The sequence below is a fragment of the Lactuca serriola genome, chromosome 9 (genome assembly GCF_051521515.1).
Source record: "Lactuca serriola cultivar US96UC23 chromosome 9, Lser_US96UC23_V15, whole genome shotgun sequence".
Taxonomy (NCBI): Eukaryota; Viridiplantae; Streptophyta; class Magnoliopsida; order Asterales; family Asteraceae; genus Lactuca; species Lactuca serriola.
This window is the reverse complement of record NC_136416.1, coordinates 630,315-702,403: the sequence shown is the minus strand read 5'-3', so window position 1 is coordinate 702,403 and position 72,089 is coordinate 630,315. Positions and strand designations below refer to the sequence as shown.

Here is a 72,089-nt window from a genome sequence, read left to right as displayed (position 1 = left end):
TATATCGTGTGCATTGAAGATTCATTTTGTGTTCTTATTCATCTTATATCTTGAATTATACACTTTGATTGGGATTCCAAACCATCAAAGTGAATCCGATTGATAGGTACGAGAATTCGGGACTTACAAGTGGTATCAAAGCTTGGATCGGTATCAATTGGTTCATTGCAAACATTTTTTATTGGAGTTTCTAGGTGTTTTTGATTTATGTTTTATGAATTTTAAGCCATTGTTCTTCATATTTTTGGAGTGTTGATCGATTTTGGGTTTGAAGATTTGAAAATCCCATGTTTTTGGCAAGTTTTGGGCATTTTTGGTCAAGATTTACGAGAACTAGGCGGCAATCCTCGCATCCGGTCAAACCCTAGGCGGCCAGCAGCTTTCTCGGACAACAACGTTCTCGCCCAGCAGTGTTTTCGGTTGGGGCGAGGTTTCACGGTGCGAGGTACTCGGAGCGAAGGTTTATGGTCAACAACGAGGTCTTCGGTCCGCAACTTCTGTTCTCGGCTCGCACGATTCCAGTCCAAACTGTTCTCGGCCTCAGATTTCACTCTTGTTCTCAGTCCGAGATTTCAGCCTCGCATTCTCGGTTGGAATTTCGGATTTTCTCATTTTGACTTATTTTTGGTCCAAAAGCCATACTTTCGATCCAACAATTTCGTTTTCGGTCATAAAGCTTCATATTTGGTCAAAAAGTCACGTACTTTGTCCAATTCTCTCGGTTTTGGTCAAATACTCTCGCTTTTGGTCTTGAAATTTTCGTTTTCTACCTAAAGTTTTGACTTTCAAGCTTGACTTTTGACTTTCACTTTTGACCTTTGACTTTCAAAGTTGACTTTTGACTTTCAAGTTTGACCTTTGACCTTTAACTTTGACTTTCATGTTTAACTTTCAAGTTTCACATTTAACTTTTTAAGTTTGACTTTCAAGTTTGATTTTTCAAGTTTGACTTTTTTAAGTTTGACTTTTCAAGTATGACTTTCAAGCTTGACTTTCGAGGTTTCAAATCAAAGGGCATTTTTCTTGGCTTCATAATCAAATCTATTTTTGGTAAAAAAAATTTGAATAATGAGTACATCAATCACAAAAGAGGTCAATAAAACTTCATGCTCTCAGTCCTGTGAAGCTAAACTTAAACATTATCGTGATCAACATGAATTATTAATTAGGAAAATTGAGGACCTTAAATATGAACAATATTCTATCAAAAAGGACCAAAAACCCTTGAAAGAAAATTTAGAAGCCAAAACCAAGGAATATAGAAAACTTCAAGAAGAATACAGCACAAAGTGTGAGCATTATGATTATGCTCAACAAAAGATTGCTAGTCTAACTGCCGAGCTTAACACATTGAAAAATAAGTTTGAAAATACAGAATTTAATTTTAAAAAGTTTAATGTGTCAAGTTAGAAAGTTGAGTCCATGATTGAAAAGTAGTTAAAATTTAAAGATAATCAGAATAAGGATCTAGGGTATCACAGTGTTCCACCTCCCTTCAATGATAATTATACCCCGCCCCTTGAAACCAATGAGGTAGAGATACCTGCTCAGCATGGCCAGCCTCCTGTACCAACTTCAGTTAAAACTGCACAATCTGGCCCAACTGAGAATATTGAGGTGAATGATACTAAAGTTTTTACCTCATGTGCAGAGTAGGTCACAATGCAAGATGAGCATGTGCAGAACAGAAATAACTCTTGTTCTGCTGAAAATGATTCAAAAACTTGTGATAAGGTGAGCGATTCTAATGCTTCTACTTCATGTGCAGATAAAGAAGCAGTGCAAGATGGGAGTAAGCAGAATAAAATCAACTCTGAGTCCGCTGAAAATGATTCAAAATCTTGTGATGCTGATACTCGCACTGTGGAAAAACCCAAGCCACAAAAGTCTATTAAACAATCTGTTAAATGTTCTTGTGCTTGTGCTTGTGGAAGTCCCTTAAAAAATAATTCTTTTAGAAATTGCCAAAAATTGCACATATCGTGTATATGTTCCTTACTATGCACAAGGTTGGCAGAACGTGCCAAGAGGGAGATTCTCTAAAAGAAACCCTTCGAGGTCACGTTCAAACAATGGTGACTGGAATGCTAAGAAGGGCACGAATCAAACTCCCAAGGACAAGAAGGGAATGTTTGACAAGAGCCAAATTCAAGAGATGGTTATGTTAGACAAAAATTGGTTAGGTCGAAGTCATCTCGGCAGTCGGTTTCAAGTTCTAAAGCAAGTGCTGAGGCATCCATCCGATCAAACAAGAAATGGGTTAAACCCGACTATAGATGGGTACCAAAGGTTCACACTCCCAAATCATCAAATGATTCTAACACTTCTTCATATTCTATGGCTAATAAATAGGATATGTCATGGGAAAGAGTACCTTGTGTAGATGATAATGGTCAACCCAACTTCAAAATGTACTGGGTTCCAAAAGGTAACTAATCCCGCACTCTGTGTCAGAACAGCTATGGAGGAATATCATCATACTTCGGTTTGTTGATAGTGGCTATTCCAGGCACATGATAGGAGACATCTCTCAACTACATTACATCCAGAACTTTAATTGAGAGCATGTATCCTTTGCGGGAAGGAAGAAAGAAGAGGATCACAAATGGGGATTGTACTTAATGATGTTGCTACATCTGCGTGTTGTTCTCAGATCATCTGGATGCAACTTCAATTGCTGAATTACGGTTTGAGTTTTCTTCTCGATACTTCTAGGTTTTTCTTACAATGATTCGTTTTGAAGAATTTTTTTTAAATTTGCACATTTATTTTATTTTCTTTCTTTTCCATGCCCAAATTAAGGGGGAGAAATCAAAATACAAAAAAATTTTAAAATTAAAAAATACAAAAATATGTTTTCTTTCGTAAGTATTTTTGGGAAGTGATATGAAGTCTAGTGCTAAAGGGAAATATAAGAGGTGTGTAATGCACTAAAGTTGAATTGTTTAGACTCCATGTTCAATGTGCAGGTAGGCACTAAGGATGCAAAATTAAAGGACTAGACACAACCAACAATGAAAGGACTAGACAATGTTAACTCATCTGGACTTAGATAGTTTCATTTGGACTGACCACACGACGCTCGGATAGATGGAGCAGTGAGATAAACAAGGGAGCCTACAAGATACATTAAAGTTACTTATCATCTAGAATTGTGGCTCAACACTTCTTCGTTGTACGGACTTATGTCCTTAATTCTGGTGCTGATAAGGTGACTGGGGGGTTCTGATAAAGTAGGTCTTTGTGATTTTTTTTTATTTCTTATCCTCTCTATCAGTCATATGTTTCCCCCTTTACGTGATTGGAAGGTCCGACCTGAGATGCAACATATGCACCTCTATTTCTATCTTCTCTCTCAAATAATTGAGCACTCACCTAAAGTTAATAGCTTTTTGGAATTCCTTGATTGCTAGAGTATGTCGTGAAGAGGGGAACACATTCTAGTGAACTTAAAATTGAATTACTAAAGGCTGACTGTAGATCCCGTTGCTGAATTTAAGTGGACAACAATATCCTTGGTCTTCATCAGCTAAATGGTCCATTTAGGAATATAGGTGCAATGTATTGTCACTTATAATCTGTCCAACTTACAAATATCCTTTGTGTTTAAGTGGACCACAATATTGGTGATTGACCATAGCTAAACATGCAGGTGTGTGCTGATAAACAATATCGAATTGCTTGACAACTTTGATCCCAAAAGTTTTTTGTTTTGTACATTTTGTACCTTATTTTTGTTTTTGTTAAATTTGTTCATATTTTTCCTCTATGCACAAATTTAGGGGGAGAATTAAAAAAATTCAAACAAAAATAGAAAAATCTAAAATAACTAACACAAGGGACCTAGTCTAAGAATATTTCATCGGGGCGACAACACATGCTTCGGGGCTTTCCCAGCAATATATGTCAAATAACACATCAACTATCTACCCATGTTCTACCCAACATATTAGTAGATAAAAATATATATTTTTATACATAGGTTAAAACCTATATAGCATTCTCATTCAATACATATTCCAAACAACAGATGAGACACATACACAACACGTATTTCATAGAGAATAAATCATATCTATGAGATTGAAGAAAGTGAATATACATTCACACATATAACAACAAAATATACACATAACACGTATTTCGTATAAAATACTTCATAATTATGCGTTAGACGAAAGTAACTACACTCACTTGATCAGAAGATGATCGGACAACACTACGACTTGTAGAAGTAGTATTCTTCGGTAGATCTGGAAGATCTTCACACAAACCGGGCTCCTTGCGGGCAGAGCTTCGGCTCGGAAACTCTTTTCTTCTCGGGATCTTTGAGCTTCGGGACTCGCTTCGGGTCTCGGGATGATACCGGGGCTTCGGGGGTACTTCTTTGCACGTAAATCGAGGTAGTATGGGGGAGAGAAGGGTGAATTAGCAACCTTGGACGGCTGCCCCTTCAAATCTATTTATAGGGCAAATTTCTCATTTTCCACGTCGTGGGCACTTCTTCCACGTCGTGGGCTTGGTCGTCACTGCATGCGTCATCGTCCACTTGATCTGTTAGGCTCCAGAATACATCAGAAGTCATGCCACGTTGTGGCCACTGTTGCCACGTCATGGTCTCTAACACAGCTCTGGGGTTCGTGCTCCGAACTTCAGAAATTCATAACTTTTGCATACGAACTCCGTTTTTGACGTTCTTTATATCGTCGCGTAGGTAAAAACAAGATCTACAACTTTCATTTAGACTCCTTCGGCTAATTTTGACTTTATTTTTATTATATTATTTTTATATTATTTTTTGTAGGCCGGGACAGGAAAACTCCGTTCGAAATTCATAACTCCTTCATCTGAACTCCGTTTTTGCCTATCTTTTTATCGTTTCACTACTATTAACGAGATCTTCAATTCTCGTTTAGATTGTTTTGGCTAAAAATTGCTCGGTCTCAAATCGAGTATTCGGGTTGCATACTGCTAAGTCGAAACTTAGAAAAATAATAACTTCCTCATACGAAGTCAGATTTGGGGGTTCTTTTTTATGCACGCTCTCGGTTTAACGAGCTCTACGACTTTAGTTTATATTACTAAGGCTAAATATCACTTTAACGTAAATTTCACTTTTTACATCATTCAGCGTCGTGTCGGTTCTGTCGCGAAACTTCGACAGAGCATAACTTCTTCGTTATAACTCGGATTTTGGCATTCTTTATATATTCGGAAACCTCGTTTCAACTACTAAAACATTATCCAAAGATATCGGATTTACCGACTATTTTATTTTGATGCTTATTTTTATTCTTAATTATTTTAAGCCACACAACCAAGCATAAAACACATAATACTCAAATATTTTATCATTAATACTTCAAAAGAATTACAAAGGTTAACCTAGACTATTACATCAACGAAAATGCCTAGCCTGGAAACGCGGGCGTTACACATTTCACTTCACTCTAGTTTCACAAGGAATTGAAGGATTGAAATTGTACAAATTGTCAGTTAGGCAATATCTTTCAAAGAACTGTCATATTTAAGGAATTAAAAGTCTGAAACTGTACATGTCATGGCACCAGGGCGATGCACCTCGCAAGGCACGATTATCATTGAACGTCTCGCCAAGCACTAAGTTAACTTGTTTAACTTGAAAAACTGTGTTGAGATCTTTGATTTAGGATATACAGGGACTAACCTCAAAAAGGGCCATGAGTAGTTCTCCGATACTCAAAAAATTGTAGTGCGTTCCTCTCTGTTCACACAGATACTGCGAGTAGTCTCCTTCTGAGCCAAGGTTGGGTCCTTGAACAATTGTGGTGATAAGGGTGTTTATGATTCTGTGATCCAGATGTACTTTTTAGTCATGATTACTTTTCAAGGCGCAACGGTGATCGTTAAAGAATACTCATTCGAAGGAACAAGAAGTGAAGATTATTTTTCAACATTCATTCTTTCAATCCCAGAAGCAAGGTGAAGCTGTATTTGAAGTTATGTGACAGATTGCATTGAAGCCTCCTCAATCAATTTTCTGCTATCTATGAACTTGCTGAAGTGTTCCAGAAGAACCGGTGTCTATGTTATTCTCTCCGAAGATTCTCAAGCTGAAAGTGCTGATTTTCAAGAATCCTTACAAGAAGTCTGCACACCCAACGTGCGTTCAAAGTCAAATTTTGAAGAAAAGCCCATATTTTCAAGATGAGTTCATTCACATAGAAAATTCATATGTTCATCTTGAAGTTGTGAAGAAATCAAAGATTACAGCTGAAAGCCAAAAATCAAGGAAGACTGGAAAGAAAAGAAAGCAATCAACCAAGGGGGAGATTGTTAGGACTAAATTATGGTTTATTATAAGTGAAAAAGAAAGCTATAAACCAATGGGAGTTTGTTTGGTCATAAATTTTGGTTTATACTCTTCTTTTCATAAGCTATTAAAGTTCTCGGTCTAGGACTGAAAACACCATGTTTTGGTGTTGTTTGGACCAAAATCACATGTGATTTTGGTTAGGCTTTACATTTTTTTTGTTTGGGTTTTGGGCTTGGGATTTGTTATTAGGTCTAGGTATAAATAGTGTTATTTAGGCCTTGTAAAGAGAGAGGGACGTTCTTGGTGGCTGCCACATGCTAAGGACATGATTTAGTGAGAAAAACTGAGAGAAAACAATGTGTAATCAAAATCTTATGTACCGAACGATTAATCAATATATCGTGTGCATTGAAGATTCATTTTGTGTTCTTATTCATCTTATATCTTGCATTATACACTTGGATTGGGATTCCGCACCATCAAAGTGAATCTGATTGATATGTAGGAGAATCGAGACTTACAGAAATTAGTCGCCTGAGCCTCATGTAGGCGAGCATACACCAGGAGCAATGCATGTGCAAGAGCAACTCACGATGGCAGGAGTCCAAGCAATGATTCAAGCTATGATGGTTGAACAAAGGGAAGAGATGAGTCAACTAATTCGAGATAATAGAAGAGAGCCTATGGCACCTATTGAACAACCTGATCTGAAAATAGAATAGTCGAAGAAAGGAAATTATAGTAGGACTATCAGTAGAGTAGAACCCTAAGTGGTTAGAAGAAATAACCATGAGGGAAGGAATTAAGGAAATAATGGAAAAGGTTGCACGTATAAGGACTTCATGGGTGCAAAGTTGTTGGAAGCCCCACCTGGTGGAAATCATGTATTGGATCTCCGAGATGGAGATGGTGTTTGATAGTTGCGACTGTAACAACAAGCAAAAGACTGTTCTCAAGGTTAGACAATTGAAAACTAGGGTATTAAGCTAGTGGAAGTTACTGGCTGAAACCATGCCCAAAGGTGAATCTAGAAGGATGTCTTGGGAGGACTTTCTAGTACAACTGAAAATGCAGTATTGCTCTGAGTAGGATCTCATAAAAATCATCAACGAGTTCCATAATCTAAAGAAGGGAAAAATAATCATCAACGATTATGTTGCAATTTTTATAGAGAAATTGAAGCTTGTTCCTTATTTGGTTCCAACAAAACTCTTCAAAGTCAAAAAGTTTGCTAATGGATTACCAGCGGACTTTGGTCCAATGGTCAAACAAGCAACTACTTTGAAAGTCGCCATATGGGCAGCTAAGAATGTTGAGACCCAATTAAGAGAGAAGGGTCTAAAGAAAGTTGAGGAAGGAGAGAAAATGAAGATCGAAGGATCTTCTAAATCCAATAAAAGAGTAGACTTTCAAAATCTAATGTCAAGGAGCTTGAAAGTAACGACAAGGCACAATGGTGTGACAAGTTCCAAAGGAAGCACTTTGGGAGGTGCACTGAAAAAGTGACATGCTTCAAGTGTGGTAAGATTAACTATGCCAACAAATGCAGGGTAAAGCAGGAGGTTTGCTTCGAGTGTGGAGAAGCAGGGCATTTCCACAAGGACTGTCTAAAGAAAATGGGAGCGGAAATGCCAAATATTCCGTCGAAGCCCAAGAAAAGGGCATATCATATGATCCTTGATGAAACAACAATAGTTCAGGAATAGAAAGCAGCTATTCCAGAGTTTCAGATATGGGGGAGGAAGTGAGTAGTATTAGAATTAGTGACCTAATGTAATAAATCTTGTAACCGTTTTCAGAGATAATGTAATTTACTAAATTATATTAAGTGTTTTATGTGTGATTTTTTTGGAACTACGAGACAATACTTGGGATGAGTATGAGTAGGTGTGAAAGGTAGTAGAGGCTTATACTACTGGAAGCACATGACTCGCACTTGGATCAGGTAAAGAGACAAGGTTACTAAATTTCTAAGTTGTTAAGTTATTTTGTTCATTTCCATCATTACCTTCGTTTCAGTGGTGAAAATAAATATTCTAAACTTAGTGGTAATCTTGATTCGATTCCAACTAATCTATGAAGTAAGTTCGATATAGTGTCCGACCTTAGTTATAAGATTTAAGAAGGAAATGAGAGAGGCAATCGACAGACAGATTAGAAACATGGCACCAAAAAAATATGACACGTGGCATCTTCTATAAGGGGCATGGGTGGCCCATTCCGATCGCGATGCATGGCAGGCAAGCGTAGGAGCAGCACAGCCCTGGTGCGCATCGTGCCTCCAAGCTGTGTGTGCCGCACAACCTTATACCCTATATATATCCTTCGAATTTCCTTTCATTTCACACCAAAATTCAAGTCCATTTCTCTCTACATCATTCCTCCTTAAGTATGACTTTTCTGAGGTTTCTTAGGGTATTTTAGTAAGGTTTTGACAGGTCTAGAAGTCTGAAAAATAGAGTTTTTGGGTCGGAATTACTTCTGCGTAGTTTTCCTTGTTTTCGCTAAAACCTCTATAAGTATTAAGCCTTATACTCGTAGCCCAAAAATCTTATTCCTTTACGGTCTAAACTACACCCCTAGGACCAAGACCTTCTTTTGATCAATTTAAAGTCTGCATATCTAAAATAAGAAACAACCCAAAACCGAACATTACAACTATGGTGCTACCATAACATTTGAATGAAAGACTATGGTAGTACCATATCACTTGTTCATAAGACAATGTGTAACATTCAGTTTTAGGTATGTGGTATTTAAAGTTATCTTAATTAAGTTTGGTGGTTTTGTTTGGTTATGGGGCACTGATAAAGATCTATTGTGGCGTGGCCACATCATTTAAGTAGTTGCGTGGTTAGGATTACGATCGTGGGACGGTGGCGGCTAGGGCTCAAATCCCTAGATCTTGGGCCTTGGTCCCTATTTAAGCAATGTGTGATTATGTTTTCTTTCCATTCCACTCTCCCAATCTCCAAAAGCAAATTTAAGTCCCTCATTATGTGTGTTCTTGGTGTTTTGGTGTGTTTTGAGCTCTTTCTTGGGTTTCTTGGAAGAGAAGGTTGTGTGTGTGAAGAAAAGAGAAGATTAATCAGTTGCTCAACCTTCTCCTCAAGTTCAGGAACTTTTAAGTACTTAAGATCCTTGCATTAGTGATTTCCATGCATTAATCTAGAATTAGGATGGTCTTTTGGTCCCTTTTATGATTTCCTTTGGAGTTTGGAAGAACTCCAGAGCTTGGTGTCCGATTTGGTTGCCATCTGGACCATTCTTGAGTTGGAAAATTAAGACTACATGCACTACCTTAGTGTCATGCTTAGATTTTTTTTTTTCATTTTGGTCCCTTAATAAAGTTAGGGTTCTAGATCTAGGTTGTTTGAGGTTAAGAAATGGATAAAGTTGGAAACTTTATTTATACATGGTAATAGTCAATCCAGATATAAGCTTTAGAGCTCTGGATTTAAGGATTAAGGAGCTTAAAAAATTAGGATCTTTTAGACATTAACTGTGACGTGGTGGGTTGTAGGTCATAATGTGGGTCGCGAGATCCAACCGTGAATGCTTTGTCTTGTAATGACCACGGTTGAGACCAAAGAGCTGGTCGCGGCACGGTGGTTGGTGGTGGTTGTGTTGGATTAATGTCTAAGTCCATAACTATATTTGGTATGTACTTGACCCGACCCGGCATGGTCCATTTGGGTTGCATGGCATTGGGATAATTGGATTGACAAGATGAGGAAAAAGGATACTAGTGATTTATATTAATATATTATTAGTTCTAATATATTAATATATAATCATATTATTTAATTAGTATTGATCAAGAATTAATTTGTAATTAATTAAGTGATCAAAAGGAACTAATTAAATATGGACTCTAAGATATATGAGTGTGATGGGCCAAGTTCATTTAGGTTGGGCTAAGATTCCATGGATAGTCCATGGAGTGTTTAACCCATGGATCATATGAAATGAAGGGTCATGGGTTTAACCCTAATCTCCACACTATATAAAGATGTCCTTGGTTGGTGAAATTGGCACTAATGTGTGTACACAAAAGGGCAAGGCCGATTTCACTAGAGACAACCAAAGTATCCTTATTCCCAAGGTTATTCCAAGTGTTCATGGTGTTGTGTGAACCATTTGAGGTGTCAGACTTGGGGCACTAGGCACTCAAGCTTCATAAAGACAAGTTACATAAAAAAAAAGGTATGTATTCTATCTATTTTATTACCCAAGTATATGATATTTGTATGCTAGTATAGGGTAATATCTTGGAATATTAATATTTTCATGTATAATAGAGAAAACATAGATCCAAGGTATTTAGGGTTGCATGTACACTTAGGAGTGTTAGAATGCTCAAAACCCAACAGTGGTATCAGAGCCATGGGTTGTTTTCTGTTATATTAATGCAAATGTTTTATTTTCAAAGTTGAAAAAAAGGAAAAAAAAAACATGACGTTTGTCAAATTTTAAGATAATTACTTGTTTTTGTGAAAAACTAATTATTTGTTAAATTTGAATCATTTTGCTATATGAGTTGAATTAGGTCAAATTTAGTAAAAGATAAAATTATATGATTATTTTATTAATTTTAAAAGTTTGATCTAAAATTATATGATTATTTTATTAATTTTAAAAGTTTTATTAATCATTCAAAGTTTTTTATGGAGTTACAAAACTTGGTTTTAATTTTTTAAGGAATTCCGTAACTTGTTCTTAAGTTATGGAACATGAAAAGTTTCATCATAAAAGAAACACTAAACTCCATAAGTTATGGAATCCAAAAAAAAAAATTGTGTTACCTTGTTTTATGAGTTATTTTTTAGATTAATGAAAAATATGTGTGAGTAGTTTTCAATCCAAATTAATCTAAAAGTTGTTCATAAAATGTGTTTTTGTAACTTGTCCTCAAGTTATATGAAAAGTCACATTTATGAATCTTAAAAACTCATAAAAATGCCTTAGGTTACAAAAAAAATGAAGAGTCTTTCCTTATAAATAGTTTTTATGGCTCCATAACTTATCCTCAAGTTATGGATGTCCAAGAGTCTCTTCATTAAAAGTTTTAAAGCTTTAATTAAAACTCATAAGTTATGAAAATCCGAGAGTCTTGAATAGTTTCAAAACTTGTCCTCAAGTTTTGGAATTTGAAAAGTTTTCTCTAATGAATACTTTAATTCCAAGTTAAGCCCTTAGAATTTTAAAAGATAAAATTCAACCCTTATACTTTATAATATTATAAGTTAATAATATATATATATATATATATATATATATATATATATATATATATATGTATGTATGTATAAGATCAAGTCGTCTTACCATCAGTAGGCCTCATTCACGAAGCCGATCTATAAGGGGGGTATAAGGTTACTGCCTATAAAATGGCAGTTTAATGGGTGTCCACTCTCACCCACCGCTTCCTTGACTGGTGGAGGGTCGTTAGCCGAACAGGTAGGACAAGGACTATAATTCTCCCTTCATTAAAAGTATTAATGATAAATACTAAGTAACTAAACACTTATAAATTCCCAATCTTAGTTACTTAGGAAAATGTGAATTTGGTGCTAACCCATGAAATTACACTTTTCACCCTTGTTAAGTCGTTAGTGGAGCGTGTGTGGTTAACCGACACACTAACATGGGACTGACAATGTGTGGCAAAGGGTGACTTAAGTTTTATCATAGATCGGTGGAGCACGTGTGGTTAACCGGCACATCGATTGGGTGATAAAATTAAGGGTACCAAGTCAATTTGCATGGTTATTCACACCTTGTTTGTGATCCTCGGCATCCCAGTCACAAACGTGAGAGGGCACAATTGAGATTCAAACATGCCATTGAAAGTTCATTGTATCTCAAAAGATCTAGGAGTTTAAAATCCAATTAAAACTTAATTATATTTTGTTTTTCATGGTGGAAATTGGTAAATCGTCATTTACCTACCTTCAACAATTTTATAACTTGGATTACGGCATCCCTCTTCCAGTTATAAATAGGTTGTTGGGTCCTAGCCTTAATATTTCATATTGGGTGTTATATTAAGGACTTTAAATCAACTAAACTTGAATATCTCCCAAAAGATGTCTAGTTCAGACATCTATGATCTTCCCAAATCTCTTGGAACTTCACTTCCTCCACCTCCTCCAATTATTCTCTCTAACCCACAAGTTCAAGGCCACTCAAGCCCTATTGGCAAGGCAAGGTCTAGGTGTGATCACATCTTGGAGATGAAGTCACATATTGACAAGACAGGATAGTTGGGTGTCAAAGTCTTGAGAAAGTTGGTGGTTCAATCACTTTCTAAGTCACATAGTGAGTTCCTGTGGGACTCTTATGGAACAGACTATGACAAGACCCTTAATGATCTTATCTATTTGCTTGGTACTGCTGAATTAGTAATGATTTGGAAGGCTAGTAAAGCAAATTTGATTAGAAGATCGACTTCCCAAAACTTTATGGACATTGACAATGGTTATTTATATTCATAGGGTTTGATACCATATTTGATTCATTTATTCTTGTGTTTCACTTTGCATGTTTTGACTTCCATAATAACTAGGTTATTCTTCTGAATGACTAAGTTATTCAAACCATCCACAGTCGGTCATATGTTGGAAGTAGATATGAATCAAGACTGTCATGGGCTAGCTTGTAGAGGTCCAAGTTGGTGGACAAAGTTGTGCTACAACACTCATGAGTGCTCATAAGTTCTAAGTATTGGATTCGACTCGTGCTCATTTGAATCACTTCATGGATTTTATCATGAGTGATCATGAGACGATAATATCTTATATTCTTCAAACCTAGAGATATGATTTGTTACTATGAGTTGGTTGCACATTGATTTCACAAAAACGCATTGGTAACTCGATGTTATAAAACGTTCCTTTGTGTATGATTCAACAAGTAGTAGAACAAGCCATATGAGTCAAAGTTTATCCATTCCTTTTACCTGTGGGATAAAAGCGATATATGTGGGCCCCTCGATTATTTAATGATGATACATGTGAGTGCTTGGCCATGCCAGGACTGATTTGATTTGTTCAATCAGTTAGTTGTCATAAATCGGAAATCGGGAAACAACAAATGGACAGATAGAATGATTTATAATCCATGTCTCAGTCCATATGATATCTAGAATGGAGGAATATATGATTCCTTATCTAATGGACAAGTCATTGACAAGATAAGAGTTCGGTTAACACGTCAGAGTTCGCCAGAAGCTTTTGAGAGCTACGATTGCTAGTCGGGTTTTAAAGTCATACTCAATAATAGTTTTAGACTTATCCAAGTGGGAGACTGTTGGATTAATGTCTAAGTCCATAACTATATTTGGTATGTACTTGACCTGACCCGACATGATCCATTTGGGTTGCATGACATCGGGACAATTGGATTGACAAGATGAGGAAAAAGGATACTAGTGATTTATATTAATATATTATAAGTTCTAATATATAATTATATTATTTAATTTGTATTGATCAAGAATTAATTTTTAATTAATTAAGTGATCAAAAGGAACTAATTAAATATGGACTCTAAAACATATGTGTGTGATGGGCCAAGTTCATTTAGGTTGGGCTAAGATTTCATGGATAGTCCATGGAGTGTTTAACCCATGGATCATATGAAATGAAGGGTCATGGGTTTAACCCTAATCTTCACACTATATAAAGATGCCCTTGGTTGGTGAAATTGGCACTAGTGTGTGTACACAAAAGGGCAAGGCCAATTTCACTAGAGAGAACCAAAGTATCCTTATTCTCAAGGTTATTCCAAGTGTTCATGGTGTTGTGTGAACCATTTGAGGTGTCAGACTTGGGGCACTAGGCACTCAAGCTTCATGAAGACAAGTTACATAAAAAAAAAGGTATGTATTCTATCTATTTTATTACCCAAGTATATGATATTTGTATGCTAGTATACGGTAATATCTTGGAATATTCATATTTGCATGTATAATAGAGAAAACATAGATCCAAGGTATTTAGGGTTGCATGTACACTTTGGAGTGTTAGAATGCTCAAAAACCAACAGGTTGACCATTAACTCTTGACCAATTTGACTTTTGGTTAAACTTGTAGGTTTTAGGTTGTAGGCTGAGGTTTGACCTCTTATTGGTTTTTTTTTTGGAAAGGGAACTTCCCTAACGAGGGTTTCCGGGCCAGCTTTCGCGCACCGACTAATCCCCCGCTGCTGACATGAGGCATTGCCTCATGCCCTGGAGTGACTGCAGGCGAACCTCCATGGCCACAAGGGCTTAATAGTGTCAGGATTTGAACATGGGTCAATAGGTTATCCACCATATCTTCCACATGTCTTACCAAGTCACCACAACTCAAGTGGTTCTCTTATTGGTTTAGGTGGTATGGATAGCTAATTTTGCATGATTTTAAGTATTACCACTTCATCTCTTTGATCATGTGAGTCTTCTCGCTATACTATGTAGGACATTGGTTGTCAATGTATGCTAGTTGCTTGTATGCTTATATGCTTGTTGGGTTGGGCCCATATTATTGAATAACCCTATTGGGTTTGGCCTTTATTTCTATGGTATGTGGTATTTTGGGGATCTCACTAAGTTTTGTACTTACCGTTTTAAGTTTAAATGTTTCAAATGCTTCCAGCAGCAAAGGAAAAGGCACAACATGATTACATCGAATCAGCTTTTGTGTTTTAGAGATTTCTGCACTTTTGATTATATTGTGAATATGATTTTATGATGTTAAAACAATTGGATATTTACTCTTCGAGACTGAAATTCATATGGTTTCCTTTGTTTTAGAAATAAATTTTATTTTTGAAATTTGGGACGTTTCACTAGGATAGGGCCATACCAGGAAAGATCATAGAGGTATTGTAGCAATGGAATTGAGTATAATACTATGATGAGATTATAGCATTCACATGGTTTATGTGGTATTTCAAGGAACTAACTAAGCACTTTTTTTTACTCGTTTAAGTTTAAATGTTTTCAGGTTGTTATGGAAGCAAAGGAAGGGAATAGTTTGATTGCATCGCATCCATGTGCATGTTTTGGAGACGCCTGCTTATTTGAGTTCACTATCTTATTACTATGGGTTTTTTATTATGGTTTTTCAAAATTAAAAAAAAATGGTTTGTTATTACTCTTTTGTTAATGTCATTTGGATGACTATCTTTACTTTAAAAATGAAAATTTTGGTTTGAAATTTGAGACGTAAGACATAAACCGAACCAATATACAATTGTATTAACAAATAAATGCAATGAGTTATCAAAATGATCTTACAAGTATAAGGGTGGTCGAAATGGCATTGAAAAAACCAATTTTGGGTTGGTTGTACCAGCGGTACCGTCAGGGGCTTACACCATCGCATGGCGGGTTGGGGCTTTAGTAGATAAATACATTTATCTATCAATTTAAAATCACGCCTTTGTTTCATTCAGTTCCATTCCATTATCCTATAATTTCTTTTCCTTTTTTCAATTCCATTCTATTTTCTATATTCTCTCTAAATTCAAATTCAAAATTTGAAAATGGATGTCATTCCTAGGCTAGTTGTATCCAAAGAATGGTCCGAAATTGAAAAAGTGGTGTTGGCTCCAGCATAGAGACTGACACTTTTGATAATCGGCACATGAGTTAATATAGATAATCATATTTTTGGTGATCACTTCTAGATCACTTTAAACAGTGGCTTGGGGATCATATCGTTCAACCCATCAAAACTTTTTCAAAATGGAAAGATATGCCAAGAAAAGTGAAAGAGTTTAATGTTATTTTCACCCACAAGATGAATACATGCGATCCCGGAGTTTATGACGAAGAAGTTTTAAACACAACAAAAAATGAGTATCACAAACACCATAACAGGAAAGATTTTTGGCACGAGGCAACGTGGAATATTTTAAAAAATCATTGTTCTTTTTTTTTTTTTTTAGAATTAAACTATTTCTTTTAGTTCCCGTTTGTCATCTGTAGTATGGTTTTTTTAGTTATTTTGTTTGTTGTTTTAGAATTTAAATTATTTTATTGTATTGTGGTTTTAATTTATATTATTATAGTGCTTTTTTTTAATAAATGTTTTTTTAATATTGTTCAACTTTTTGTTTTAAAGATTAAAAAATTATGAAAAATTTATGTTGTATTTAATTTTGTAGGTTCTATTTTAATTTATTAAAAATACTAGCAAGTAGGTTGAGTGGGTTAGGAAAGATGTTATTTTCATGTGTTGTGGGTTGGAAAATATGGAAGAAATATGAGAGAGAAAAGCTAATGTGGCAGTGGTTTGAGTGATTTGAATGGTTTCCACTCCTACCACCCTAACCATGTAAGGATCCAAGTAAGGCGCAACCAAACTTCATACACCTCTACCGGATTTACATGAACTCATAACATGAACTAACATAGTACATTCCCTTGGAAACTAGTCTTCCTTAGTTACCCTGCTCTTGACCACTTCTCAAAACAGTACTTCACTAGTCAAACATACATAACCCTGCTAAATGACCATCCCTGGTTACCCTATCTGGACATAACTCCTAACATTACCATACGATCAACAGGCAAGACCCTACTAGTCTAGCAACACACCAAGTGTACTAAACTGCATATATATAAAAAAAGGAGACATCCTATCTGACTAGCATACTTGTACTCTAACAATACTTCTATCCTACCATGCAAAGGATATACAATAGGATACATGGCATAGTGAGAAACTCACTTGAACTGAAGAACAGGAGAAGCACAACAACAATCTTACACCATGCACTGCTGAATCCCACGAACCGAATAACACCAAAAGAGATAAATCCTCAATCAGCAATCCAAATTCTCCAAGTTTGACCCAAAGTCAAACTGGTTAAAAGTCAATGGTCAACGGTCAACAAAAGTTAACAATCAACCAAATCAAAGTCAATGCCACGTCGTGGTCCTTCCTTGGCCACCTCGTGGGAATACAAAGAAAAAACAATTGTGAATTAGATCCTCACCAAGTCGTGGTCATTCCTTGGCCATGTCCTGGGAACTAGTAGTTTCGTAAAATCTTTAGTAAGAGCTTAATCCTTACAGATCAAGGCTCAAAACTTCAGATCTAATCCTTTTCAATGACTTAATGGATAAATTTTCCAAATTTATCCATTAGGACCTCACCATAAGACAAGATCTTAAGCCTAAGTCTATTAAATCCTTAATATGACCCTAACTTATTCATGGACCCAAAATAGCTCCAAAACATGACTATTTTCTCATTCTTGGAAACCTAATGACCATTTGAGAGTCACAACAAGCTCTGGAGTTCCTGAAACTCCAAGAGAATTCCTGGGAGGGGCCAAAACATCTTAAATATGATCAAACTTGAAACAAGCAGAAAAAAGGTCAACATGTGAACCTTATACCTCCAATAACTCATAAATCTGTAGAGAATGATGTATCCAATCTATCTCCTTACTTCCTTGCACCACAATGAACTTTCTTCTTCTTCTTCAAGTTTCATCAAAAACCAAGAACAAAACCTCTAATCAATCAAATAAGCTTAAAAACATGACATAGGGGCTAGGGTTTTGTTTATGGAGGTTGGAGACTAAAAAGGATGCCCTAAATCTTGCGTTAATGGCCTTAAATATGAAAGAAACCCTAAAAACCATGGCCCTGGCTATAGCGCTCACCATGTCGTGACACCCTTCATGCCACGTCGTGGTGTCCTTTAGAAGTACACGTTCTTCAATTTCCATACCATGTCGTGACACTCCATGCGTCATGTCGTGGCATATGGTTTTCCTCTAAAATCATGCCTTTGTGTAACATCCAAAAATCCAGGTAATTTTCCTTTACTTATTTATTAAGTGTTTGGCAAAGGACACTCCCCTCATATACTGGGTGTACCCGTAGGGATGCTTAGCGTATGAGGTAATGTAGCATCGAGCGTCAACGCCTCGTACGCGGGGGGGGGGGGGGGGGATACGAGGAGGTATGCGGGGCGTACTTGGCCTGGATTGAAAACCCTAAATTTTGGTCTCGTGTCCTATTTAAACCCCTAATAACCTTCGGACCTCATTTTCTCTCAGCCTCCATTGTCTCTCAACGTCCCTAGAAACCCTAATTTCCATTGGAAGTGAGTTTGAGCTTCGAGTGTCATGAAGAAGCCATTTTTGGGTGTGTTTGCAAGAAGAAGAGCGAGTGGTGCAATCCATGAATGTGGTTAAGCTTCTAGATCCAACATCTACATCATCTTAGGGAGCTTCTGGAGGTATGAAGTTCATAACTTGATCATCTACTATTTAGATCTTCTCTGGAGCTTGTTTTAATCTTTTTTGTCCCTTTTGGAAGGTCTTGATGAGTTAAGACCAATTTAGATGCCAAACCTCAGAGATCTAGATGTCTAGAGGCCTCTTTTAGCTTAATGGTGCAAACTTTATGTTGTTTGTGACCTCCATGCAAGCATTAAGTCCTTTATTAAGCTCTTGCGGGCTTTTCGGCTTCATTAAGCCAGACATGCACGTAAAGTTGGCAACTTTACGTGATTAACCACTTCAAGGAGCTCAGATTTAGGTGTTGGAGCAAGTGTCTTAACCAAATAAAATCTAAAGAGAAAAGTTGTCAAATTAGAGGAGTACGCTGGGCATACAAGCTCATACGCGCAGCGTGTAGGCCCTTAAGCATGTACACTTAGCGTACAAGCTGAGTACGCCCCGCGTCCTCAGTAGAGGACTTCGGTATTTTGGGCCTTCGGGTGGGATTCATATTTGGACTATAAGAAATTAGGGCAGTATTGAGGCCTTCGCCTGGTTAGGATAGGTCGACCTAGACTTCTTGGTGGGCCTCTAGTGTCATGAATTGGGCCTTAAGCCCATTAGTGTAAATGGGCCAAATATGTTTGGGCCCATTAAAGGGGAAATGCTTTTGGGCCTTAGTAGAGGAGTTTGGACTTAATATTTTGGGACTTTGGTTGGGTTTGTGTTATAATCCTAATTAGGTTTATTTGTATATTTATACAGTGTGAGATTTTAGATTGGTAGCCGAGCAGCTATTATTTTCAGCAGACCGAGGTGAGTCATGGACTAACTCTTGTAGCTATAAGATCACAAAGATGAAGATATTGGTAAGAATTTAATAGAGAGATTGATGAGAGTGACTCATGGACTAACTCTCCATAGCCCAACAACACAATGGAAGTATGATTGAATGTAGATCTAGTACTAGAAAGATGAAAGCACTTGGATATTAATTTCCCTGAGATTAGATACCTGTCAATAATACTGGTATTACAGATGTAACAAGTTCAGGAAAAATGACTTAGAAGTAGGTCTTACATCAAACCAAGATAGGAAAATTTTGATAGAGCTACGACTTAACATGACTTAATAGATTCAAGCTCTTCACATAGATAGGAAATTAAACTAGAGTTTTTACATAGACTAAGTTATATCCAAAAGAGAAAGTTGAGTAGGCTCTATCTACGACGAGAACCACTAGAATGAGTCCTTGATTGTGACAGACGGCGCTCCATGTCTCTCATGCGCCTTTCAGACATTGCCTGCCGAGCTCGAAGTTCCCTGACTTCAGCTTGGGTTGTAGTAAGATCTCTTTGCAGGGCCGCATTCTGATTCTGAGTCCTTTCATAAGCAGACTCCAGATGGTGAATGCCAACGATATTGACTCCCGCATCGGCATCAACTTCCATGATTCGGTTGATCACCGCTCTACCCTGCTCATCACTATGGGCAATCCTGCGGACCAGGATAGGCAGGATTCTGTCCTCTGAGCCTCCCTTGCTCAAATTATAGAAGCTTCGATCTCCGTTGTAAGGTAAGGGTTGACACTGTTCGTGGCTCCATATGTTCAAGTTTGTTGCCCATAGAGGTGTGGGACCTTGAAATGTTGGACGACGGTTAGGGTTCAGGATTTGAGCCACTGGCGGTAGGTTGTTGATTTCGGGTTCGGAGTCAGAATCCTCCGAGAAGTTTTCTGCGAAGTCTTCATCTAGAGGGATTGGATGATCCTCTTCTGGCTCTCCTTTAAGCCATCCTGCATTGCCTTGGTTCGGGAAGTACGGGTCGCCAGGAGGATGGAATCCAGCCATGATATCTACGCGAGAAAAGGGGTATAAGAATGTTATAAAAATAGACATACTACTTAAGATAATTATAAGATGATCCTTACTAGTTGCTTTAATACTTTCATAGTGTATACCAGTTATATGACACCAAAATAGGATAGACCTTCGAATAAGTAACCTTAACTCCAAATCTACAACCAAACAAGGAACAGGAAGTAAAGTAAAGATCACAGATTCTAAGTCTATGACACCTTAGTCACATATAACCTTAGCGTATCCACTTAGCAACTATTGACCTACTAGTAAAGATCTTTTTAGTTTTCAAATAAGTAATTATAGTAACACAAAATACTACTATAGTATTTCAGGTTTATGTTATGTTCTAATTTTCTTATTGTAGTAGTGTTGGTATGTTTTTAGACTTGCTGCAACACCACACCCATTCCTAGGCACATACTAATCACTTCTCAAAAAGATATAGTTGATCAGGCTATATCACTCCCCGATCTGATTATATGTCCCCAAGCCTGATTGTGTTGTTCAACAATCGTAATACTTTTGTTCTTCCCTAGTGACACCGATTTTAGTATGAATGCTGGTATGTATACTTGGTTAAATATTTTATTATATAAAAGTATAAACTCTTTGTCAGAGTAATTTCAATCCCGTTGTGTTTATATTTTGTATATCTTTTATGGGTTGATATACTCGATTCACTATAAACAATGCTCTGATACCAATTTGGCACACCCCAAAACCGGAACGACATAAACGTTCGGGGGCGGAGGACGTCATGTACAGTATCACAAAAAATCATAATAGTAAACAAGCAACAACATCAACCATTGCATTAATAATATAATTTAATACAAGTGTGCTCTGTATAGTTTATAAGACACCAAAAATATGAATCCAAAATAAGAGATGAGTCTTGAATGAGCTCCATCTTCTTTGCAACGTGGCATCGGTACCTGTCAACTGATGACTTGAGAATACAAGTTATTTTGAAAGATTTTATCAACTTTAAAGCTAGTGAGTTCATAAGCATTATAGTGTCATTGTTTGTGTGAAAATGTTAGTAAGTTGTTTAATGTATAAGTTTGTAAATTCTTGTAGTAAATGTTTGTATCTCCTAGAAAATCCTATATTTTCTACTAAACGTAGCCTTCTACCAAGGCATCAATTGTTCAGTATGTTTCTTTATTGTAAAATTGTGTATTTTCCCAAGTGTGACTATCATTAACAAAATATAGTTTATACACTACCGTTTATGTGAGAAGATCACAATGTGGATGCAATGGGAAAATAATAAAGTATTGTAGTGTTGTATTATAGTAACTATTGTTGTACTATCTACCTTAAACCGGTTGTTAATTAAGGTATAATCTGATATGGTTGTAACCATACTTGATCGACTAGTAAAACACAACGCTCGATGTCACACCCCGAAAACCGAAGGCGGAAACATTTCCGGGGTTGACTCCATGTTGAGTATCAAATCCAATGTACATAGTAAGTAAAGTAAATCAACCATTACATTACATATATGAAAGTTTTACATTCGTTTCAAAAGCATAAGTTATACAAGTGATACATATCATATATAAACAACACGAAACGAGTCTTCTGAGAACTCCGTCTCCGAACGAAAAGATCTTCGGGTACCTGTCTAACTTGGACCTGAGAATACAAGCGGTTTGAAAATCAGCATAAAGCTGGTGAGTTCATAAGCGGTTAGTTTTTCTGAAAATGTACGAGTTCCTTTCGTTTCCTAAAAAAGTGTTTATCCAAGAAAATCCCATATTTTCTTATGTAAAGTTAGTTTCCAAATCCGAAAAGTAAAGTAAACGATGTACAATGAAAACATGATTGTTCTTGTGAATTGTAGTTCAGTTATTTAACTTGTTATACTTTTCTAGTTACGTACTACTGTTACTCACGAAGAACCCCATGTTCTCCTGACTGTGTGTGCAAACTATTACCAATTCTGATTATGTTCAGTGTCCTCCCCAGGAAAACCCCATGTTCTCCCGACTGTGTGTGTATAAACTATTACCAATTCTGATTATGTTCAGTGTCCTCCCCAGGAAAACCCCATGTTTTCCTAAATGTGTGTGTATGTGTATCATTACCGATTCTGGTTATGTTCAGTGTTCTCCCCAGGAAAACCCCATGTTTTCCTGAATGTGTGTGTATGTGTATCATTACCGATTCTGGTTATGTTCAGTGTTCTCATTAGGAAAACCCCATGTTTTTCCTGAATGTGTGTATGTGTGTGCCTGACATCCTTGAACGTACATTAGTTTTATTACGTACATAAAACTAATAAATACTCGTAAAGTGTTAATAATCCTGATTGCGAGTCCTTAACCATACTCAGACTAGATATGACTCGGACCAGGGCCAGTATCCTTTTTATGACTTTCATCACCCTTGAACCTTTCGGTTCGGCTGTAGCTAGCAGCCAGGTGTGGGATTGTCAGTCCCGTATAGATCTATACACTCAAGTTACGTTCTCCTTCCTCAAGATTCTGGTTACAGGGTTAGTCATCCACTCTCTCGTGCCAAGGAAGTGTTACAGAGGACGTGTCTCCAATCTTTAGGATTACTCTTTACTTTTCGACTAGGAAAGTAGTATCCACGACTAACTAAGTTCTAACGTACCTGTCCTTTACACTCGAGCCTAGGTGTTTTATTAAGGACATTACACTCGAGCCTAGGTGTTATCTAATGATGACTGTCCTTTACACTCGATCCTAGATGTATTATTAAGGACGTTACAGATGATATATGTGTTATCTTATGGTGATTGTCCTTTACACTCGATCCTAGGTGTATTATTAAGGACATTACAATTGATTTGTGTATTATGATGGTATTTATCTATCACACTCAAGCCTAGGTGTATTGTTAAGGACATACATATGTTTTATGTTTTCTGATGGTGTCTGTCTTTTTCACTCGAACCTTAGTGTTTTATTACAGACATTACAATGGTTTATGTGTTCTATCAGTTTAAATGTGAACAATCAAATATAAAGTATACAATACATCAATGTATAATAAGAATTGAAAATCGTGTTAAAACAAATAACTCTGCAAGTTAAAACAGTTTGTTAAAAGGTTTTCAATTCTTAAAAATGTACAATTATGAAACCATTTAACTGAAATCATGTGTTTAAGTACAAGATATTCTTGTACTTTTGCTTGTATTCCCCCCCTTGAAAACATTGAAAAACCATTGAAAAAGGGTAGGGGTATGAACTCACCGAACGCGGAAATGTGTCGATTTCGGATGCTAAACGTCGAATCGAGGCCTGATAACACGCGAGGTTCCTATGTAACATGAAATGGCATACAAATATATATAATTAGATTCAAAAACTCTAATTAGATATGAAGTCACACTCCAACGAACAAAAACACCTCAAAACGGGTGTTTGGAGTGACCCGGGTGACATCTACGGACGGGAATTGATGCGGGGGACTTGGGATTTGAGTTTACTCTTCAAGAGTAAACCCCCTAATGAGTTTACAGCCTCTTAACCCATACCCACATGAGTTCACGGCCGTGAACTCATGTCCGGGTGTTTTATGGTGTTTAACGGGTTAACAACACTTGGGAATGGCTGGAACAATTTTTCCTAAGGCTTGGAGTTAATTTAAAACATCAAATAACAACACTTAGGGAGTTTACGGCCTTAGCATGGAGCTTACAGCCGTAAACTCTCATACCCCCATGAATAAGTGTTTTTAATGTCTCAAATTTAATCACATGTGATTCTAAAAATTCCTACAAGCCTTGAAATGAATTTGGGGCACAATTTGACATACTTTTAGGAGTTTACGGCCATGGGACACATGCTATGGCCGTAAACTCTCAAATGATAATTTTGGTTGTGTTTAAGGCCCCAAAACTATTTTTGGTTGGATCTATGGTTTTTTCTAAGGCTTTTGGTGGTGTTGGATGGCTTTCTAACACATTGGAAATGAGTTTACACCCATGTTTGAGGGGTTTACGGCCCAAGCACATGCCTTGGCCGTAAACTCATACGAATCCCTCAAAATTTATGTTTAAAGTGTTCTAAGTCCATTACCAAATTTCTAAAAGTCATATCTAGGTCTAGTTTGAGTCATGGAAGGGTTTAAGGGCTTAAAACCCCTTTAAACATGGGTTTACGGCCTAAGCACCTTCCTGGGCTGTAAACTCATATACATGGCTCTAAATCATGATTAAATCTCGAATTTGAAGGTCCAATATGATACACAATGAGTTAGAGAAGATACCTTGATGATTTGAAGCCTTAAACTTGAGATTTTGACCCTTAAATCAAGTATGAGGAGAGAGGTTGGAGTGATTGTTGTAAAATAAAGCAAAAGCTTCAAATGAAGACTTGGATCACTTTAAATAGTGTCCAAGTTCGGGACACGGTAGAATTCTACCCGATACCGGCGTTAGACGGGGCTTTTGGTCGCACCCGGCCAATTTGCCGTAACCCGATATGGTTGTTTCTAAAAATGTTCCGATCACTAATACAAGGCGTTAGAATGAGTTCCAAGGGTATTTGGGCACTCATTAAGTCATAAAATAAAATATTCAATAATGACTTAATAAAATGCCGAAATCGGAAACGAAATCGGAAACGGCGATTGGATGATCGGAACGAGTCGCGAAAAGGGTTACATTTAGGGATATGAATTTCGGGTTATTACACTGAAGACGTCGAAATGGTATGACATTCGTTACCCGTAGACCTGCAGGTCCCACTGTAGCTAGCTGTGACATCCCCAAAATCTCGGCCAGAAAAGACCGATTTTCATTTATGCTTTTAAAATAATTTCAGAGTAAATCCTTTTGATTTGAAAGAGTTGCGGAATTTGTTCCCAAAAACAAAACATAATAAAACAATGTTTTATCAATGCATTTCATAAAAGAAATGTATTTTCCTTATATAATCTAGAACTCAGGGTGTCATGTTCCGATACAGACCAATAAGCATAAACGATATCATTACAAGTCATTCAACAAATATATACATATACAGACTTGTAAACAAAACAACTTGATGGTTCATCCATCTTATGCCCTTGCGCCACTTCCTGTAATACAAATAAAACTGAGTGGGTCAGGCTTGGGAGCCTGGTGAGCATATAGGGTTTTCAACCCATAATAAATAATTATATTTAATTTCCACCAACCACCAATAACCCAATTACCCATTCCCGTTATTCTCACTTTATGTCCCTAAAACAACTAACATAAGGGACCTAGTCTAAGAATATTTCATCGGGGCGACAACACATGCTTCGGGGGTTCCTCAGCAATATAAGTCAAATAAGGCAACCATGAGGGGGATGGAGTACAGCGAATGAACACCCAAGTTCATTAACACCTACAGGTGGCGAGCCTGCTAATGTTCCACAAGACTGTCTAGAAAAGTCCGTGGTCGTCATCTAAACTCCGCTAGATGACTAAATCAAACAACAACGAGGCCTCTCATCTGTTTATTACACACCAACTATCTACCCATGTTCTACCCAACATATTAGTAGATAAAAATATACATTTTTATACATAGTTTAAAAAACCTGTATAGCATGCTTTAATCAATACATATTCCACATAACAGATGAGGCACACACACATAACACGTATTTCATAGAAAACAATTCAGATCCATGAGATAGAAAAGAGTGAATACACATTCACACACATAACCACAAAATTATACACATAATACGTATTTCGTATAAAATACTTTATAATTATGCGTTAGAAGAAAGTAACCACACACTCATGCATATAAACAACAATACACTTAATACACTCAAACCATACTTGTATTATTATCGTGTTTATGAAAGGTAGTATACACTCACTTGATCAGAAGATGATCGAACAGCACTACGGCTTGCAGAAGTAGTAATCCTCAGCAGATCTGGAAGATCTTCACAAAAATCGAACTTCTCTCGGGCAGAGCTTCGGCTCGGGAATCGCACTTCTCGGGATCTTCGGGATCTCGGGACTTGCTTCGGGGCTCGAGAATATTATCGGGGCTTCGGGGTACTTCTGGCACGCAAATCAAGGTAAAACTGGAGAGAGAAGAGAGAAAAATAGCAAATGAGCCGGCTGCCCTCACATCCTATTTATAGAGGCTGGAGCCTCGGAGTACGCGGGGCGTACTGGTCCGAAATCGTCATTGCTTACATATCCAAAGTCACTTGAGTGTGAGGTGCGTCATGCTTCGCGGTACGCGGGGCGTACGTCAGTACGCTGGGCGTACTTCGGATCAGATCGGTGACTCCTTCGGATATACATTCGAATTAAAGATTTAATTTAAATACAAATTATTTAATAAACTTCGGAAATTGATATCTTCTTCATACGAACTCCGTTTTCGAGGTTCTTTATATCCACGCGTAGGTGAGACTACGCTCTACAACTTTCGTTTAGACTCCGTCGGCTAATTTTAAATTTATTTTATTATTTATTTTTAGTAGGCCGGGATAGAAAAACTTCATTATAAATTCATAACTTCTTCGTTTGACGTCTGTTCTCGCCTAACTTTTCATCGCTTCGATACCAACAACGAGATCTTTGATTCTCGTTTAGATCGATTCGACTAAAAACCGCTCGATCTCAAATCGAGTATTTCGGGCTGCACATCGCTAAGTCGAAACTTCAATCAATCATAACTTCCTCATACGAAGTCAGGTTTGGGCGTTCTATATATATTCGGAAACCTCGTTTCAACCACTACAACATTATCCAATGATATCAACTTTATTTTACACTTAAATTTTGACGCTTATGTTTATTCTTAATTAATCAAACCACATAATTAAGCAATTAAGCACAAAACACATAATACTCAAATAATACACTCTTATTATTTCAAAACGGGTTACAAAGGTTAACCTAGACTATTACATTGCTAAAAATGGCAAGCCCGGAAACACATGCGTTACAATTCTCTCCACCTTAGAATGATTCCGTCCCCGGAATCACACATCAACAAACAAATGCGGATAGCGACTCAACATGTCACTCTCTGTCTCCCAGGTGAGATTCGGCCCATTCGTGTGTTTCCATCGGACAAGCACTAACCCAACCATTTTGCGTCGCAACTTCTTAGTCTTTCGGTCAACAATTGCCTCTGGCTCTTCAATCAACCTTTTGTTCTCATCAATTCTCAATTCAGAAATTGGAATTATATCAGGAACTTCTCCCGTGAACTTCCTCAAATAACACACATGAAAAGTGTTGTGAATTCAATTCAGTTCTTCGGGCAATTCGAGTTTGTAAGCTTGGTTCCCAATCCTCTGAAGAACTTTAAACGATCCAATAAACCTTGGACTCAACTTTCCCCTTTAACCAAATCTTATAAGTCCCTTCCACGGCGAGACTTTAAGCAAAACCGAATCTCCAATTTCGAAGGTCATCGGTCTTCGCTTCTTGTCAGCATAGCTCTTTTGACGATCTTGAGCTGCTAACATTCTTTCTCTAATTGTTTTCAACTTTTCAGCGGTTTGATGGACCATCTCGGGACCAATAAACTGCTTTTCTCCAGCCTCAAGCCAACAAGACGGCATACGACACTTCTGTCCGTACAAAGCTTGATAAGGTGTCATTTTTATGCTCGAGTGGAAACTATTATTGTAGGAAAATTCTACCAAAGGTAAATGTTCGTCCCAGTTACCTAGGAATTCCAGGGTACATGCTCTCAGCATATCTTCAAGTGTTTGTATTGTTCTTTCACTCTGACCATCAGTCTGCGGATGGTAAGCTGTACTTAAACATAACTTGGTACCCATTTCCTCTTGTAGACTTTTCCAAAACCTCGAGGTGAAACGGCTATCACGATCCGACACAATTGTTAACGGAATACCGTGAAGCCTCACAAATTCCTTCACGTAATAATTCGCAAGCTTCTCCATAGACCATTTCTCCTTGGCTGCTATGAAATGCGCACTCTTAGTGAATCGATCAACAACCACCCAAATCATGTCATGACCATTCTTTGTTCTGGGCAGTTTAGTGAAAAAATCAATAGCAATGTCTTCCCACTTACCCATAGGCACAGGCAATGGTTCTAAACTCCCATATGGTTTCTGATGTTGTGTCTTGACTCTCGCACAAGTCACACACTCAGCCACATACTTTGCAACATCAAGCTTCATCGTCGGCCACCAGTAGTAGGGTTTTAGGTCCCTATACATTTTAGTGCTACCGGGATGAATCGAGTACATGGTCTTGTGAGCTTCTTCCATCAGAAGATCTCTGATTCCTCCTGTCTTAGGTATCCAAATCCGATCTTGGAACACCTTCAGTCCATGATTGTTTACACCGAACACCAACGTTTTGCCCAAACGTTCCTCCTTTCGGTCATTCTTTTCAGAAGCTTCGCTTTGAGCTTTCTTTATACTTTCCACAATGGTTGAGACAACTTCAATTCTCAACGCTCTTGGCCTTTTCCTTTCAAGATTGACTTTCTGACTAAGAGCATCAACAACAACATTAGCTTTACCGTGGTGGTAAAGTATCTCGCAGTCGTAGTCTTTAAGTAACTCTAGCCAGCGTCGTTGCCTCATATTCAATTCTTTCTGATTAAAGAGATATTGGAGACTCTTATGCTCAGTGAAAATTTTGCACTTCGTGCCATAGAGGTAATGCCTCCATATTTTCAGAGCGAAAACTACCGCTGCCAACTCGAAATCATGAGTCAGGTAATTCTTTTCATGCTCCTTCAGCTGTCGAGACGCATATGCTATCACCTTTTCCCTTTGGGTCAAAAAACAACCCAATCCAACCCTAGACGCATCGTTATAAACAGCGAAGTCTTCAACTCCATCGGGTAAAGAAAGTATCGGTGCCTCGCATAGCTTCGTCTTTAGCTTCTCGAATGCTTCTTTATGCTTATCACTCCAATCATAAATAGCTCCTTTGTGGTTCAAAGTTGTTAATGGAGTAGCAATCGAAGAAAAACATTGGATAAACCTTCGGTAATATCCGGCTAATCCTAAAAAGCTTCGGACCTCCTTGGGACTTTTCGCTTGTTCCCACTTCATCACAGCTTCAATCTTTGATGGATCAACCATTATCCCTTCTTGGTTGACCACGTGACCCAAGAATTGGACTTCGCGAATCCAAAAATCACACTTAGAGAACTTTGCATATAGCTTCTCATTCTTCAAGACTTCTAACACTTCTCGCAAGTGTTTGCCATGCTCCTCTTGGCTTTTCGAGTAAATCAGAATGTCGTCTATGAACACTATCACGGATTTATCAAGGAAAGGATTACAAACCCTATTCATTAAATCCATGAATGCTGCTGGAGCATTGGTTAGTCCAAACGACATAACCAAGAACTCGTAGTGTCCATATCTAGTTCTGAATGCAGTCTTCTCTATATCTTGCTCTCTTACTTTTAGCTGATGATATCCTGACCTTAGATCGATCTTCGAGAAATAGCTCGAACCTTGCAGATGATCAAACAGGTCATAAATCCTTGGCAACGGATATCTATTCTTTATTTTTGCCTTGTTCAACTCTCTGTAATCAATGCATATTCTCATACTTCCATCTTTCTTCTTCACGAATAACACCGGAGCTCCCCAGGGTGATGAACTAGGTCTAATGAAACCTTTGTCCAATAACTCCTGAAGTTGCATCATCAACTCCTTCATCTCCGTCGGTGCTAATCGATAAGGTGTTTTTGCTATTGACGTGGTTCCTGGTAACAAGTCAATTCTGAACTCCACTTGTCTATCAGGCGGTAATCCAGGAAGATCTTCGGGAAATACTTCCGGATAATCACACACCACTGGAATACTCTGCATCACCTTCTTTTCCTTCTTAGCATCAATCACGAATGCTAAATATGATGTACATCCCTTGGTCAAACACTTCCTGGCTTTCATTAGGGAAATGATTCCAGAATTTACTCGCCGTTTGTCCCCGTACACCATAAATGAATCTTTCCCAGGCGGGTTTACTTTAACTATCTTCTTCTTGCATAAAATTTCGGCATCATTGGCGCTAAGCCAATCCATTCCCAACACGATGTCGAAACCATTAAGTTCGATAGGCAATAATTCCTCGTGAAACTTATTCCCATTAAGGTGGATTAAGATGTTTTTCAAACGATGGCTAACAGGTACAAACTTGCCACTAGCTACTTCGACTAATAAAGCATTATCTAGTCTATCAACAGGCAAAGCTAGTTTTCTACCAAACTCATGCGAAATAAAGGAGTAGTTGGCTCCAGAATCAAACAAAATTTGAGCAGGTAATTCGTTTACGAGAAAGGTACCTGAAGCGACATCAACTTCATCTTTCGCGGCCTCAAGTGTCATCTGGAAGGCTCTCGCCTTCGGCTTTGGTGGAATGTTGGGCCTAGCTGCCTCCTTCTTCTTCAGACAGTCTTTCAAAATGTGCCCCTCTTCATTACAACCAAAACACATCCTTTTGTTGTTCGGACACTCATTGGCAAAATGTCCAACTTTTCCACACTTGTAGCAGGTTACATCCTCGCTACATTTCCCAAAGTGCTTCTTCTTACACTTATCACACCACTTCGCTTCGCCTCCTTTTCCTCCACCAAACTTTTTCGAATCAGATTTCGAAAATTTGCTTTTCTTACTGGAACTAGATGTTCCCTCAAACTTTCTCTTCTCACCAACCTCAACCTTGTCGGTGGTTCTCCCCTTAATCATGTTCTCAACAGACTTGGTAGCCCAGATAGCTGCCTCTAGAGTATGTGTCTGACGTACTGGCACCTCATACTCCCATGGGAGTCCCTTCGCATACCAGTCCACCTTTGTCAACTCGTCTGGGACGATACGCAAGACAAACTCCATCTTATCGGTGAAGTTATTGGTTTATTCATCAACTGACATGCTGCCTTTCGTCAATGCCAAAAACTTATTCTCCAACTCCAACAAATTTTGGGTCGAACAGAACTTGCGTTTGAACTGCACCAAGAACTCTGACCATGTCAATTGTAGTGGCTCATTAGGGATCAAAGTCTTCCCTAGAGTGTTCCACCAACGAACGGCTCCACCTCGGAATTGTCGCACTGCATAGATAGTCTGCAACTTGCCTCTGCAGCCACAAGTCATGAAGGCTAACTCCATTTCGGTGATCCAATCCATAACTCCAATCGGATCCTCCTTTCCATTGAAGGTCGATGGTTTGAAAGTTAGAAAGTCCTTGTACTTGCATCCCATTCCATCATTCCTTCCATCATGGTTGTTTTGCCTAACTATTGGTGGGTTGGCTTGACCAACAGACCCACTGAAGTTTCCACCTTCCGAGTGCCCTTCAATTAATTCAGGCTCCTCCACACGAATTGACAGTTCTTCACGATTCTGTTGAAGCAACTGTCTAGTTTCATCCATCTGACGATCCAACATTGTTTGAATCATCATTTGCACACCAGCCATGGTTATTGGCTCAGGTGCTGCTGCTACGACAGGTATTTGCTCAATCACTGGTGGTTGATTCCTGTTTTCATCAGCATTTCCAACTCCACTTCTTGTTCTCACCATTTTGATCTACACACCGAATAAAGTGAAATTAGATCCTCAATCACGATAGATATTCAAATCATCCTTATCACTCCGAAACATTTACATGCTAGTTCTAATATTGTAGAAGTACACTTAGAATCCTACACACATAAGGTTTCTAGATCCGGTCGGCAACAGACCATAGATCCGAACAAATAATATCATATATGGCAACATATAACATTTAGCACATAAAGTATTTTAGACAACTTTCCTAAAATAAACTAGTGCTCGTGTCTAAAACATAACAGACACATATCTCAGAATTTCACTTAGCATTCTAAGTTTAAGTCTAGAAATCCTACAAATTCCTAGTTCGCTTAAACTCATGCTCTAATACCAACTGTGACATCCTCAAAATTTCGGCCAGAAAAGACCGATTTTCATTTATGCTTTTAAAATAATTTCAGAGTAAATCCTTTTGATTTGAAAGAGTTGCGGAATTTGTTCCCAAAAACAAAACATGATAAAACAATGTTTACCAATGCATTTCATAAAAGAAATGTATTTTCCTTATATAATACAGAACTCGGAGTGTCATGTTCCGATACAGACCAATAAGCATAAACGATATCATTACAAGTCATTCAACAAATATATACATATACAGACTTGTAAACAAAACAACTTGATGGTTCATCCATCTTATGCCCTTGCGCCACTTCCTGTAATACAAATAAAACTGAGTGGGTCAGGCTTGGGAGCCTGGTGAGCATATAGGGTTTTCAATCCACAATAAATAATTATATTTAATTTTCACCAACCAACAATTACCCAATTACCCATTCCCGTTATTCTCACTTTATGTCCCTAAAACAACTAACATAAGGGACCTAGTCTAAGAATATTTCATCGGGGCGACAACACATGCTTCGGGGGTTCCTCAGCAATATAAGTCAAATAAGGCAACCATGAGGGGGATGGAGTACAGCGAATGAACACCCAAGTTCATTAACACCTACAGGTGGCGAGCCTGCTAATGTTCCACAAGACTGTCTAGAAAAGTCCGTGGTCGTCATCTAAACTCCGCTAGATGACTAAATCAAACAACAACGAGGCCTCTCATCTGTTTATTACACACCAACTATCTACCCATGTTCTACCCAACATATTAGTAGATAAAAATATACATTTTTATACATAGTTTAAAAAACCTGTATAGCATGCTTTAATCAATACATATTCCACATAACAGATGAGGCACACACACATAACACGTATTTCATAGAAAACAATTCAGATCCATGAGATAGAAAAGAGTGAATACACATTCACACACATAACCACAAAATTATACACATAATACGTATTTCGTATAAAATACTTTATAATTATGCGTTAGAAGAAAGTAACCACACACTCATGCATATAAACAACAATACACTTAATACACTCAAACCATACTTGTATTATTATCGTGTTTATGAAAGATAGTATACACTCACTTGATCAGAAGATGATCGAACAACACTACGGCTTGCAGAAGTAGTAATCCTCAGCAGATCTGGAAGATCTTCACAAAAATCGAACTTCCTCGGGCAGAGCTTCGGCTCGGGAATCGCACTTCTCGGGATCTTCGGGATCTCGGGACTTGCTTTGGGGCTCGAGAATATTATCGGGGCTTCGGGGTACTTCTGGCATGCAAATTGAGGTAAAACAGGAGAGAGAAGAGAGAAAAATAGCAAATGAGCCGGCTGCCCTCGCATCCTATTTATAGGAGGCTGGAGCCTCGGAGTACGCGAGGCGTACTGCGTTACGCGGGGCGTACTGGTCCGAAATCGTCATTGCTTACGTATCCGAAGTCACTTGAGTGCGAGGTGCGTCATGCTTCGCGGTACGCGGGGCGTACGCCAGTACGCTGGGCGTACTTCGGATCAGATCGGTGACTCCTTCGGATATACATCCGAATTAAAGATTTAATTTAAATACAAATTATTTAATAAACTTCGGAAATTGATATCTTCTTCATACGAACTCCGTTTTCGACGTTCTTTATATCCACGCGTAGGTGAGACTACGCTCTACAACTTTCGTTTAGACTCCGTTGGCTAATTTTAAATTTATTTTTATTATTTATTTTTAGTAGGTCGGGACAAAAAAACTTCGTTATAAATTCATAACTTCTTCGTTTGACGTCCGTTCTCGCCTAACTTTTCATCGCTTCGATGCCAACAACGAGATCTTCGATTCTTATTTAGATCGATTCGACTAAAAACCGCTCGATCTCAAATCGAGTATTTCGGGCTGCACATCGCTAAGTCGAAACTTCAATCAATCATAACTTCCTCATACGAAGTCAGATTTGGGCGTTCTATATATATTCGGAAACCTCGTTTCAACCACTACAACATTATCCAATGATATCAACTTTATTTTATACTTAAATTTTGATGCTTATTTTTATTCTTAATTAATCAAACCACATAATTAAGCAATTAAGCACAAAACACATAATACTCAAATAATACACTCTTATTATTTCAAAACGGGTTACAAAGGTTAACCTAGACTATTACATTGCTAAAAATGGCAAGACCGGAAACACAGGCGTTACACTAGCAGCAAGGTGTAGGACGGTCAGTCCCGTATAGATCTATACACAAATTCACGCTCTCCCTCCAGGAGATTCTGGTTACAAAACGGGCCATAGCAGTGATGCCATGCCCCGAAGTAGTGACTCACATTTATGCTATAGTATTCTTGTATATGTATTGTATGTACTAGTGTAGTGTATGTTCTCTCTGTCTAGTATGTAGTATGTTCTCTTTGTTTCTCATCATAGTATGTTCTCTTGTATAGTGTAGTGTATTGTTTCTCATTATAGTATTCTCTATCTGTTTCTCTTTATAGTATGTATTGAGTCATGTATGAACTGGCTCCTTGTATGTTTCATTGAACTAGAACTAGTGAGTAGTGACTTCATAAACTATACTATTATAGTTTACTAGTAGAGTTGTTTGTATAACTGAGTGTATTAAACTGAGGTAAAAGCATTTATGTCTATACATATATACATAATATATAACTAAGGATCAAACGACACTCGGACAAAGAACATGGTACTCTAAGTCCACAACCAAACAAGGAACAGGAAATAAAGGGAGTTATCAGTCCTAAGTCCTTCTAACCTTACTTATATAACTATATATGCATTTGACATGGTTTTGACAATATATAAGTTTAAAAGAGTTAAAAGAAAAGGTTTGGCATATAAGAACAAGTTTGATACAGAGTTTAGTATGTAAAAGAGTTTGATAAATATTTTGAAGTAGTTTGTTTGATAAAACAGTAAAAAGTATAGTAAATCCATTTGTTTGATAAAAAGTTAAAAGTATAGTAAATCCATTTGTTTGATAGTTATTAATCACATATGATTGATATAATAAATATAATGTTTCAACTTCTATTCCTCCCCCCCCCCCCCCCCATAAAAGCATTTAAAATCATTTAAAAGGTAGATTAAGGGGTATGAACTCACCTGTAGTGAGTGGTTTGGATGAACGAGTGGTATAGGATGCTAAGTGTCAAGTGAAGACTTGAGCACACACACGGATCCTATTTATCATATAATGATACATATATGCATCTAATTAGTGTTTATAACATCTAATATTGAATGGAACAACCTTAGGGACTAGTAAACACTTGTTATGAAGTGTTAAACTACATAGGGTTGCATATAAGGGGTGTAGGGCCTCACATAGGAGTTTACGGCCCAAATGGTAACACCCCCATGAGTTTACAACCCATGGGTTTACGACCCAATGAGTTTACGACCATAAACTCATGGTATTTTGTACCATTTTCTGTGTTAAGGTCTTACAATTATGAAGGAAGTGATCTAGTCTCATGTGTAAGCCTTAGGAAGGAGTTATGGTCCTTATGCACCAAAAATTAGGGTTTACGGCCAAGGGAGATGCTCTTGGCTATAATCACCTCATGTTCTTGGGGAAATGCTTGATTTCAAGGTTTATTTCAAGGGTATTTACAAGGTAATATGTATAATAGAGGATACTTACAATGTAAAAGCTTGAAAGGGGTGGTTTTCGGCCCAAAGAAGAAGAGTATTCTTGAAGAAATGAAGAACACTTGAAGATCTATCCAAAAGAAGAGATTTCATGGATGAAATGATGTACATTCACTAGATATTGAAGGATATAAAATTGAAAATGGAAGGATTACTTAATAGATTGAAGATCAAGATGAAAGTTCTTGAAGATAGTTGAGAGAAAATCGAATTCTATCCTTGCAAAGATGAAGAATGAGGAAGAAATGATGGAATATCATGTATATAACATGATTTTACGGCCACCATGTGTTTACGCCTGTAAACGCACATGGTGTGGCCATAAACTCCACATGATGATGTTTAAAGCTTGATTGTTAGGTTACAACCTCGATAGACACTTCCTATCACCCATTCCTTTGGTGTACTTAGGCTCAAAATGCTCAAACAGACTCCAAACAGTGCTAGAAGAATGGTTTGTACAAGATAGAAACTTCGGGTTGTCACAGTTAGGGTTGGAAAGAACCTCAAGGTTGGGCCTATTGTAAGATTAGTATGTGGTAATTTGGGAAAACTCACTAAGCTTTCTCTTACAGATTGTTATGTGTTTTTAGGTACTTCCGATTCTAAGGGGAAGGGCCCGACTTGATGGCACAGCATGCACTCTCCATTATTTTCTACATTTACTGATGTTGTTACTCTAATAATTGACATGTTTATGATGTAACGAATTTTGGAAACTATTTATGAATATAATTCTACCTTGTTTAAAAATGAAAAAAATTATATGGTTTTTGGGTCATTACAAGTGTGTATTAGAGCCTTGGTTTGAGGGATTCAGACACACCCTCGGGTGTGTCAGAACTCAAACTGAGGAACGATAATCTTTCAAAAAGAAAAAAAATGAAATTTTCTAAAAAAGGTTTTCTTAAGTAACAAGGGAGAGTGCAATGTGTGTGATCGGACGAGCTCAAGTAAGTGTTTCCCAAATTTACCCGTACTTATTTATTGCCATGATTGATAAGTAACTTTCATATTAGAGTAGGGATAAGGATACCCTCAAGAATCACATGATTGTCTGATCTGTGTGATGCCTTATAAGCTAGGGATATTGAATGCTATATGTTAACTAGAATAGATATCGACTTAGTTATTTCCTATGTGTATGCTTTTAAATTTGTATATGCATCGGATTGTATAGCCCTCGAATGATCGGTTTGGCTACATGTCCTTTTCCTTGTTTGGATGTGTACTTAGGGTAGAATCCTCATTCGATAGTCTGTGCGATCCTATTTGTGTACAACTTGCATGCATAGGGCAACCAACGGTATTGATTGAGGTTACTGGTTTGTAAGGACCAAGAAATCCTAGGATACTCTAGGTTGTTTATGTGTTGTGTTATGAGATGTTTTTTAGTTTAGATGGGTAAATTAGGGGTATCGGGTGTGATCTTGAAGAAGGTACACGTAGGTGTGGAAGGTAGTATTGGGCCCATACTACTTAAAGCACAGGACCTGTACCCAAGACAAGAACAGATCTGGAAACTCTAAGGAATTCGATGAGGAGGAATCTCTTCGAACTTCCTTATCGATTGTTTACATGTATTTTCAGTTTGAGGATGATGATTCCTACACGAGGAGGCTCAGGTTCAGGATCAAGTTTGGGATCGGGTTCATGTTCCGGAGCAGAGCTGATTGACGAGAGGTTGTGCGAGCTTATTGCATCCGAGGTTACTCGCGTCATCCTTGACGCTACCTTGGTGGTCTTTGGTACCGTTAAGGAGGGGATCATTGAGATTATGGAGGAGCGGTTAAGTTCCTTCTGAGTCGAGATCGTTGTGGGTTAGATTAGGGCTCGAACTCCCCCATTCTGGTAGTTCAAGGTGTTGGATAAGGTGTCTAAGTCCATAACTATATATAGTATGTACTTGACCCGACCCGGCATGGTCTATTTGGGTTGCATGGCATCATGCATTTGGATAGACTAAATGAGAGAAATAACACTTGCGGTTTATTAATATATTATGAGCTATAATATATTAATAGTATTATTTAATTAGTATTGATCAAGAATTAATTAGGAATTAATTAAATGATCAAAAGATAACTAATTAAATATATAGGTTGATTATGTAAATCATCCATAACTTGTATAGTGGGCTAAAAGGCTCCATGGATTATCAAGTTGGGTTAAACCCATAGGATGCTCCATGGATGATCCATGGGAGTTACAAACCCATGGGTCATGGAAATGAAGAGTCATGTCACATTAGGGTTTACATGGTGTAACCCTATATGTGACACACTATATAAAGGACATCATACTCACCAAAATCGGCTAAAAAAATACTAAGAACAAGAGAGAGAAAGCCGGTTTTTTCAAGTTTTATACATACTCATAAGTTATTCCAAAGCATTTGGTGTTGTGTGAAGAATTTGAGGCATCACACTTGGGGTGCTAGGCTCTCAAGGTTTTCAAGGAATCAAATCAACTACAAGGTATGTAATTCTAGCCATCTTTTAGATTAAAAGTTCCCCATGTATGCTAGATAGGATTATGAACCTTGGAAATCATATTTTGCATGTATTTTTAGACAAACATAGATCCAAGGTTTTCTAGGGTTGCATGTACACTTTGGAGTGTTAGAATGCTCATTACCCATCAGTGGTATCAGAGCCTAGGCTTGTTTGTTAAATATTTGATGCAAAATAGTGAAAAAAATCGATTTTTGAGTTGTCTGCACAGGGGACTCGATGAGTCCAAGTGAAAATGCATCCAACTCGGCGAGTCAGTTGGTGCACACAACGATTTAGCCAGACAGGGTGCAGAATTTCGATTTTTGCTGTTGGAAATGGACTAGAAACATTACCCTAAACTGTTTTGGTGTTGTAAAACTTGTTTTAGATGGTGTAATGGTTGTTCCAATCCATTTACAATGGCTAATATCAATTTTTCATGATCTTATGTGTTCATATGTTCTTGAAACTTTGATATGAATATTCATGTTCTTATGAGTTTTTTGATAGATCATAGGAATTACTTGTTTAAATGTTTAATTCATGATCTTTATGTGTTTTAATGGAGTCCATAACTTGTCCTCAAGTTATGGATAACCAAAAGTCTCTTTGTGTTAAGAAACCATTAAAAGAACACATAAGTTATAAAATGAAGAGTCTTCATTTTAATAACTCATAAGTTATGAATTGAAGAGTTTTGTTAAGTTACAAAACTTGCCCTCAAGTTTTGGAACATGTAAAGTCATCTAATAAACTTTAGTTCCAACCCCTAGATTTTTAAAAGTTAAAAATCAACCCTTATACTTTATAATATTATAAGTTAATAATATATATATATATATATATATATATATATATATATATATATATATATATATATATATATGTATGTATGTATATGAGCAAGTCGTCTTATTAGTAGGCCTCATTCACGAAGCCAGTCTATAAGGGGGGAATAAGGTTGTTGCCTATAAAATAGCAGCTTAATGGGTGTCCACTCTCACCCACTGCTTCCTTGATCGGTGGAGGGTCGTTAGCCGAACGGGTAGGACAATCTCATTAAAAGTATGATGAATATTATAAAGTAACTAAAGGTTTTATTAAATTCCCAATCTTAGTTACTTTAGGAAAAATGTGAATAAGGTGCTAATCCATGAAACTACACTTTGCACTTTGATTAAGTCGTTAATGGAGTGTGTGTGGTTAACCGGCACACTAACCTGGACTTAACAAGGTAGGTAAAGGGTGACTTAAAGTTTATTATAGGTCGGTGGAGCGCGTGTGGTTAACCGGCACATCGATTTAGTGATAAACTTTAAGGGTACCAAGTGATTTGCATGGTTACTTCACACCTCGTTTTGTGATCCTCGGTATTTCGATCACAAAACTTGGAGGGCACACTCGAGATTGAAACATGCCTTTGAAAAGTTCTGAAGAGAATTAAACTCTAGATCGATTAGATCTTTCATAGGTATGATTATAGAAATTGAACAAGACAAAAAAAAACAAGAGAATGAACATAGAATGGAATCAAATGTATGCTTATGATTCAGATAAAGTCACGCCTCAGCAGAGCTCAATGAAGAACTTCCGCTGTAGAGGCGAGCTAGGGTTTACAAAACTCAGAGAAAATAATAATAAAAGTGATCATTACTAAGACTGCATGCATGCAGCTTATATACTAAATCCTAGAACAAAAACATGCACGGTTGGACAGGCCAAATACCGGCAATCAAAATTCGGCTAAGGACCGAGCCCATGACGCAATATAATAATCCCAACAATCTCCCCCCTTTGCGTCAAATGAGGCGAGAGATTATTTCTTCTGTGTTGGCTTCACTGTCTTTATAACTTTGAACAGACGAGGAATTATTGCAAGAAGTGTCTATCGAAACTGGATATACCACCTTAGCATGTTAGTGAACAACTTCTTGTGAGCAGCACTGTTCTGATCACACCTTTGAATAATCTCCAAAATATGCTCCAGGCAAGACGTTGAGAATAGGTGTTTGTCAACGAGAGCGAATAGACATTTCTGACCTTCGCCTCTAATGAACATAACAGTGTGGTACTTTGAATCTATCTTCCCCTTGACCATAGTGGTGACATTGGCAGCTTTGCCCATAGTCTTGATCGTGGTTCGCTTGTGAATAGTAGAGGCAATCTCCTGGTCCATCTTCGCTACCTCGTGAATGTAGCATACAAGCATACGCTTGACATGATCAATTATTGGCTGGTACTCCTAAGGATTTGACAGAAGAATATTATTGAGGAGTATCAAGTCATGGGAATTAAGGTTCGGCAGATCGGCAAGGGTGAAGTTGTGAACTAAGCCTTCAGTTCCTCGAGTCTCTTTGAATTTGACATTAATAAAATTCCCCGCTGAGTAGGGTTTTAGAACCTTGACAGTGGTAATCTTTTTGGAACTCCAGGACAAGTACTGGGGTTGAGAAAACTCCAAATAAAACTCTAGCATATCCTATCTACCTTCGGGTCTGGGGAAGGAATAGCAGCAGTCGAATTGAAGCAATGGAAGATAAATGCCTTTCGTGTGATTGGCATATCGAACTGCGCATCCTTGGAGTTCTCGAGCCCAAAGGACATTATTGGCTCAAGACAAAGAATGCTTGGCTCATCGATTGCGCATCTTTGAAGCGAATCTATAGTCCAGACAGGAAACATGGACTTTTTCTTCTCTAAGAGCTCCGCCTCCCTTTGCTTATGCTCGAGCTCAGCTTTTTGTTTCTTGATGTTATCTTCCAATTCCTTTTTAGAGGATTTTACCTTCTGGAAAGGATTCTTAGGGTTCTCGGCATATACATCATCCTCATTATCTGTGTCATCCTCGCCAATCTTCTTTTTCTTTTTCTCTTTGTTACTGACCGAAGCTTCATTACCCTTCGGTTCAGCAGATGGTTTTGGTCCAGAAAGAGGTTGAGTCACCTTCTCTCCCCCTTGTTTCGGCTGGACCCCAGTCACCGGAACACCCTCAATACGACTAAGGATGTCCAATGCTGGTCTGAGCTTGTCTACCAAATGGCGCTTGATGGTTATGGTGATGATAGGATCGTGAGCGTCAAGGAGATGAAGGAGGATGGAGTGAACATCAGCAACGGAACTCTGAATGACCTCCCTTTCTGACTTTGGGTCATTGATCTCAGCAGTAGCAGTACGCAGCTTGTAGGTTTGCATTTTCAGCTGGGAGGTGCGCCTGTCTAGCTCATCCATAATACGATTCTCTACAGCTAACTCAACTTCCAGTTGAGTCAATCGGTCATTGATGTTAGCATGTAAAGTTTCGTTGGCTGCTTCAATGGCCTGGCATGCAGCTTCAAGATTGGAACGTTCAGATTGAAGAGACCGTTGAAGGTTCTCCACCAAAGCGTTGACGGTTTGAGCGTTCTTTGCAGCAGCAGCCTGCAAGGAATCTAAAAACAAGTGATCTTCATAAACTAGTTTATCAACTTTTGCGGTCGCTTCCTTGCACTCCTTAGTAGAAGCATCAACAGCAAGAGAGGCTTATTGATACTGTGAAGTAGAGGCTTCAATGGCTTTAACTGCAGCAGAGAGTGTGGCACTGTGTTCTGTAACAACAGAGGAGAACAATGCCATCAATGCAGCTTTAGAGTAAGCTCCGTAGGAAGAGGATGAGAGCGGTTGATCAAGCTTTTCATATACTTCCTTGAGATGACGCTTTGTAACAGGCTCATCGTCATCATCATCACTCTGTACACGGTAAGGACTGAAATACGTGGAATCAAATTCCAAGTCCTCACCGCCGAGAATAGGGGTTGTTTCTGTGGATTGAGTGGGAGATAAGGGTTTTTAAGTAGTTGGAGGTTCGGTTTTGACAGGTGGTTCGGTTGTTACTGGTGGATGGGGAGCAGTAAAGTGAGCTCATGTGGTAGTAGTGGTATCTGTGAAAATGGGAGTAGGGATGGGAATTATAGTGAATGGTTGAGTGGTTGGTATGGGAAATATGGGAGGGATGGATAATGGGATGGTTACAGGTGGAGGTGTAGGAGGGTGAGAGTGAACTGGAATTTCTGGGGTAGGAGAGCGAGGTGGAGTATCACCTCGGCCCGAAGCCTCATCATCAGAGCTTTCGCTCTTAGGTTCTGAAGGAAGAGCGTTCTTATGTTTAGGAGGAACATACTCTGAATCGGAATCACTTGAGGATTGGAGTATAAGCTTCCTAGCATGCTTCTTGTGCTTCTTCGGTTGAGCATGTGATGTTGCAGCCTTGTCAGACTTTCGCTTCTTGGGGGTTTGCCCCTTGGTTTGTTTAGAGATAGGTCCTTCCTTCTGATTATCAGGCTTCTTACCCCTTTTTGCTGGCTTTTCAGCCGCTTCAATGGAGCGAACCATGGCTGGTGTAAGCTCACTTGGAGCGATGACGAATGCTTCCTGTATTGTTGGAGAACGTTACTCGAAGCAGAGATACGACCGAGCATTGCTTCAGGAATGGATCCAATAAAGGAGTACTTGGTTGGATCGGTGACAATGATTTTGGTAGTGTGAAAGGTAGCAATGGATGAGAGAATAGAATCCGCCATTATTGGAACACGAAGGCAGTCTATTGTCCAATTGGTGATGATCGACCAAAATCGCCCACATGAGATCTCAGAGTGCCTGGATGAAGAGACCAAGCTTTGAACCAACTGCTGCCAGATAATAGACCCGTAATCTAAGTCGATCCCATGGTACAACCCATACAGCACAGTCATAAAAGACATGCTCGCACCATCTGAGCCAACGCTTCGCTCAGAAAGTCCCTTGAACAGCAACGTGAAAAGGCCATTCCATTGAGGAGGAAGGAAGGACTTCTTGAACTTTGTGATTGTGGTGAGGGTTTCGGTATACCCCATCTGATAAAACATGGAAAACAATTGACCAATGGTGATGGATTCAGGGTTTACCAGATGTTGTTCTTGAGAAAGACCAATTAGGGCACAGAAGCGATGCTTGGAGATAGAGGTCTTCTCATTGTGGATTTCAAAGTGAATCCTTTCATTAACCTTGTCGTAGTAGGCAGTAGAGTAGACAAGGGAAAGGCAAGACATTTGAACGACTTCGACTTTAGTCAGCGCTTCGATGAGAGGTGAGTATTTGAGACACTCAACAATGTATAGCATATATGGCTCATAGATAAACAGAGTGAGATCGATGATCAGGTTCTGTTGGGGTTTGATTGTGAGAAGTGGTTGACGAACGGAAGTATCATGAACGGATGAAGAGTCGGCCATTGTAGTAGCTTTGAGAAGATGATGAACAGTTGCAAAAATCGCCTGTGTTCTTTGAGAGATATTGGTAAGTGATAAAAGTTGAGAGAGTACCGTTTCAATTCCTTTTATACGTACAAGGAAGAGAGAGAAAAATCAGGCTGAGATCTTGGATTATCTCAAAAATAGCGCCTGACTTGATGGATGAACAGTTGGCATGCTGAAGATGACGCAGGAAAGAGAAAGGATGTTTCCTTTTTACACACCATTCCATAAAATACACTTTTTCAAATCGCCAAACCGTTTGGTTAACTGCTGAGTCAGCTTTCACTTTATCCTAATCGTCATTCCAAAATACGTTTGAATCTCTGTTGCCTATAATGCTTTATTGAACAACCATAAAAGAACTTGAGTGTGGAAAATTAAAAAATTTCGTGCATAGAGTGTAAAAGATAATGAAATAAAGCAAAATTTATGGGATAATCAGTGATGCCTTAAGTAGACATAAAACTATGGATTCTGGGCTAATATCACTTCCTTCAAAGTCAACGATCAATAACTTGTTAAGAAGTATTGAAAGGCATCTTTTAAAGGTTATAAGGGTGGCTTTCGCTTCAATTCATAAGTTCAATACTTGACATAAGACCGAAACTGAATGAAGTCCTTGTGAGATCATTGTGATCTGTTGAACAAGTAGGTAGGATAAATTTTATAGTAACGAAACGAAGTAAGGAAATCTCAAAAAAAAAAATAAATTGGATCTTTAGGGTAAGAGAAGCCTTGGTTTAAGACAAACTCATAAAGATCACACAAACGAAAAAAGAGATTTCATTAGGTAACAAGTAAGATCTTGAATATTAGAATTCACCGTCAATTCATTAGTGGTGTTGAACTTTGGGTTACACTTAGTACATAGTAGCATGAAACTAAGATCATGAACACAAATTTTGTATAACCATAAACCTCAGTGGTTAATACTGAGAGTCTCAGGGGTTATATTGGTGAAACGAATTATAATGGAGATGGTATAAGAAGCGAGTGTACCTTTGCTTTAAAGAAAAGAAGGACCAAGCAAAAAACTCTAAACCCAATTTGAGTAGAGTAAGGTAGCTCATGATTAGAGTGAATTTGACAGCCTGGATTGGGAAAACATAATTGGTGTATATCATGTTATTAAGGCTTCACTCAAAAATCTTTCAAGGCTTTAGTCAACATACAACAGCATACTTCTAGGGACTCCTAACTAATAAAACCATTTACCTGCCTTAGCTTTGCCACCGAGAATCACACTTACACAAAATTAAAAACGTTAGATATATAAAAAATGAATAAAATAAAGGAAAAAAAATATTTTTGAATTTTGTGAGAATTGACCAATTGAACGAAAGAGAAAAATATTTTTAGATTTCATCAGTATTTTTATGAGAATAAAAGAGAAAAACATTTTTGGGATTTTATAAGTAGAAAAGGCGTAAAGAAAAAGTGTACAAAAGAATACAGTTGAAATGCTTTGTTAAGAAAAAGAAGCAAACGAGTTCAGAAGGACCGAACCCGAAATAGACCGAACGTTTGGTTCATTTCGGTTCATGGTCGAACTTCACCCGAAATAGATCGAACCCGAAATAGACCGAACGTTCGGTTCATTTCGATTCGCTCTATTTCGCTTCTTACCTTTATGGAAGCGAAGGCGATTTTGGCACAGATTCGGATTGCATCATTCCTAGACCTTGTAGAATCTTATTGAAGCTCGCTTCAGGTAAGGACTTCGTGAATATATCTGCCAGTTGATCAGTCATTCTGACGAAGTGAATTTCTACGTTACCATCATCGACGTGATCCTTGATGAAGTGGTACCTCAGTGCTATATGCTTAGTCTTCGAGTGTTGCACTGGGTTGTGACAAATCCTAATTGCGCTTTCAGAGTCACAATATAGTGGGATTTTCTTCATGTTTCGCCCGTAATCCATAAGTTGACTTTGTATCCATACAACTTGAGACGTGCATGATGCTGCAGCAATGTATTCAGCATCTACAGTGGATAGCGAAACATAGGTTTGTTTCTTCAATTGCCAACTGAACAATTGACCATCTAGAAATTGACATCCTCCAGTGGTGCTTTTACGATCTAATCCATAGCCACCTAAGTCAGCATCTAAGAGTGCTTGAACAAAGAATCCTGAGTTGGCTGGATACCACAGACCGAGAGAGGAGGTTCGCTTCAGATAGCGAAAGATGTTTTTCACGGCTTGCATATGGGGTTCACGTGGGTTGGCTTGAAGTCTTGCACAGTAACAGACTGAGAACATGATGTCAGGTCTACTAGCTGTAAGATACATTAGAGACCCAATCATTTGCCGATAGAGCGTCAAATCACCTGCTGGTTTCTCCAATGAGGGTGTAAGATTTGTCCCAAAGGCCATAGGCACTTTCACTTTGGAGTCTCCCATCATCCTAAATTTAGCTAATAGAGTCTTCGTGTATGCCTCCTGATTAATAAAAATGCCTTCGGGGCCCTGTTCTAATGTTCAATCCAAGGAAAGAGTTAATTGGACCCATTGAACTCATCTCAATATTAGTTTCCATCAACTTCCTGAATTCAGCTGTTAAGCAAGGATTCGTGGAGCCAAAGATGATGTCATCAACATAAACTTGGACGATCATAAGGTGGTTACCTTCTCGCTTGCGAAAGAAGGTTGGGTCAACCGAACCTTGTTTGAATTTGGACATTTTTAAGAAACGAGTGAGATTTTCATACCATGCTCTGGAAGCCTATTTTAAACCATATACAACTTTGTCATGGACATAACAATGATCAGGATACTTCTTGTTCATGAAGCCTGGCGGTTGCTCAACATATACAGTTTCTTCAAGTTCCCCATTGAGGAAGGCACATTTGACGTCCAGCTGATAGACTTCAAAGTTCTTGTGAGCTGCATAGGCAAGAAAGATACGAACATATTCTAATCTTGCAACTGGAGCGAAGGTCTCTTCATAATTGATTCCCTCTTCCTGACAGTATCCTTTGACCACCAGCCTTGCTTTGTTACGAATGACATTCCCCTCCTTATCCATCTTGTTTCTGAATACCCATTTGAGACTGACAACCGAAGCATCCTTTGGAGTTGGAATAAGACGCCATACTTTATTTATTTCAAATTCGTTTAACTCATCTTGCATGGCTTGAACCCAGTCTGAATGATCAAGTGCTAAGTTAACAGTCTTCAGTTCAACTTTAGAAACAAAGGAGTTGAACATGCAAAACTGTACTTGAGAAAAGAGTGCAACTTGTTTCGCTTTGATTTGAGATCGAGTCAACACTTTTTCTGAAGATTCCCTGATAATTTGACTTTTAGGGTGATCTTTGGTCCATTTGATAAGAGGAGGGTAATTTGGATCATAAGTGGGATCCAATTCGGCATTTATTTCTTCTTCTAACTCAGACATAATGTCATCATCATTGATGTTGGTGTTCTCCCCCTCGAAGAATGACTCTTGTTCAGGACCAGTATTGGTATTCCCTTCCTTGATTGGGATTTCAGTAGAGCTTGAAGATTGAGAAAATGAGTTCTCCCCCTAGAACGATGAACCTTGATCATGATGAGGAGTTGGACCCTCCCCCTGGACATTAGGACGGTTACATGAAGGTTCGCTTGCTTCTGGCCTTTCGGTTTCTTTGGATTGATCATCAGCCATCTTTTGAGCAGCATCGTCGATAACTTGTTTTAGATTATCAACTTTGTTGTATTTTGCAGTTGATTCAGAGTCAATCGCTTTTTGAGGCTCATCAAATAGAAGCATGTATTGCTCGAAAAGATTCGAGATAGAGATCGTAACTTGACCATTCTTTGGAAAGATCTCTTGCGAGGCACCTTCTATTGATTTCATCTTCTTAACATAACTATCTTCAAAGGTGACATAGCATGTTTATTCAATATTCTTTGAGCGCTTATTGAGAACTCTATATGCCTTGGAGTTCAAGGAGTAGCCTAAGAAAATTCCTTCATCAGCCTTAGCATCAAACTTATTTCGATTCTCTCTTGATTTGAAGATGAAGCATCTTGAACCGAACACATGAAAGAATTTCACATTTGGTTTACGATTATTCAAAATCTCGTAAGGTGTAATGGAGAATCGCTTGTTCAAATATGATCTGTTTTGAGTATAACATGCAACGGCAATTGCATCAGCCCAGAAATACAAAGGTAAGGACGCAAAGCATAACATTGTTCGAGCTGCTTCACACAGAGATCGGTTTCGTCTTTCAACAATACCATTCTGCTGTGGAGTATAAGGGGATGAGAAATTGTGATTCGTCCCCTTTTCAGCAAGAAAGTCTTCAAAATCTTTGTTCTTGAATTCCAAGCCATTGTCGCTTCTCACATTACGAACGACCTTCCTTAGTTATGTCTCTATATGTCTTATAAAGAGATTAAGCTTTGGAGTGGCCTCAGACTATTGCTTCAGAAAGAATACCCATGTAAATCGAGAGAAAACGTCCACTATAACCAGAATGTATTTGTTCCCCCCAATGCTTTCAATAGACGATGGACCACACAGATCAATATGCATCAGCTCCAATGGTTCAATCACCTTAGTATTGATAATAGAAGGATGACTTTTCCTAATCTGCTTTCCCATTTCACATGTTGCATAAACATGTTCTTTATCATATTTTAGAACAGGAAGACCTCGAACATGATCACCCAAAACCAACTTGTTGATATCCATGAAATTCAGATGAGACAGCCTTCTATGCCATAACCAGCTTTCATCAGAGTGAGCCTTTTTGAGTAAGCAAATTGCTGGTTTACCTCGAATTGGGTTGAGGTTCAAAGGATACATTTCCCCCTTTCGCTTTGACTTCAGCAGAACGTTGTTAATTTTCTTCTCGACAATCTCTGAGCCATCATCGTCAAATGATACTTTCAATCCAGTGCCAACCACCTGCTGTGATACACTGATAAGATTGTGTTGGTGACCTTCAACATAAGCCACTTTTCTTATAGAGAACTCGCCGTTAGTTATCATTCCATAGCCTTTGATAGTACCAAACGACTTGTTGCCATACTTCACAATACCACCATCCTTGAGAGACCGAAACTCCCTCAGTTCTTCCTTCCTTCCTGTCATGTGAAGTGAGCAGCCACTATCAATGTACCATTCTTCGTCAAACTGCTCGTCATGAATAACCTGCAAAATATTAAGAATATTTAGGAACCCAAAGTTTCTTGGGTCCTTGTGAGCCTTTTACAGGACAGGGAATAGTAAGAGAAATATCAACCATGTATGTGCGTTTAACTAAAGTTGTTTCATCTTTTCTTTTTATGGTGAAAACTTTAATTTTGTATGATTTAATAGGATTGGAGTTAGTGGTGTTGACTCCAGCATTCTTTTGGAGCTCTTTTGGAAGACGGTTATTCTCATGAAAGAGTTTTCCTTTTCCTTTTGCATCAATTGAAGGACGAGAATATGAATGGGAAGTGTTGGATTTAGAAGTGACTTTGGATCCCCTATGTTTTTTATTGGACTTGTATGGAAGGGGACCGAAACTGCTCTTTCGGTTACAGTTGGATGGAGAGCCAAGACTGTTCTTTCGGTTGATATTACTCTGAAGACTAAAACTATCTTGTTGGTTCCTTTCGGTCGAGGGACAGAACCTCTCCTTTCGGTAGAGGGACCGAACCTCTCCTTTCGGTTCCTTTCAATCGAGGGACCAAACCTCTCCTTTTGGTTCCTTTCGGTCGATGGACTGAAACCTTCCTTTCGGTTGGAGTTGTGTTGAGGACCGAACCCACTCTCTCGGTTTAATTCCATCGTGGGATCGAAACTTCCCTTTCGGTTCCCTGATTCTTCTTGCGATTTGTGCCTCCTTTCTATCCTTATAAAGTGAGGATTTTGTGACTTCCAAAACTGTTTTCTTTCAGAGAGATTTTTCTTGTATCTCAGATTTCTTTGATGCTTTCTATTAGCCACCTGTTTTGGATTTCTGTGAATGTTGGCCTTCCTTTTCGAAATATGAGCACAACATTCACTTTTTGCTGATGATGTTTCACTAGTCGTTTGCACAGGTTCGCTTAATGGGGTTTTGGCTCCACTTGTGCTCGGCACATCATATCTTGCAGGCTCATTCAATGGTTCGGGTATATATCTACCTTTCACTCTCCATGAAGTTTTTTTAGAACTTTGGTTTTGTCATTAGATGAGCGAGAAAACTCAACAGAGTTTTCAGAAATCAGGGTTTTGCATGACTTAGGTTCGCTTTTGATAAATTATGAACAGTCCACCATATCCTCTACAGAGATTTCACTCAGATCATCATCCTCATTAAGTTCAGATGCATTTTCAACATCAATTTTATTTTCTGAACTTAATTTGGCATTCAAAGAGTCAAATTTCTGTACGAATTCAGTTCTTAATTTCAATCTATCATTTTCGTCTAATAGAGTTTTGAGCATGTCCTTGTGGTATTTGGACTTTATGTAGGATTCAATTTTGTCCAGACCTATTTTATATGCTGGAGAAACCTCGTCAGAAGATACAACGCTTTCACAGTTGTATGCTTCAGCATTGATTTCATCCTCCTTTAACTCAAGGAATGGCAAAATCATACGATGTATCTTCTTTCCTATTTCACAATCAAGATGCAACTGAGTGATGTTAAAATAGAGTCTTTTAGCAATTAAGAAAAACACATTTCACTGTTTAAGAATTTAAGATTGTCTCTTTGCAAATAAATTGAATCATCCTTAGACCTAATCAACTCCTTCTCCTTTTTCTCGATCCACATCCTCCTTTCCTCACTCTTTGATGAAATCCTGCTGATTTGATCAGTTAGGTTAGAATTTGTGACACGGGTTTGGGTGAGACTGCTACTTATGCTCGAGAATTTAGATTTTAAGTTATTTAATTCCTTTTCATAGTCAGTAAAAGGTATTTTTAGAGAAGCAAGAATATTTTGTAGCTTTTTGATCAATTCATCACATTCGTTGATCTGTGTGCTGACAGGTTTGGCAGCAAAGCACTTGTCCTCTCGCTCCTTCTCTCCTTCTACTCCCCCGTCGGTTGTGTATCCTCTCATTTGAGACACACCTTCAGTCACCACAAAGCACCTTCCTATTACATGATCTTCTTTTGCCATCATAGCCTTCCCATGTGTGGGCTTCCGGACTTCATCAACCTCGGAATCTGTGGATCAAACTTCCACACCACCAAATTCATCACAGTTGTTTTTATCCTGCACAATTAAAGCATTCATGGTAGTATTGTTAGCAGCAGACTTTCTTTCCTTGATTTCCTCTAGTCTTCTCAGGAGGCTCGCTTCCTCATCTTCTTCATTTGTCTTTTCTTCTTTCTTTCTCATCATACAATCTTTTGCAAAATGATTCTTGCCTCCACAGTAATGGCAGTCGAATCTTGAGTCTCCTCCAACTTTCACTTCTTTCTTTGACTCTTCAGACTTTGACCCCATCTTCTGTTCCTCCTTGATCTTTTCGGCGTTGTAACTACCCTGCCAGTTTCGGTTCTTGTTGGCTGGGAATTTCTTCTTAATGAATTTTCGGGGATTAGACACAATCATGGCATATTCTTCACTGGTTAGATAATAATTGGCAAGATCCAATTCCTCTTCTTCTTCAACTAAGATTTTTCCTTTAGAGACAAGAGCTAAAGAACCTAGACTGGAAACCACATTTGTTTCCTTAGACAGTGCACTCTCATGGGATTTCAAAATACCCACTAGTTTTGCCAGAGAACATGACTTGAACTATTCATGAGATTTAACTGTTGATACAACAGCCATCCATTCGGATCTGAGACCATTCATGAAAGTAACTTTTTGTTCAATAACTTTCCTTTCAATCCCATGCTTTATAATCTTACATAAAAGATTATTGAAGCGATCAAAGGTTTGAACAAGTTTCTCTTCAGGCTTTTGCTTAAAGTCTCCAAATTCAGACAACAAGAGAGTTTGAATTTAATGTTCCAAATCTTCGTTAGTGGAATACAATTCTTTTAATCTGTCCCAGATCTCTTTAGCTGTGGCACAAGAACTTAACAAACGAAACGTATCTGACTGCAGCGCAAACCTTATCATCCTTAGGGCTTTGATGTTACATTGAAACTTTTCCTTTTCATCCTGAGGAATATCTTTGACATCGTTAGCAAGCTGATTGTACTCTTTCTGAGTTTTGACAATCTTAGAGGTACTTGAGTGAGTGAATGGGCCTGTAGTAATAGCTTCCCAAATCAAGTATCCATTATCCTCCGATCCAATCACATAATCTTCAAAGTGATGCATCCAAACTTCATAGTCTTTTGTATACAAGATTGGTATCCTTGTCGTAGAGCCAATGCTATTGGAGATGTTGATTGGATTGGTTTGTGAATCATCCATGGACATTGTAATGACTTTAGATTAATAACCTGTAAAACGATCATAATTGTAATATATCGTTAGGGTTAGATCAACAATTAATGAGATACGTCAATATAGAGTGACGACTCAATTAATATCAATCAATGCGGAATTAAAAACCATAATAAGTTCTTCGACAGAAGAGATGTGTATGAATTACAAAGTCTCCTGCTCTGATACCAAATCAAGAGAATTAAACTCTAGATTGATTATATCTTTCACAGGTATGATTATAGAAATTGAACAAGACAAAAACAACAAGAGAATGAACACAGAATGGAATCAAATGTATGCTTATGATTCAAATAAAGTCACGCCTCAGCGGAGCTCGATGAAGAACTTCTGTTGTAGAGTAAGCTAGGGTTTAAAAAACTCAGAGAAAATAATAATAAAAGTGATCATTACTAAGGCTGCACGCATGCAGCTTATATACTAAACCCTAGAACAAAAACATGCACGGTTGGACAGGCCCAATACCGGAAATCAAAATTGGGCTAAGGACCGAGCCCATGACGCAATCTAATAATCCCAACAAGTTCATTGAATCTCAAAAGAATCTAGGAATTTCTAAGAACCAATTAAAAATCTAACAGTTTATATTTCGTTTTTTGGTGGAAATTGGTGAATTGTCATTCACCTACCTTTCAAATATGTTATAGCTTAGATTACGGCATACCTCTTTTAAGTTATGACATATTGTGAATGGATCCTAGCCTTAATGTTACATTTGGGTGTTTTATTAAGGACTATATTGATATCTAAACTAAACTTGTTCTCTTCTTTTTTAGATGTCTTCCAACAACACTGCTTCTGGCTCAAATCCTACTGGCTCCTTCTCCCCCGTGAACCTATGTGGGAGGGTCATCTTCGATGGTTCCAACTTTATGGATTGGATCTGGAACATCAGGATGGTGACTCGTTATGAGAACAAGGAATATATCCTCGACAAGGAGCTAAATGAGATCGATGAGTCCACTACTACTCCCAAGGAGATCGCTGACTTCCGGACTCATGAAAGAGACGCCGCCAAAGTGGCATGCATCATGATGGCCACCATGAAAGCTGAACTCCAGAAGTCCTATGAGGACTACTACCCTTTTGAAATGCACCAAGATATGATGGAAAGATACCATCAGAGTGCTCGTCAAGAGCAATATGAAATAATCTCCTCCATGATAACAACCAGGATGAAGGACGGAGAATCTGTCACGAGCCACATGCAAAAAATGCAAAGGTATGTGGATCGTTTGCTGAAGCTTAATGTGAACTTCCCCGAGGAGATTGCAATAGATATTATTTTGCACTCCTTACCCTCGTATTATGATCAATTCCACATGACATACCACATGAATAAGGAAGAAGTCATACTCAGCAAACTTCAAGGACTCCTAAAGACTGCAGAAACAGGTCTTAAAGGTAAGTCGGTTGTTAACACTCCTACTCCTACTCTAAACTTTTCCCCTGTCTTGGCAATCGCGAAATGTAGACGGAAGAAGAGGAAGAGCTCTTCAAAGGGTACCAAGGCGAGGACCCTTGATGGCTCTTCTTCAAGTGGAACCAAGAAAGGTTTCGTCACTCCTTCTTCTGACCCAAAGAAGTCTTAATGCTTCTATTGCCATGAAAAGTCGCATTGGAAGCAGAACTGCCCAAAGTACCAGCAAGATGTGAAGGATGGGAAAGTTAAACCCAACCATGCAGGTATTTACACTATTATATATAATAACTCACCCTATTCTAACTCTTGGGTCCTTGATACCGGTTGTGGTATTCATATATGTTCTGATTTGCAGGGACTAAGAAGAAGTGAGAATGTGGAGCATGGAAAGATAAACTTGATCATGGGGAATAGGAAAGCTTCACCCGTCACCAAGATTGGAGTTTATTCTTTGTTGCTAAGTAGTGGGTTTACTTTAGATTTGAATAAATGTTGTTATTCTCCAGAAATGGCAAGAAATATTATTTCCTTTCATGCTTTGTACAAACAATGGTTTACCTTTTATTTTTATAATGAAAATGGTGAAATAAATGTTTTCTTTAATAATGTTATTTATTTTAAAGCATTACCTTGTGAAGGTGTGTATGAAGTAGTATCTGTTGTAGATAATCTAGGAAATAATGTGTTGTGTATTGATTCTTCGAGTAATAATAACTTGGATAAAGCAACATTATGGCATTTTCGTCTTGGACATGTGAACAAGAAATTCATAGGCCAACTCCAAAAGGATGGAGTCTTGGAGTCATTTGACCTAAAGTCAGATGATAGTTGTGAATCATGCTTACTTGAAAAAATGACAAAGTCTCCCTTCACTGGTTCTTGTGGTAGGGGAGAAGTTTGTTGGATCTGGTACACACGGATGTGTGTGGACCCTTCAAATCTGCTACAAAGGATGCTAATCTTTATTATTTGACTTTTACTGATGATTATAGTAGATATGGATATGTCTATTTAATCAAGCATAAGTCAGAGACTTTTGAAAGGTCTAAAGATTTTAAACAGGATGTCGATAATCAATTGGGCAGCAACATTATGATGCTTCGATCCGATCGTGGAGGTGAGTATATTAGTACAGAGTTCCACGACAATCTTAAGGAATGTGGGATTATCTCACAATTGACACCTCCCAGACACCACAACTTAATGGTGTGGCTGAGAGGCGCAATCGAACCTTGTTGGATATGGTTCGTTCCATGATGATTCGAGCTTCACTACCAATCCCATTTTGGGGGTATGCCTTAGAGACTACCGCCCATATCCTTAATCTGGTCCGTACAAAGAAAGTTGCCAAAACTCCCCATGAGATGTGGACTGGTAAAGTTCCCAAACTAGACCACATCAAGATTTGGGGTTGCGAGGCTTTCGTGAGACGCGAGACTCATGATAAGCTCGAACCTCAAAGTGAGAGGTGTATTTTCATTGAATACCCATAGAAATCCTTTGGTTACCTTTTCTACAAACCTAGTGACAATGTGGTCTTTATAGCAAGGAGGGGTGTCTTTCGAGAAAGAGAGTCCATAAGCCAAGGAAACAGTGGGAGGCAAATTGACCTTGAAGAAATTCAAGAGTCAATTGGTGAAGGAACTTCAAATGCTAGCACTCAACCTGAGGAGGAAACTCCTGTTGAGCTAATTGACAAGTCTGAACCTCTGAGGCGTTCCACAAGGGTTAGGGACGCACTTGAGCATTATTATGGTTTCCATATTACTGCGGAAGGTGAGACACTTATCAGTGATGAGACATTGGTAAGTCTGGATGAACCTAATAGTTACGCGGAAGCCATGGCAGGCCCTGGGTCTGCCAAGTGGAAAGAGGCAATGGACAGCGAGATACAGTCCATGTATGACAATCAAGTTTGGAACTTGGTTGACAATGTACAAGGTCATAAGACAGTTGGGTGCAAATGGATCTTCAAGAAGAAGACCGAAATGGATGGTAATGTACACACATATAAGGCGCGACTAGTTGCAAAGGGCTTTTCTCAAACTCCGGGAGTTGATTATGATGAGACCTTTTCACCAGTAGCAAAGATTAAGTCCATTAGGGTTCTTTTAGCCATCGTTGCATTGCATGATTATGAAATATGGAAAATGGATGTCAAAACCGCCTTCCTTAATGGAAGTTTGGCTGAAGATGTTAACATGAGTCGGCCAGAGGGTTTTGTCAGTACAGAATACCCTAATAGAGTGTGTAAGCTCGAGAAATCCATTTATGGATTGAAACAGGCACCTCGGAGATGGAATCTTTTCTTTGATGAGAAAGTCAAAGAATTTGGCTTTTCGAGGAGTGAAGATGAATCTTATGTCTATGTCAAGGCTAGTGGCAGTATAGTCTGCTTTTTGGTACTGTATGTGGATGACATACTACTCATAGGAAATGACATCCCAACCCTGCAAGAAGTGAAGTCATGGCTTGGGAAGTGTTTCTCTATGAAAGACCTAGGAGAAGCGGCTTATATTCTAAGGATAAGGATTATGAGAGACCGGAGTAAAAGACTAATTGGACTTAGTCAGAGTACTTACTTGGAGAGGGTGCTGAAGAGGTTTAGCATGCAGGACTCCAAGAAAGGAGAGTTACATATCCAGAGTAACGCCAGACTGAGTAAAACTCAGAGCCCGAGTACTGAGGCCAAGATAACAGAAATGAGTCGACTACCTTATGCTTCTGTAGTAGGTTCGATCATGTACGCTATGACCTGCACTCGACCTGATGTAGCCTTTGCGTTGAGCATGGTTAGAAAATATCAGGGGAACGCTAACAAGGCACACTGGACTGCGGTAAAGAATATCCTCAAGTACCTGCATTGGACTAAGGATTGGGTCCTTACCCTCGGTGGGAGTGATGACTTGAGAGTTGTAGGGTATAGTGATGCTAGCTTTCAGACTGATAGGGATAATTTCCGCTCTCATGTGTGCTCATAAGTTCTGAGCATTGGACTCAACCCACGCTTACTAGTATCACTTCATGAAATTTATCTCGAGTGATCGTGAGACAGTAATATCATATAAGTCTTCAAACCTAGAGATATGACATGTTGCCTATGAGTTGGTTATGCATTGATCGTACGAAACCACATTGGTAACTCGATGTTATAAAACGTACTTTTGTGTGTGATTCAACAAGTAGTATAATAAGCATATGAGTCGAAGTTTATCTATTCCTTCTTGGATTAGAAGCGATATATGGGCCCTTCAATGATATAGTTTTGACCTATGTACCGGGCTCGGTCAGAACCGAATTGATATGTTCAATTTAGTTCTATGTCAAACAAATCGAAAATCGGGAAACAAACTGCTGCACAATAAGTAAGACATTGTTCCATGTATTTGTCCGGCTGATATCTAGAACAAAGGATTATATGATCACTTATCTAAATGGCGTATCATCATCTTCTCAGTTCCGAGAGACCTTGAAAGAGCTATGATTGCTGATCGGTTCCTGAAGTCATACTTATAGATATAGTTATTAGACTTATCCAAGTGGTAGACTGTTGGATAAGGTGTCTAAGTCCATAACTATATTTGGTATGTAGTTGACCCGACCCGACATGCTCCATTTGGGTTGCATGGCATCATGCATTTGGATAAACTAAAGGAGAGAAATAACACTTGTGGTTTATTAATATATTATAAGTTCTAATATATTAATAGTATTATTTAATTAGTATTGATCAAGAATTAATTTGGAATTAATTAAGTGATCAAAAGATAACTAATTAAATATATGGGTTGATTATGTAAATCATCCATAACTTGTATAGTGGGCTAAAAGGCTCCATGGATTATCAAGTTGGGTTAAACCCATAGGATGCTCCATGGATACTCCATGGGAGTTACAAACCCATGGGTCATGGAAATGAAGAGTCATGTCACATTAGGGTTTACATGGTGTAACCCTAGATGTGACACACTATATAAAGGACGTCATATTCACCAAAATCGGCTTAAAAAACACTAAGAACAAGAGAGGGCAAGCCAATTTTTACAAGTGTTATACATACTCTTAAGTTATTCCAAAGCATTTGGCGTTGTGTGAAGCATTTGATGCATCACACTTGGGGTGCTAGGCTCTCAAGGTTTCAAAGAATCAAATCAACTACAAGGTATGTAATTCTAGACATCTTTTAGATTAAAAGTTCCCCATGTATGCTAGATAGGATTATGATCCTTGGAAATCATATTTTGCATGTATTTTTAGACAAACATAGATCCAAGGTTTTCTAGGGTTGCATGTACACTTAGGAGTGTTAGAATGCTCATTACCCATCACAAGGTGTGCGGAGTGTCTGAGTTCTTTGGGGTTACTAGGGGTGTTCACGGTCCGGGTTTTTTTGGTTTTTAGGTCAAAACGAAGCCAAACCTTTAGTTACGGTTTTTGTCAAGCGAAAATCGAAGCCGAACCATTCAAAAATTAAAACTGAACAAAACCAAACCATTACTAACAGTTTGGCTCCGGTTTGGTTTCATGATTTGGGCTCTTTAGGCCCATTTTCGTCGAGTCCATTAGATTGTTAAAAAAACTGCAATATTGTCAAAACAACAATTTTATTTTTGGACATGATTAAAATATATTCACTAACATTTATAGCTCAGTACATATCGATTGAAGGCAAACGGGCAACAAGTTGCGCCGCTAGCCCTTTTTGGATGACAAAACCAATTCTTTTGAAAACAACATTTGTGGATCTACGAGATATGACATTCGAATGCATGATCCGTTGGACTCTATTAAGGATCTCCACCACCTCTGGTGCGAGAAAACCAAATTTAACGAATGCAAAAGGAACAAACACATGTTGATTTTCTGTACATGCATTCTCGTGCTTTACCACTTTGCACGCAGCGGCTTTCAAAGTGGCATGTCCAGCTGTGAAACCCCCGCTCCCCAAACCAATGAGAGGAGAGACCCCAATAAGATTCACGCACGCATGCTTCCCTCCTATCCATCCAAAGACTAAAATGTCAGCCGGTCTAAGTGTGGACCTACCATCCTGCGGGTCCGTCAAAAAGTTCACTGGCCCTTCTTTCTTCATAGAAATACCAGCCCGTTGACAAGCATCAAAGAGAACATCCCGAACCATATCATGTCTATACTTGAAACCAGGGAGCTCTCTGCAATGAACCGCGTGTTCCCCAAAGGTATCCAAACATGCCTTGTGACAAACTGGGCATATCTCGTCAATTGGGAATATGGGAATCATGAGGCTGTAACAAAGGATACTTCGGTACTCCACAGGAGACATATGTTGGCCAAGACCATCAATATGGATAGTTAAATGAAAATCTTGAGCATGAGGCACCCGCAGACACTCAAAGACTGCTTTATGCCTGACAGTCATATCGAAGTCGACTTCCATATCTTGGACGATTTTGCTAAAAAGGGCACACGCCAAAGCTTTTTGGGATTTAGCGGGGGGCGGTGTCCTTATTAGTGAAACCGCTACAGTCAAATCTCGAAATCATATCGCGAAGATGAGTCATAGCACATAGGTAATCCGAGTCCATACCACATATGTCACTGTCACGTAAGATGTGTTCTTGTAATGCCCAAGATTGGGCCCTTGAGGCTACAAATGCGTAGGAGGAAACCTCGTAGGCCGAGTACAAACCCAAACCACTGAAACGAATAGGTAAGGAAGCCAAGCGCCACTGAATGTCTCCAAAGAAGGGGCCTCCACATACCACCATATCCTCGATAGACCTACGCAATCCTTTGTCAAAGAATAACGTTGACTCTTTTATGTGTACCGGCTGGCATGTCCTTAAACCAAAGAAACGTTTTGCAATGCCCATACATGATCGAAGCAAAAGGAGCTCACTTTGTGGGTCACATAGTTGTGGAAGAAGGCCCATCAAATCAACAGCATTGGCCGCTCTCTTCATGGCCAGCCCGCAAATAAACCCCGCATCTGTGCTAACACCCCCCAAGGAGCTTCACCCCCAAAGAAGGTCTCCTTATATTCGTTGGAAATAAATCGGCCCGAAGCTTCCTACCATCACATGAGGGCCAAAAAATCTCCGTTTTCTTGACGTTCAACTCAAGACCCAAACCTGGACCATGCAACCGAATTATGTTCAACACTCTAGCCACCTCCTCTGAATCCCCAATGACAGTCCCATCATCTAGATACGAAGAATGGAGAAAGAGCTTACAATTGTCTCTAATCTTGTGCACAAGAGGGTGCAAAACGAGGGAAAAAAGAAGAGGGCCCAAGGGTCGCCTTCCTGCACCTCAGTGGCAGACCATATATGTTGGTCTCCGATATAAAGTCTCGCTGCTTGCCCGTACAAGAGATTCACCCACAAAGAAATGGAAGGGAACATCTTCTTAACCTCCCGGAGCAATGTTGATCGATCCACCAGGCTGAAGGCATTCAAAAAATCCACAGTCAGCATTACAAGAGACCCATCAGCATGGTGTTCACTCAACACCCTATTGGCATTGTGTAACACCGCCTCAACACCGCCAGATACACCAACCCCGAACTGAAAATCATTAAGGTACTTGGCCGTTTCTTTACCCACACCTTTCATGGCAACCTTGGAAACCAGACGTCTCCATATAGTGTCTACTGCAATCGGACGGATCTCGTTGTCAGGTTTAAGTAGAGGCGTGAGAGGAGCGGATGCAACAAACTCTGCCAAAATGGTTGGACATCTTCCCGCTAACCATAAGTTAACAACTGAAGTGATAGCATGTATGAGATCTGTGGCAATAGCAGACCCTTCTCCACAAAGGGCGTCTAGTAAGTGTTGAGCCCTCAAGCCATCTCTCCCGCAAGAAGTTCCTTTAGGGAAGGATTTGATGCAACCAAATACACAATCAAAGTCTGCTACAAGGGGAGGTTCAGAAATTATGGGGCTCGGCATGGATGGGGGTGGTTTGAAAGGGTGTTTGTCCTCCAAAGCTTTAATAGTATCACCATTATATGGTGCAACACCCGATGAGCATAACACATTTACTACTGCGATAAAATGACCATCTGCAATCTTACGGAGACATTGTCTGATGTTGGTGTTACTTGATGTAGCCTCCTTCTGAAGGATGCCTCCACCCTGTCTTATAGCTCCAACCTCAGGAATGTCTAACATATTTTGAACTAACTTCGTGATACCACCCTCTTTCCCCCATGTATCCAAGGACTTCAGGATGGAGCTTTGCTGTAAAGATTTTCTATTCCCAGGCCTACATTCTTGTCTATTTTTGGGTCTAAACACCTGCAATGTGCATCGAGGAACAAGTAACAAACACATCCATGCCTCAACCGAGCCAGGTTAGGCAATCACCTTGTAAAGAGTGGTCTTCAAAGCCTGAGAGAAAGCAAGACGACAACTATGGGGGATACTCTTGATAGTAGTGATAGGCTCTTTAAAAACACGATCAAGGAGCGCAACATCAAAAACCAAACCTCCAAGAGCATTTGTCACCGACTCTTTAGTTGACGGCGTTAGAATACCGTCAATATAACGACTCGAGCCGTCATCCCCTGTAACAAACCTCACACGACCATCCGGGTGATGACAATAACGGCTAAGAGCCTGCAAAGTCATACACTTCCCACACATCCATTGACCAAAGGCCTTCAAAGTTTCTTCCACTGCAATAAATAAACCAACATCACTAGAAAGAGCTTCACGTAACACACTTTTACGGTCTTCAGTAGGTAAATGATGCCTTTTGATGTGTGAAATCATACGGCCAATCCCTTTACTTCCCACTTCACTGTTTGGGCAACAATGGAAGCTTCTGAACGGGCCCAGAAAAATATCACTCGAACTTGTGGAAGAAGAAGCCATACAAGAGAACAAGCCTCGAGATGAAGCTAAAACTATGAAGCAATATTTAACAAGGAAGGGAAGGAAATGGCACACCGACACAATGTTGGTGTGCACAAGAAGCATCCAAACTAAGCAACCTACATTATCTTTAACAACAAGGCTGCAGCTCGAGAAAAACTGGTTTAGGCATTTTATCAGACAATTGATGGGTAGCAAAATTGGCTTCTTAGAATTTCATCTTCTTCCATTGAAAAATCAGCCCAAAATCTCTATTTGAATGACGATAATCCTCAAATCATGCCTTACTTAAACCCACCAACAATGCACTGGTTTTAGATATTGCAATCGGGATTTCTAGCCTATGAAATCGACCCTTGGAATTGGAACGAAACATCAATCGATGCCATTATTCTGAATCGGATTTGGATTTCTAAAATCAATCGGCATTTTAACAATGGATTGTAGAAACACGTTGTTGGACTTCAAAAAGTCAAAATTGAACCAGTATTCGTTTACTATGAATTCCGATTGCCATTTTAAATTTCGATTTGGATTTCGAAAAACCAATCCCTTTAATTTTCGTTCCTGTTGTGAATCCTGATTATGATTTTGAAGGATGATTTTCAATCAATTCGTAGGCCATATTAATTCCAAACGATTATACGTGAAGCATCGAACAATAAGATCTGATTAAAATTCAATTGTAGATATGTCAAATATTGTTAAATAAACTACAATATTGAAGCTGTTGAAACAGAAAAAATTCTACCAAATATTGTTAAAAAAACTCCAATATTAAAGCTGTCAAAACAGCAAAAAATAACAGCCAAAAAATAGTAAATTAAAAGCAGCTAATATTGTTCAAAAAATAGTAAATAAAAAGCAGCAAATATGCTATCACTTGATTTTCTAAAAAACATGTGGTGCGTGCTCCTTTAAGTGGAACTAGATCCGGTTTGTTGAAGTGGTTCCAAACAATAGATTGTTTTCATTTTTTGCCTTGGTTATTATTAGTAGCACCTCCATTTTGCTCCAAATCAGCATCATCTACATTAGTCTCTTCCATATCATCATTATCAATGATGTTCATAGGCTCACTATTATAAATTTCAATATTCTCTGTATTCATTTCAGGAACAGCAACTGCATAAACATAAAAAATGGTGGAATCATAATTCAGAATTATGTTGTTATCCATTTCAATCAATAAAAAAAGGTTACGCGGATCTATATTCATTTCAGCAACAGGAACTACAAAAACAAAAAATAAATTCATGCAATCAAAATTCAGAATTCTAATGTTATCCATTTCAATCAATAAAACACTTGTTAGGCATCAACACCATACAACCTATTGTCATTTGTCAACCATCGCAACCACAAGCCCTCAAAAAAATACCCAACGATCAGAATAGAAAAAAGTAAGATACTATTGCATCTAACAAATTTACAACCAGAGTACATATGAAGTTTTTCAATCTAACAGATTAAAGTAAACCATTTAATCTAAACAGATTCCAAAAAGTCCCAACAATCAAAACGTACGATCCACAAGCAATAACATTATTCCAAAATAACCCATGCAATCCGAAACTGCAATTCCATTTGATAGATAGACAGTCGATTTTTTTCAGAACGGAGAAAACTAAATGATGTGAAACTAAGGAGGGAACCATACCTGTAAACTTCGTATTGAGTGTGGGACCGTAAATGTTTTAGAAGCAAAGCCTACATATCAAAAACAAAGAGATATTAAAGTGGAAATCAGAACATGAGGTGGGATTAAACTTGTAAAAAGATTAAATCTGTAAAAAATCGTGTGTCAACTATTAAAGAAATCAGAACATGAGGTGGGATCGAACTGTAAAGAGATTAAACCAGAAAGAAACGGAGCTGGAAGTGAAGCTTAGCTATGTTTGGAAGCTGGAAACGATAAGTTGATTTGGAGTTTGTTGTTGATGTCGAGTTCGGAGCTGGAAATGATAAGTTGTCAGAGCTAGAGGCTGAAGAACAACCACAATTGAGAAGTGACTCGGCTTTGACATTTTAAGTATTTGCGATTAGGTTTAAGGAAAGTGGAAAGTGGAAACGAATCAAAGTATCAAACGATTGCTTAAGTTGGAGAAGTGGACTTTGTTGGGCTTCATTTACCGTTTTACACCAGAGTATACATATGGGGTAATTAAATATGTTTTTATATTTTATTATTTGTATATAAAAATTAATAAATAATACAATAAAAACAATTATATATTAAAAAATTAAATTAAATTATATATATATATATATATATATATATATATATATATATATATATATATATATATATATATATCCGGTAAGAAATTTTTTTTGGTAGGAAGGTAAGAATTTTTTTTCGACTTATTTTTTTTTGCGAACAAAACAAATGAATCACTAAATGAACTAATAATAACATGATTCACCAAAAAAAATCCCGCAAAAACATTTTGATGATTCATTTTTATGATGATTTTGTTGATATTCATTAAAATTGTCATAAAAGTGAATTTTTTTTCTTGATTTACCTAAAAATGAATCATAAAGGTGTTTTTTTCGGAATTTTTTCTTGTGAATCATCTTACTTTTGAATCATCTAATGATTCATTTCATTTTTTTGCTAAGAAAATATGCATATAAAAAATTTCTTACCTTCCTACCAAAATTTTCCTTCTTATTTGATCTTGACAATATATATATATATATATATATATATATATATATATATATATATATATATATATATATATATATATATAAATCTTACGGTTGAGTCCAGTTTTTATACGATTTGAAATCTTAAAAACCGTAAGCCAAACCGTTCACTACGGTTTGAAAAGTTCGAAACCGCAAGCCAAACCGTAAAAAAATATAAACCATAAAACCAAACCGATGACTGGGTTGGCCGGTTTCACGTGTTCAAAGCGTACTGCGAACACCCCTAGGGGTTAGGACCCCATCGCAAGTCGCTACTGGAGCGCTGACATGGAGAATGCTCAGCACACGAGCATTTTCTTGATGCAAAAAAGGTGGGATGCACATCATGTATGCTAAGGGACCGAGCGTGGGATTGGTGGGAGGAGGTTACCCGTGAGGTATGGACTGCCGGTGTGACTGTGATGACATGGGATGATTTTATACGGAGGTTTGATTGTGACTTTGCACCGGCCATTGAGGTGCAGAAGCTGGTGAGGTAGTTCTAGGACCTTCACCAAACCACAGAGACTGTGGTGGAGATTACCGCCAAGTTCAGGGAGAGGGTGATGTTGGTTCCGCAGTATGTTGTGGATGAGGAGATGAGGAAGACGAGATATCATGTTATGATGAGGGATGGTATCCGGGAGTTTGTGAGCTTCTCAGGGTGCAAGACCCTAAATGACATGATTGAGAAGGCCCGTGAGTGGGAAATCAAGTTAGAGCTTCGGACGAAGCGGAAGCAAGAGCAGGTTCAGATAGCATTGGGTCAGGCTAAGAAGCCTACGACCTCCGATGTTCACAGCAAAGGCCAGCCGAGCCAGGGCTGATGTGCCAAGTGCGGTAAGCCGCACGGTGGAGTATGTCGATCTGTGGGCTCAGGATGTTTTGGTTGTGGCCAGGCAGACCACATGAGAAAGGACTACCCTAAGTGGGCCTTGATTTGTTTTCACTGCAACTAGAATGGCCATAAAAAGGCTTATTTCTCGAGGTTATCTGGAGGAGCAGTGGCGGCGCCTGCACCCGCCACATCGTTGATTATAGATTATTGCCAGGGCAAGGCGGAGGCTCTTGCGGTGAAAAGCAGAGCATTTCAGCTGACCGCAGATGAGGCCTGAGTAGCGTCGGATGTCATGACTTGTAACTGACTTATCTCTATATTTATTGTTTTATTGTTATGCTTATGTTGTTATGATCTTGAATAGGGACCTTTTTGGTGAATGGATTGTCGGCTCATGTTTTATTTGATTCGGGGGCTACCCGGTCCTTTATATCTCTTGCGCTCAGCAAAAAGTTTCGAGTCCCTCTGGGGACTTTGGATTTCCCTCTAGAGGTAGAGATTGTGGATGATCGTACTGTGAGCATTGCGAGGGTATTCTGAGGATGTGTTCTGAACATGTTCATCGAGAGGTTTTCTATCGACCTGGTTCCGATCCCCTTGAGGGGGTTGAAGGTGATCATCGGGATGGACCGGTTAGGGCCCAACGGGGCTGTGACTGATTGTGAGAGACAGTTGGTGAGAGTTCGAACCCCAAGTGGGGGAGAACTAGTCATTACTGGTGAGAAAGCTTCGCATGGGACAACTCTCTGTTTAGCAGAAAGGGCTAGGAGACTTATTCAACAAGGTTATTTTGGGCTTCTAGCTTACATCTCGGATTTGAGGGTGGAGACCACGACAAAATTGAACGAGGTAACCATAATGTGGGATTTTTTCGACGTTTTTCCCAAGGGGTTGTTGGGAGTGCCTCCCGAGAGGAAGGTTAAGTTTCAGATTGATTCGAAGTTGGGGCACCTCTGATAGACAAGGCGCCATATCGCATGGCACCGCCTAAGATGCAGAAGTTGTCTACATAGTTGTAGGAGATGCTAGACAAGGGTTTCATCTGTCCGAGCAGTTCTCCGTGGGGAGCACCGATCATGTTCATGAAAAAGAAGGATGGGGAGCACAGGATGTGTATTGATTATTGGGAATTAAACAAGCTAACGGTGAAGAACCTTTACCCACTTCCGAGGATCGACAACTTATTTGATCAGCTTTAGTGTGCATCTTGGTTTTCCAAGATCGATATTCAGTCGGGATATCATCAAATGAGGATCAGGGATGAGGATATACAGAATACGGCCTTCAGAATTCATTATGGTCATTACGAGTTCCTGGTGATACCATTCGGACTCACCAATGCCCCATTGGCGTTCATAGATATCATGAACCGGGTGTGCAGACCGATCCCGGATCAGTCTATGATTGTTTTTATTGATGAAATCTTGGTCTACTCTAAGACCCAAGAACAACATGAGCATCATTTGCGAGAGGTGTTGGAGACCTTAAGGAGGGAGAGGCTCTATGCCAAGTTCTCCGAATGCAAGTTTTGGGTGCGTAAGGTGCAATTTTTGGGGAAGCTCATCAACCAGGGAGGTATTTTGGTGGACCTGACGAAGATTGAGGCTATGACACGTTGGGAAGTTCCGAAGAACGCATCATAGATTCAGAGTTTCTTGGGCCTTGCAGGGTATTATTGGAGGTTTATCCAGGACTTCTCCAAGATTGCAGTGCCTTTCACTCGTCTGACCAAGAAGAACGTGACCTTTTGGTGGGGTCTAGATCAACAGTTGTCCTTCGAGACTTTGAGACAGAAATTATGTGAGGCCCCAATTTTTGCGTTTCCCGAAGGCTTGGATGATTTTGTGGTTTATTACGGCGTGTCTATTTCGGGTTTGGGAGCGGTCCTTATGTAGAGGGGGCATGTGATTACTTAAGCCTTTAGGCAGCTGAAGCCTCATGAGGTGAATTACACCACTCATGATTTAGAATTGGGAGCGGTGGTGTTTGCACTCAAGATCTGGAGGCATTACTTGTATGGGGTCCGATGCACTATTTACACCGATCATAAGAGTTTGAAGTATTTGATGGATCAGTCGAACATGAATATGTGGCAGGGGAGTGGTTAGACGCGGTAAAGGATTATGACTGCGAGATTTTGTATCACCCTGGGAAGGCCAACATGGTGCCCGATGCTTTGAGCTGTAAGGCGGTATGTCCTCCGATCTGAGATATTTGTTTGAGGATAACAATTACCTTACCCTTGATGGATATGATCAATGAGGCTCAGATAGAAGGATCAAAAAAGGAAAATTGGAAGAATGAGCGGATTAGGGGGCATATTCTGTTGTTTTTCGGAGACATTTGGGGTTTATTGACTCAGTGTGGTAGGGTTTGGGTTCCGACATCTGGTGGGGTGAGGCAGAAAATTTTGGAGGAGGCTCATAAGTCCAAGTTTTCTATCCATATGGCGGCCACGAAGATGTACCAAGACCTGAGAATAAGCTACTGGTGGCCCTACATGAAGATAGAAGTTGATTGGTTTGTTAAGTGGTGTCTAGCCTGTTGGAAGATCAAAGTTGAGCACCAGAGGCCTCACGGAAAGGTCCAGCCATTGCCCATCCCCATGTGGAAATGGAAAGATATCACTATGGACTTCATAACCAAGTTACCCATGATGGTGTGGGATGTTGATTCTATTTGGGTTATTGTGGACCGACTGGCCAAGAGTGTGCACTTTATTCCGATTGCTGAGAGTATATCCACTAAGAAATTAGCAGATATTTATGTTCAGGAGGTGGTAGTCAGGCACGGAGTGCCGGTATATGTGGTCTCGGACCTTGATTTTTGGTTCACCTCCAGGTTTTGGAGGAAGTTTCATGTGGAGTTAGGCACTCAGCTGCACTTCAGTACAACTTACCACCCCCAGACTGATAGGCAAAGCGAGCAGATGATCCAGACACTCGAGGATATGTTTTGGTCGTACGTACTAGACTTTGGAGGGAGTTGGGATACTTACCTCCCATTAGCAGAGTTCTCCTATAACAACAATTATCATGATAGTATTGACCGACCTCCATTCAAGATGTTGTATGGAAGTAGGTGTAAGACCCCGGTTTATTGTGGGGAGATTGGTCATCGAGTCATGGGAAGCACCGAGGTGGTGCTTAAGACCACATAGTTGATTCAGCAGGTACGCGACAGACTGCGAATCATGCAGAGTCGTCAGAAAAGCTATGTTGACCGACGTCTTTCTAATCTCAAGTTTCAGGTGGGAGATTTCATATTGTTGAGGGGTTACCTTGGAATGGTGTCATCCGATTTCGGAAGAGGGGCAAGTTGGGTCATCGATTCATTGGTCCATACAAGATTTATGCCCAAGTTAGCAGAATTGCATATCGGTTGGAACTCCCAGATAAGCTTCGTTAGATCCACAATGCTTTCCATGTATCTCAGTTGTGGAAATGTGTCGTCGATAAGTCTGCAGTGATCTTGTTAGATGACATTCGGGTGGATGAGTGCTTGAATTCTGTTGAAAAGCCCATTGCGATCCTTGACAGAAAGATGAAAGTTCATCACAATAAGATGGTGAACTTGGTAAAGGTGCACTGGCAGCACCAAAGAGGCTCTGAGTGGACATGGGAGCCAGAGGATGAGATAAGAGAGCACTACCCAAACTTATTCGCATCAGCAGACCTTGAGGATGAAGTCTAATTCTAGTGGGGGAGAGTTGTAACATCTGAAAATCCAGGTAATTTTCCCTTACTTATTTATTAATTTTTTGGCAAAGGACCCTCACATCGTACTTTGGGTGTACTCGCAGGGACGCTTAGCGTACGAGGGTGCACAACATCGAGCCTCAAGGCCTCATATGCGGGGCGTACTTGGCCTAGATTTGAAAACCCTAAATTTTGGTCTTGTTTCCTATTTAAACCCCTTATAACCTTCAAACCTTATTTTCTCTCAGCCTCCCTTGCCTCTCAACCTCCCTAGAAACCCTAATTTACATTGGAAGGGAGTTTGAGCTTGGAGTGTCATAAAGAAGCCATTTTTGGGGTGTGCTTGCAAGAAGAAGAGCTTGTGGTGCAATCCGTGAACGTGGTGAAGCTTCTAGATCCAGCATCTACATTATCTTAGGGAGCTTCTGGAGGTGCAAAGTTCATACATTGCTCATCTATTGCTTAGATCTTCTCTTGAGCTTGTGTTAGTCTTTTTTGTCCCTTTTGGAAGGTCTTGTTGAGTTAAGACCTTTGAGATGCCAAAACTCGAAGATCTAGATGTCTAAAGGCCTCTTTTAGCTTGAAGGTGCAAACCTTATGGTGTTTTGTGACCTCCATGCAAGCATTAAGTCGTTTATTATGCTCTTGTGGGCTTTTGGGCTTCATTAAGCCAGACATGCATGTAAAGTTGGCAAATTTACGTGATTAACCACTTTAACGAGGTCAGATCTGGGTGTTGGAGCAAGTGTCTTAACCAAATAAAAGCTAAATGGCAAAGTTGGCAAATCAGACGAGTACGCTTGGCGTACAAGCTCGTACGCGCAGTGTACAGGCCCTTAAGAGTGTACGCTTAACATATAAGTTGAGTACGCTCGGCGTACTCAATAGAAGACTTCGGTATTTTGGGCCTTCGGGTTGGCTATGCATTTAGACTATAGGAGATTAGGGTGGTATTATGGGCCTTGGCCTGGTTAGGATAGTGTCATGGGTCTCTAGTGTCATGGGTTGGGCCATTTGGGCCTTAGGCCCATTAGAGTAAATGGAACAAATATGGTTGGGCCCATTAAAGGGGAAATGCTTTTTGGCCTTAGTAGAGGATTTCAGACTTAGGATTTTGGGCCCTTGGTTGGGTTTATGTTATAATCCTAATTAGGGTCATTTATATATTTATACAATGTGATATTTTGGATTGGTAGCCGAGCAACTATTATTTTCAGCAAACCGAGGTGAGTCCCTTCCCAGTACCATGGGTCGAAGGCACCAATGTCTGCCCATTAACTGATAATGTAGTATGCTAGTTGATGTGTGGTACATGTTGTGATCGGCTTCAAACATACCCAAGGCGAGGCCTAATATAGGATGATGGGTTGAAATATATCCTAGGACAGGGCCTACTACGATACCACTAGGTTGAAATACATCCCAGGGTGGGTCCCATACTTTGTTGGGGTTGGAAGGAACCCTAGGTTTGGGCCCATTGTACGATTAGTATGTGGTAATTTGGGAAAACTCACTAAGATTTCGCTTGCAGATTGTTATGTGTTTTCAAGTACTTCTGGTTCTAAGGGGAAGGGCCCCGCTTGATGGCACCGCATGCACTCTCCACTATTTTCCGCATTTACTGATGTTGTTACTAGACATGCAGACAAAAACCAGTTTGGGCTATAGGATCCGATCCGATCCGAAAACCGGATTTGGTCAAAACCGGTTTTGACCGAACCGGCCACCGGATCGAGACTTCGGACAGCAAATCGGATTATACCCCAGATCGAGAACCGGATTTTGTTGAAACCGGATCCAAAACCGGTTTGAAACCGTATTTTTTGTTACCGTTAAAAAACGGGAAAATTTGAAATTTTTTTTACTAGCCGTTGGAACTTAAAAAAAACGGCTACTTTGACTTTTTTTGACTTTTTGGCACTTCTAAACACCTATATATACCTTTCATTTGCTACATTTCAATTTTACATAAAACATTTACTACTTATTTTCATAATACTAAAAAAAATGAGCTCGAGAAATTCAACCGCGGGTCAAGATTCGGATGCAACGGTGGTTAAAATCATACCAACCACTCGGATTAAAGAAGTGTGGGAACATTACGATTTGTGTTTGTTGTCGAACAGGAAGGAAAAAGCGAGATGCAAGAAGTGCGGAATGTTTTTGGAAAAAGATGGCAATAGCACGTTAATGAGTCATACAACAAAAACTTGTCCGGCTGTAAAAGGTCAAAGCGATCCAAGTCAACCAAATATTACTCCCGACGGGTCGATCTTCATTTACAACAATGATGACCTTCGTGAAAGCTTTTGCAAGTTCGTGATTCAAGAGGGTTATCCTTTCAACCACTTCGACAACCCACGATTAACGAGGATTTTGCAGGAAAAAATGCAACCGCAATACCGGCAAGTAAGTCGCACTTCTCTTAGACGTGATGCTTTAAAGTATTGGGATATAGCCAAAAAAGATATGCAATTGGGATTTTTAAATATAAAAACCGGTGTTTCTTTAACCTGTGACGTTTGGTCCTCCGTCGGTAGTTGTCCCAAAAGTTATCTTTGTGTCACGGCACATTGGATAGATCCCTCTACTTGGGTAATGAACAAACGAGTTATTGCTTTTGAACTTTTTGCGCATCCTCACACGGGGGCAAGATTATTTGCAATTTTAGTAAGCGTTATAGAGACTTATAATTTACGCGACAAAATCTTCTCTATTTCGTTTGACAATGCAAGTAACAATACCGCCGCGGCAAAAAGATTAATTGCAAAATATAAACCTATTTTGGATGGCTCGTTTTTTCATACTAGATGTGTTTGTCACATTATTAATCTTGCGGTACAAGATGGTTTAAAAATGATAGATTCGACGATTGAAAAATTCAAAACTGTGTTAACTAGAGTTTTTGGAAAAAATAAAGCTACAATGGAAAAATATCGAAAGTTTGTCATTTCCATTAACGTAACTCCATATAGTCCACATTGGGATTGTGACACTAGATGGAGTTCAACATGCATGATGTTTGAAAGTTTGACACGTCAAAGAATCGCTTTGCAATTATTTTACGACACAATTTCAAAAAGAAAAAACCCGGTTTCGGATTATGATTGGGATTTGATGGAAGAGTTTGTGGAAATGTTAAAAGTTTTTAAACAATCAACCACTTTTCTATCGGGTGTGTATTACCCTACAAGTCCGTTGTTACTAAATGAATTATGGTTGATGTCTGCACAATTGGAACGTTTTGAACAAAGAAGTGAAATATTTGTTTTGGTTACGAGACCAATGAGACAAAAACTAGTCAAATATTTCAAAACAATGCCACCACTTTTTACTTGCGCCGCGGCATTAAACTCATGTATCAATATTATGGGTGTAGAGGCTTTGATTACCAAAATTGCTATGTCTTTAAATTTGCACAAAGATAACTCAAACTACATCCGTAACCAAATAAACATTTTTAATGATACTTTTACTAATTTGTTTGA

General features: G+C 38.9%; 1 long non-coding RNA gene across 1 annotated transcript; it reads right to left on the bottom strand.

The window, feature by feature from the left end:
- Positions 1-62,125: 62,125 nt before the first annotated feature.
- Positions 62,126-63,486, bottom strand: LOC145077275 (uncharacterized). The gene is made up of 2 exons (XR_013693062.1): positions 63,029-63,486; positions 62,126-62,493 (listed from the first exon to the last, which is right to left on the bottom strand). It is a non-coding gene; the product is annotated as an uncharacterized LOC145077275 (long non-coding RNA).
- Positions 63,487-72,089: the final 8,603 nt, after the last annotated feature.